Here is a 72,089-nt window from a genome sequence, read left to right on the forward strand (position 1 = left end):
ACGATTATGAGATTTAAAGTGTGTGTTAAGTTAAAAAGATGATTTTCGCAGCTTTAGGTGTTAGGTTAGGTTTTAGTTATAGTTCTAATCGAATCAGTTAGTGTTTAAATTGAGTTAATATCATTTTTATTAAATCCGACGGTTCGATGATTAATACAAGTTATTGGGTTGTTAAATGACGAAATAAATTACATAGTAATGTTTAGGAGTTGTGGAGACGTCGTTTGGGGTGATTAACGGATCAAAACGATGATTAAATGTGATTTTTAATTGTTGCCGGAACCGTTTCCGGTCGCCGGAGATGGCGCCGGAAATGCGTGATGAGGACGAAGGGACTGCTGCTGCATTTTTGTTATTATTATTTTTATTATTATTATTATTATTATTATTATTATTATTATTATTATTATTATTATATTATATAATATTTTAGATATGTTACATATTCAATCCCTAGACTTTCATTTTATATTTAAAACATAATAAAACTTTATTTACCATTTGAACCTTATAATTTTAGATATCATATAAATGTAATAAAATGTTTTGGATTATTTTTATAATATACCCGACTAGTTTGAGACTCGTTTAAATATTGACATTAAATATCGGAGACTCTTATTTGAACAAAAGACTAGTAATGAACGGATAATAACTTAAACAATCGGAAATGTTATATTTGTATTAAACAAATGACAATAATACGTTGAAGCCATAAACATGTCGATTTAACGAATGCAAGTGTATATATAAAAAAAACGACGAATGTCACATAAGATAAATGAAACGAAAAATTAATTAATATATTTATATGTATAATATATATGAACGAAAACCGAAAATTTAAAATGGGTCAGATGGGTTTGGAAAGTAACGAATGTTACACGAGGACTTGGGTAATTATGTGTCGACCCGTAATTACTTAGATCGTCGGATGGTCCACATAACACGTTCCGTTGTGTGGGCTACAAAACATTTGAAAAAACATGACTTTGGGAAAACAAATGTTTTAAGGAGTTTTAGAAAATCACCAATGTATAAGATATTTCAAAAGTTGAAGTGGATTTTAATAAAACAAAGAAATTTCTAAGACATCTTTTAACGTAAAAGTATAAGTCTTTAAATGTTGTAAATGAATAACTCAATAATAGTTGAGATTAATAAAATGGGTTGTGATGAATAAGATAGAAGTGGGCTTTTATAAACAATCTATTCACATAAAAGAAAATTATTCATAAGGTAAAATATGCAACCGGTAAGTAACTCAGATTTAAATAATCGAAGGCCATAAATGGACGTTAAAATTCATAATTGGAAAAAAAAAACAAAATAGATTAAGATAGAATAAGGGAAACAACAAAAGTTTTCAGAGTCCTTGGGTAGCTTAGTTGATTTGACTTGAAGTACCTTGAGGAGTTGCATTCACGAGAGCTTGAGCAGTAGATGTAGATTGACTAGGATTAGCTTTAATTGGTTGAACTTGCATAACATGGGCTTGAGTTGAGTATGCTTGGTATACTTGAGCTTGCGGGTGTGGAGTTTGATACAGTTGACCTTGATTGATGAGAGGAGCTTGAAGGACATGGGGTTGATGGGTTGGAACTTTGTGAGCATGGGTAAAGTAGTAGGGTGCAGGGATAACATGAGCTTGATGACCATGGATAAGTTAAGGGCACACATTACGGAGATGATTTGGCTCTCCACAATGGTAGCAAGCACAGTTATTAGGAACACTGGGTTGAGCATGTGGGGCGTCTTGTGCATTAGGCGGACATGGTAAGTGTTAGCAAGGTGGCCATAACGGTTGCATTGGGTGCATAGTCGGCAAGGGGATTGAGTAGGGTGATGATGGTTACACTTGCCACATAGAGGATGAAGTCCAGCGTAGGCTCTTTTGTTCGAGGAATTTTAGTTTTGGTTAGGAGTAGGTTGTTTATTGTGTTGGTTAACGACATAGTTTTGATGGTTGCTTTTACGCTTGTTGTGGTTGTTGTTGCGGTGATTGTTGTTGTTTGAAGCAGGTTTGGGTTCGGCTTTAGCTTCAGAGGATGAGTCGGTTTCGGTCTTGTCGGGAGTAGGTTTGGAATCCTTTCGGGACAAGTTTCCATCCCTGACATGACTGTCGGTGAGGGAAGCAGCTAGGTCCATAGCCTCACCGATGGTTAAAGGGTCATGACTCACCACATCATCATGGAAAATGTTTGGTAAACTAGGAATGTATTTTTGAATTCCGCGGTTCTCGGGGGTTACAAGTTGGGGACGATAAGGCTAAGTTCACGTAAATGGTTGGAGTTGGTGGAGTTATCCAAATCAGTTTTCTTGAGCACCCAAAACTCAGCTTCAAACCTTTGAAGTTCATATTCGGTGCAGAACTCTTTCTTCATTGTCTCTTTGAGATCCACCCAAGGCATGAATACAACCAACTCGACTTGAAAACTCTCGGTCCTCCATGTGATAGCTCGGTCCTCGAAAACTCTCGAGGCAAACTTACTCCGTTTGGCGTCAGATATTCACAGTGTATGAACACATTCTCCATCTTCTCGAACCATTGCAGCAGTTTGGTGGCATTTTCTTCACCATGAAATGAGGTAGGTTTGGTACTCAAAAAGTTACGAAAGTCATAATTGTTCGGTGCAGCCTAAGTAGCAGATCCATTAGATTTGAGGCTCTGGATTTGGGTTACGATCGTGGGCATAACAACAAAAAACTCTTTGGTGATTCTAGTAGCCAGGAGACAATAGTGAGAGCCAGATGAATGTTGGTGACGACGGTGGTTTCGTAGTGAATACGTTTTATAAGGAATAAATGTAAAAGATTGTGAGATAAGAGGTACATTACGTAAATACTTATGAGATTATGTAGTTAATAAGATTAACGCGTGATAATTGGATGAGGATATGAAGTCAGCTTAAAATTTGAAATTTATTTGATTAAATTTACTTAACAAACAACTAATGAAACAAATTTTGTGTGTTGGCATCTTATGAGCTTTCCATGGTAGTTTGAATGGCCCAATGGGCTAACGATAAAAACAACTGAGTTGGACGGCCCATGAGCGTTACATGGCATTTGAACCGTACCAACTTATTAACGAATTATCAATACAATAGAGTTGGAAGGCCCATGAGCATTACATGGCATTTTAATTGTACCAACTAAATAACAAACTAACGAGACAAAATAAGTAGTTGGAGCATCCCGTGAACCACCACGTATGATGAACTCCAACAAAAATAACATTCAAAACAAGTTGAGGAATGGATAGTAGGAGTGCCCATGGATGCCATGGAATTTTTCACCCAACTGCTCATTTAAAAATAATGTAACACAATAATCGGAAAACACAAATTTAGCCACGAACCACCGTGAATTCAGTTTAAAAAACAACCTAGGGTGTCGGTCGTATGACAGTTGTGTCCTGCTTTGGCCTATAAGATCAAGTACCATGGTCAGGTTATCCTCCAGGTAAGGAATAACGTATTACCTTGGGTTCTCGGAACCGGTTTGCCAAGGTCGGACTCACAGTTCTCTCTCCCTCTCCCAGTTACTACAGGACTAGTCACACAACCTAGCCTAGCCCTAAGGTGAAAGAGTAAAAACAATAATAGAGAATTGTTAAAGAATTTACCAAAAAGAAAAAGACAATATACTTGATTTAAATTAATTAAGAAAAGTTATCTTTGAAGTTGAGGCATAGCCTCGGAATTGTGTGTGTGTACATGACAATATAATAAACAATAATTAAATAATTGTATACGAAAGCTGTAAACAAATGATTTGAACACATAAGGCAATCAGATAAGGACGGATGGGGCTCCTAAGCATGTTACCAATGCACCACTAACAACCTATCTTAAACATTCGGCTCTGATACCAATCTGTCAAACCCAAACCAGAGGCGGAAATGCCGGGGTGTGAGCTAATTGCTCACAGCTCTCAAGGTACTATTATGCAATAATTAAAATGACAATATCTATTTATTTAATTTAATTATTCAAACAAACAAAGTACATCATTCATAAATAAAACAAAAAAGATAATAAATAGTTCAAATTAAATTGAGTATTAATAATCTCTTCTCTAGTATATCAAATCCTAAGTTCTTCAATAATTCTTGATAAATTAGTTCACACGATGACCTACATATGCGTATAATATACAAATTATTTTGTCAACACGAGATTTAATGAGTAAAACACCAGTTAATTGAAATGCAATATAATATTTTATAGAAAACACAAACTGTTCCTGTGAGATAACAATTAAGCCATAGCAAGTATACAATTCAAAAAAATAACAAAGAATGGCTAAACCGTTGCCATGCGAATCGGGCATTGGTTACCAAAAGTGAGTTCTCGGAAAAACCATTGTCATGCCATTGGAATCCGAATACTATGACAGTCGTATGATCATGCTAAAATATGTTGGACCTCTCCGATTGCGTTCAAATAAGAAAATAAGCATATAGAAAGTTAGGCATTAAACTGATATACACACAAGGATAATAGTTGTTAGTGTAGATACTAATGATAAGAAAATACTGTAATTACGCATATGTCCCCAAAAAGATATAAAAGTGGTAAAATAGGGGAGTGAAATACTCACCTTGTCAATAAGCGAGGGCACATAAATGCGATACGAATAATGATACAATAAACGTCACGCTCGTTGAGACGAATCAATGGAGGAATAACTGAGTATTGATAAACGGATAACATGGATTCAAGATATAAACGGTTAATTGAGATTTAAATTAATTTACTTAAAGTTTATTATTAATAAATATTACTTATAAATTAATATTGTATAAAATATAATTGTTTATAAAATACTTGTACTTATAACTATTAAAGTTGTAATATATAATATAAATATTTATATATATAAAATACATTTGTGAAGAAAAATACTTGACCAATAATTATTTTAACGTGTAAAAATAACACGTTGTATTAATTATGGATTTTCAGTAAAAATTATTAACATCTTTAATACTAAAAAAACCTTTAATAATTTTACTAAATATTTTATATACAAATATATATATATATATATATATATATAGGATTTGGTTCATTTCATAAGTGTTTTTAGATAGAGAAGTGCGAGAAATAAATCTAACCAATCAGATTTTTTTCTTTAATTTTATTGTTTATTTAATATTAAGGGTATAATAGTAAATGGAATATTTGTTTTATATATGGTAAAACCAAATTTTCAGGAAAAGTTATAAGTAATTGATTTTTAATTAACTTACTTTATCGTATATTTGCTACACAATTCATCTTTTCCATTTTTTTTGCTTTGGATCAAGAATTCGTTATATATAACTAATTCAAAAGATAGTGAAATATTTTTCTTCCGTATAGGTTTTAAAATTAACCAAATCAGCCATAACTTCAACTAATTCCCTAGCCTACACTATTCACTTTTCATTTGTAGTGTAGAAGTTAGTGTGTAATTTAGGAATGCTATTTTTCATAAAAACTGCTTAGTTAATATAATACAAAACCCATAAAATGAATTATATTGTACGATTGGGTACAATATACCCTCCTTCAAACTAATTACAAATCCATAAGTTACACCCAAAAACTTTCAACACCATAAATCAATTACATTACACCAAAAATTAAAAGTTTAAACTTTTCTGAATTCGACAAATAGGTCGTAAACACTCAACCAATTACTTTAGCATAAACAAAAATTATGGTTCAAAACATGTGAAAAAACCACCAAACAAGTAGGCCATATTATGGTTGTATCTTGATCAACCTAACATCCATTGTGCATCAAGAACCTCGGTAATATTGGACCTTTTTCGTGTTTATGTCTGACAACTGAATCTTGGCCGTGAACCTCCATGACAATGGATCTTTTTTGTGTTCTACCTACATATGGAAAAACATATGTTCTATATAAATAAAGAAAACATATTATTTAAAAACAAACAAATTACACGCAACAATCAGATTATATGTAAAGGTAATAGGCTTACAATTTTAGAAACTATGACCTTGCTTTCTAGGATATAACAATCCTCCACTTCCTTCCCATATTTTAACTGAATCTATGAAACATACACCTATTAAAAGTGGTTATACCACTCATTTTATGAGCTTAAACAAGCCAACACTTCAACATTTCAAATAAATTTCAACACTTTAATATTTCATATAAATTGCACCAATTACACTATGAACACACACAAGCTAACACATAAGACATCACAATATTTTATAATTGTCTATACAATTTTAATGTTGGACCTACACAGTCCAACATATCCGTGCACATGTGATGCTACCCCTACACATGAAAAGATAGCCCTACACAAAAGTCAACGCACTTTTTAATATCACATCCCGCTAAAATACAAATTCTTGCACATATATACAACACCTACACAGACCATAAAACTAAACAAACTAACCAACAGATCATCATAATACACATACACAACTAACAAATCCCTTACACATACAAAAATACCCCTACACATAACATTTTTTAATGTTGGACTACACAATCCAATATATATAACAATGCTATACTTATACATGCATACACCTACACAAAGGTCAAAAAACTTTTTAATATCACATCCACCAAAATACAAATTCCTACGCACATACATACGAAACCTACACAGACCATCATACTTAGCAAACTAATCAACATAATAAACAAACAAAACATCATAATATGCCTACATAACTAACATATCCTTACACATATTATATACTGCCTACACAATAGGCATAGATCTACACATATATTGACAAACAGAACATCATAATAAACCTGCATTGTATATTACTTGTAAAGTTGGCATACGCCTACACATATATACTACCTACGCAGTTGGCACACCCCTACACATATAGAAAAAAACATCATATTATGCATGCAGTGTATATTAAAACATAACATTATGATAACTATGTTCATAATAGGAAATATTGTACATTGCAGAATACTTCAACACGTCGTGCTTAACAATATAGTACCCAAAAATGTATAAATAAATACAAAGAATGTATTTTAGTAGCATATATTAAAAAGGCCTAACATTTGTATAAATAAATAAAAAGAAAAAAAATGCAGTTACATCTACAAATAAAAAAGCCATACCTAAACATGATAAACATCCGGTTAGATTACAAACATAAAAGATAGAAAATACGCCAAAAAATGAAGATACTTTCACAAGGTAAAAAAATATTGTGTAGTATAGGAAGTATTGAACAACTGAGAGCAAAATGTGCAAAGTAAGAAGTTATGCTAGGTGCAATGTAGGTATAACAAAATTATATCTATTAGTAAAATAAATTGTAATATGATAGGTTGTTGTATAAGATATAATTATATCCAGTATTAGTAGTAACTAGATAAACCCTGCCGCGCTGCGGCGGAACAACGAAACAAATTTGGTCGGTATCGTTTAAGTTCGTTACGGCATCAACACTAAATTAAAATCGATTACGCTGGTTTTGGTACCGGAAAAAAATGGTTACATATTTTCGTAAAAACATTAAATAAAACGAACACTTAAAACCGGGCGTTGTGTTGGGGAGTTGACTCCTTGATTGGTTTCAGCTATGTTGAGATTTAAATTCTAGCATAATTGGAAAAAAATACATGAATAAAATGTTTTCATACATTAAACAAATGCTTGCAAAATATAGAACATGTGCAACCAGATGGAAAATGCTTGCAAAAACATTATTTAGCAAATGGGGATAGAACCTGTGCAAGAAGATGGAAAGTGTTTAGTGAGTTGCATCAAAACCATCGAACCAACATTCCACAATTATTAATCTTTTGGAATTATTTTATTTAACCAATGAGTCTAGTCTAAAAAGCAATCTAAAAAGGCAAAATGTGGCACCGACATTTTGTTTTTAATCTTATGTATAATTTAACTCCTACTGATGCCAACACCATCAAGTATGTATCAAGATTATATCAATCACATACGTAATTGAATAGTCAACAATTGTGAATAACTACACAAGCTTATCAATAACAACATCCTTGTATAAACCTATAACCTGGCACCACACTAACAAATAAACATGAGCCACGCACCCTACACAAGATCCATTTTTTAAAGATGCACCAGCAACATAGAAATACTATCACACAAATTAAGCCCTAAATCAGAATCATGCACAGTTTGGTTCAATCACTGTAGCAAATAAAGAAAAACCCGAATTAACCGACACACCTTGATTTATTGTGTTTGATTCAGTCACTGTAGCAAAATAAAAAACCCAATTATACTTGAGAAGAACACAGGCACTATCGAAGACAAAACAATTGATTATGATACACTACCAAATAGAAACAATCTCGTTCAAGCCAGTGGTTGTGTGTATCAAATTCTTCTTCTAAGATAGAATTCGCTAGATGTATAGGAATGATGGAGAGCAATTTTGGGCGTAAAACTAGGGTTTCCAGAATATTAGTACGCTACCTTTTTCTTTTAATCTGCATATTTTAGACAATTTTGCCCTTTGTTATCATAAAATAGGAGATTAAAATATCTAAATAATTACGAAAATACCATGTGTATTTTTAACCATTGATGTGCGTAATCAAGGGCTGAGATCCACTTCTCGCATTTCTCACTGTAATATCACTTCTCGCATGAACCATCCCCTATATATATATATATATATATATAGTTTTATCCAAAATTCGGAAAGGCGACAAATTTATATGACGGTTTAACAAAATATAAATTAATTATTAATTTTTAAATGTGATTGAGTTGATTATATAAATAAATATAATACCTAAAAGAACCATTTCGAAAAATATAATGCAAAGCGGGCTAGGAGGGGTTCGAACCCGCGCTTCCCAGCCAAGCAGCACCTTAACCTCCACACACCAGCCAACTGGGCTGGTGTGTCTGATATTATAAATCAGATAATAAGTTAAAAACAAACATATTTAAAGACAATTAATACCAAGAACACTAATTAGATCAATCGGCCAAATCATTAGTTGATTGGCCGATTAACCTTGGGGCTATTGCAGAGTGCGTCAAGGCGATTTCAAACATATAATTAGTTACCTATAAAGATGGTTATACACGGGCTTTTTGAAGCTACCAAGTGCCGTCAAGAACAAGAACATGATCGCAGAACAGATGCAACGAAAATATAATTAACTAGATGGGTTGTGTTCGCGATGCTATAAGGGTGGTGAGGACGAGCTTAATTGCCATATATAAATCCCTAAGTGGTATATTAATAATTTGTTTAAGTTAATAAGTATCATATACTCTCCTGGTTTCTTAATTCGTTGTGTCGATAAGCTTGATTAGGCAAGTGTCTTACAAAGAACGATTCAATTTCTATGATTTGGACGGAGATTAAGCTTCAAGAAAGGAATTGGATACGAGTATGAACAAGGATACAGGTTTGGAATATGGGATTGGATATAATATAACCATATTTGCATTTAGGTCCTTATAGTTTAGAAATGGATACCTAAAGAGATTAAAGTATTGTTTGGGGTTGATAATGCACATAAATGAAAGATATTTAAATATATTAAATAAATATACTAAATAATTAATAATAAAATAGTAATAATGAATCAATAAACACAATATTTTATTGGAAAATTTCTTGAACATCGAAATGGGTTGGGTAATGGATAAAAATGACTATATTAAAAGTCCAAGTTGTTACAATACCCCGTTATCAAGCAATACACCAAGCTTCCTTTACTGTGAATGAGTATGCATGAGTCATCTGTTTGGTTTACTGACATTATATCCCCTGGGGTCCGTTTCTTATTGGTATTAAGACGAACGCAAAGGAGGAACAATGTTTGACTGACAACGTGTTTGATCAAGTCAGTAATGAGTTTGTACGAAGTACATCAGTGATCAAGTTTATTGACTTAGGGTATTCAGATTATGAATACTCTGATAATAAGCCGCATAAAGACTCACAGTGTCCAGAAACCTGTGGCATCTCATCAATACAGGATTTGAGGCCATAAGACGATACACCATTTAAGTGTTAACCATAAAGTAGATGCTTTTATTTTGAAATTTTTAATTTTGATGATCAAAGAGACATAAGGCTTGAGTATGACAGACAATTACTTTTTTGCCTTCATTAACAATATTTTTGGAAGAGACTAACATCTCTTTCAATATGGAAATTTTATGTTTATATCACATACTTTACCCTAATTGTTTGTTTAATACCTACCAATGCACCAATACAGTTAAGCGCACACTCTTTCAAGCCTATTATTATACTGAAAATTTCAGAATAAAATGACCAACGTACTCTCATATTCTCTTTTTTGCTTCAAAACTCATTTTTTGAGGGGCAAAATTGTGAATTTTTGAATTATTTGAATGCTTCTGGATTTTATCTACACAAACGAAAAGCAAAATATTTTTGTATATTTCCCTTTTTTGCCCCCAAAAACTAAATATTTAAGAAAAAATAAAACAAAAACTATACAAACAAAATAAAAATTGACAAACCCGATGTAACACCCGTAAATTCGTAGGATATGTAATCACTTGTAAGACCTCGACCATTACTGTCTATGTGTTTTGAAGGGTTACACGAGATTTTATCAGATATGATGGAATGTGACTTTAAATCAATGCATATGTTTTAATTGACTTGAGGGGCCCAGTTATAGTTACATGGAAGATTATTAGTGAAACTTTGGAAGCAAGGAGTCGATATGAGAACTAGAGGGACCAAAGTTAGAACTTTGTGAAGTAAACACCAAGAAAAAGAAACCCTAGATTATTCATTTTGTGAATGCTTGATGGCCAAGAAGGAGAGCATGAGAAAGATGATGCACGACAGAGGTGGTGTGAGTCAGTGATTTCATCAAGTTTTCGGTTTTAGTTGGTGGTATGGAGGATTGGGGATGCTTGGATGAGGAAGGGTTCGATCAAAACAAGATTCCGGCAAAAGAGGCTTGAAATCCGAAAACTGATAGCGTGACCGTCGATGGTTCAGGCGGCCTCAGGCAAAGTATATGGTTCATGGTGGTAGTTCTCGGCGACGCGGTCGCGTGGATATATTATTTGTTTGATTTCGAGTTCGTATGACCAAGTTATGAGCAAAACAAGAGAGGGTTCGCATTCCGGCTGACGGTACAGTTTTCCATCGGGCTGTTTGGTTTTCCAGAAATAGTGAAGGCGTTTTTCAGTGACAGAAATAGGCGCCGATGTTGGGGTTCAATGAGACGAACGCGTGGATATCTTATTTGCCTAAAACGGAGTTCGTTTGCTATGGTTTCAAGGTGCTCAACTGTTAACGATCAAAACCCGACGAACTGAAAGGCTGTTTCAGGTTCTGGAAGCTGTGCAGGCTGTGGCAGCAGGCGCTAGAAACTTTCAATGGTCTGGCATGTTGAGACGAGTTCGTGGATATGTGATTTGCTCAAATTGGAGGTCATTTGATGTGGTTTCGAGCTGTACGACTGTTAACATGCAAAACCGAACGTACTAGTGGGCTGTTTCAGGTCCTAGAGGCTGTGGGTTCTGTGGCAGCAGGTGATAGTAATTTCTTAAGGTCCGGCATGTTGAGTCGAGTTCGTGGATATGTGATTCGCTCAAATCGGAGTTCGTATGGTCAAGTTATGACAATTTTAATTTTCGTTCGCGTTGGTATTTTGGGATGCTGCGCGTATGGGTTCAGAACAAGTTATACTCGAAGGTTATTTATACGTGAGTGAACGTGTCGGTTGTGCAAATTTGGAAATCTTGGGAGGTTTAATCTAGGGATTTTGCTGCTATATAATTCTAAGGCCTTTGCTTGTGAGTGATCACCTAGCGGTTCCCAGCTCGTTGATTTTTTTGTGATCTGTATCAGGTGAGTTTCATGAGGCCCATTTTTAAATGTTTTACGGTTTGGGCTAGCATACACGCTTTATGAAGATTTTACCCTTTTGAACCCTTTGAATGATATTGCGTAGATTAGATTATATTTTCTATCTATGCTAGGAAATACATGATTTATATTTGATTTAATTGGATGTGTGTGTGTGTGTCCACCACGTTAATGTTTTGGTTAAGCAATGACCGGGTTGCATGGTCGTTTTAAAATTCTTTAATTTCCCTGTTGGGAGATAAGTTGGATGTGTCCCGGGATAGTTTGACTATCCTATGGGCGAAAGGATGTTTACAAATCCCCTAACAGTTTGTCTATCCTTGGGGTGGATGTTTACTCTTGTCCTTGACTTTGTGTTTTGGACTTGAGAGGATGTGAACCGTGTTACGTGCTTAACAGAGGAAAATTATCTATTTATTTATTTTTTATGGAAGTCGTATGTTATAAATCTTAGTCGGTCTTTAATAGATTTTTTATTTATAAATACATGAACTCACTCAACTCAAGCTGGACGTGCTCGAGGCTACCCGAAACTTTTGAAGGCATTTCTAGTTGAAGAATTATTACAAAAATAAAAATAGACGTTTTCCATTTATTGCAGGGACTTATTTGTTTGATTTAAGAATTTTATTTGGATGTTTTTCCCGGATTGCGACTTGCACTTGAAAACATTTCTACTGCATGTCACTCTGAACTTATTTTAATAAATTAAATTCATTTTGACATTTACATATGACTTTTATGGAAAGATTACCAACTGTAGGACTTCCGAGTTTCAGGGTCTTACAAGTTGGTATCAGAGCCATTGTTTGAGAGAATCGGGTGTTGTTTAATGCTTGGACTTGAACTGTGAATGACATGAAGACTAGAAATGCCTACTATGGGTAACCTGCACGCCAAGAGGTAACCATGATGTTTCAATATATGCGAGGATGTTTTTTTAATTTTATTACTTGATGTGCTTGATGGAATACTAATGCAGTCATAAACATGCTTTATATCTTAATGTGCTAGATAGAAAACTAATGTACTCCTAATCAAGAAGTGTTTAGAATGGATAAGTAAAGTAAACAACTAATAACACTTGATCAGTGTTATTAGCAGTTCCCTTACTTTCCATATTCTGAATGCGACTGGTGGTTGATTACATGAGGAATTTGTCTTCATAGGAGTAAGGTATGGCTATTTAGTGTTTAGGTAGAGGACATCATGCTAGAGGCCTTGGTGGTCATACACCACGGGTTAGAGTTCTTATGTATGACTCACAAGTGTTAAAGAATGGTGATTCATTTATAGGCGAGTCTATATTTGCGCAAGGCGTACCAGCTATACCCAGATTAGTTATACAGCCCAGTTTAATACTGAGATTATAATAATATTAAATTATTAATATTATTATAATATGGACTAAGTGATAGCAAGGGAAACGAACCCCGTGCTGATCTCGCACTGAGTGCCTACAAAACCGTGAGTTTCATGACCCCACTCTTTGAACTATTTTACGAACTTTTGGGGTGGAAAGCATGTTTATACACGATATTTATCTAAACACGGATCAGGATATAAAATATCTGAACATTTATATATGAAAAGTCCCTACAAACATAATGACTGACTACGTGCTGATGAAAGATGATTATTATCGTTGATTGATATATCGAGTTGAGATAATACGAATTGCAAGACATAATGAAATTACACGAGACAGCATGTTTATATAAACACGTTATGTAATGTTAAACATAACTAATTTGGGAGACAACGTGGTCTGTAATGGCCATGGGGATAACGTGGTCTGTGATGATTATGGGGTTGTTGTGGGCAGAAGGGGGGCCACAATAACAACAAACTAAAGTTGAGTATGGCCTATGAGCCAAGTTCTGCTGCAACTTATTAAACGAACTAACTTGATTATGACATGAATGTTAAGAAAATAATGTGATTATGCGTATTGTGGGTGGATGAGGAGCCACAGTATTTGGTAATACGTGATAAATACTATATGTGTATATGTGTCTATATACATGCTATGTGATTAGCCGTAGGAAATAATATGTGTAGAATATACTAATTATTTGCGTGTACACTATATAATGTTTGAGTTTACATGGAATCATTGTGGGTGGAAGGGGGACCACAGTGGTTGATGTTAACGCGGAACCGTTGTGGGCGGAAGGGGGGCCACAGTGGTTGAGTTTATGTGGAACCGTTGTGGGAGAAAGGGGGTCCACAGTGGTTGGTTAAACACAGAAATTGGAAACAGGTAGTACGAACAAACAATCACGATTTTACCGAAATTTCAAATTTATATTATAAACCTACATGTGTGCATATGCACACACAAGGATATGGCTGTACATATTAATACAACCGTAAATACATATTTTTACATACGCGCGTACATACAAACTATGACTGTATGGTCCGCAGAACTGAGTTCGTTAAAACTTATAAAACTCACCAACTATTCGTAGTTGACCTGTTTTAACATGCTTTTCAGGTAATCAGATATGAGAAGTAATTTCCTGTGCATCACGTGTCTGATTGGTGATTGATGTCGTGGGCATTTGAGTTAGAAGTAAAGTGATTGAAGAACAGGTTTAATTGTATCACCTAGTTTGTAAAAGATGTTAGAACGATGTAATATATTGTAAATTAGCTAGTAATGTTTCTTTATGAACAATGTATTTAATACCAGTTGTATCTGTTGCATTTCCGTTTTACGCTTCCGCAATTCGCTTAACGGGGTGTGACCGAAGTTGGTATCAGAGCCATTGCTTATAAAGAATTAGGTTATCCCATAGGATACCTATAATATAACCGTAGGCTCGATTATTACTGGGAAAGTTAATAATGAGTAACGATAGATACTGATGGATGCCGGGATGAACTCGAAGGGCAAGTGATTTATTATGGTCCGGAACGTAATAACAAACTTGCTTGTACGAGGGAATTCGGGGAGAAGTCGCGGAACATATTGATAGGTAAAAATGACAACATACGTGCATAAAGGTGATGTGAAGAATATAAGACATGTGCATACGTGCTTATCTGAGACGAGGTATAGGGATACGTGTACGTACGGTACTACGGATGACATTGAATCTTATCATAACCAATATTATATTCGGTTATAATCACTATTAATTCTTATTCCAATCAAAATTATATCTTACCAAAATTAATATTATATTTTATTGTAATTAATATTATATCTGTTCATAACAAATAAAATATTTTATTTCTGCCCTAATTAATAATATCTTTTGTACGGATCTAAACTATCGAAAAACATTATCTTCTGATTAGCAATTGCACCGAAAGATGTGAGTAGTTTTACAATTGATGAAGAACCGGCGTTGCCCGTGAGTGAGAATACAAGAATGCTTCAATAAGTTTAAACTAAATCTGGTGATGTGACGGAACCACAAAAGGGGCTTAATATATAAGGCCCGGGAACGAACCGTTGGAGGTGTGACTTACAGATAATAATTTCAAGAAGACATATATATATATATATATATATATATATATATATATATATATATATATATATATATATATATATATATAATACTCCACAGTTTGAATCCAATCCTATCTTATAAACCGGTTCTTTTGACATTAATCTAAACTATTTTCCGGTCATCCTTCCAATTCTGTTGTTCAGAAACAAACACCATCCCTAGGGGAAATACCCAGTGATGAGCCCGATTTATCAAATTATAAATATGATAATTACCAAAACTGAGTTTTCAATTATAATATGAGCAATCGTTACTACCAGTACATATAATGTACTAATAATATTTCAAAAAGAAATATTAATAATAGTAATTTCCTTTACGTATCACCAGTACAACTAACTCTGATGAACCTCCCTAACTAGCAAACTCTTCGAACCATCTATGAAAGACAACCTCCAACCTCTCCTATATTTTGCTATTCCAATTGTTTATTATAGGAGAGAAATCTCATGCTCACGAAATGATGACGTGCCCCGACTGGAATGGAACCTACTTACCTCCAACTAGTAAACTACTACTTTTATTAAGTCCGACATGCCTACGAAAACTGAATGACCTGGCGAAAGAATATATTTTACGATTATAGTTAACAAACATTCAGAAGTCAGGTGGAATGTACACGGGCATTCCCATTATAACGTACTGATTAAACTCGTAATGAGCAAATATCTACCTACAGGAGAGACCGAACAAAAACAGCTTCCCAATAATGGGATTGTATAGGAACAATTGTCGTATAAGTTGTGAACTATTTATAATTGTTATAACGCGTGCTTTGATAGATAAGGATAGTATGGTATTGTCGTGTATAGCTTCTGATACTCCATACAAGCATATGGTGGTGCGCTATGCTAATATGGAGGAAGATTTGGGCATTTTTAATACAAACATTGACCCCTATTGGGTTAAAATTTCTTGTCATGAGATGACAACTTTTAATATATAAGCAAACTTTGGCGTTTGCTAGGCTAATTTTACATACTATCCTTAGTATTCAGACTTGAGAACAAACCAGTGTGATATATACGTGTTAATTGAAATACCTGATTACTTGTTATTGTACTTCCTTTTGTGATCATTAGTGTATATGAATTTTGTTAATTGTTGGATAACTGGTTATTGTTATAGAATGGCCCCGAAGAAAGTAAACATGTTGTCTGAGGCAGATATAGCCGAGATGATCGCTCGACAACTACAAACAGTACTTCCGACAATAGCAGCACAATTCGCTACTGGTATCCATACAATTATGAATACAAATCAAGTGCCGAACGCTAACGCGGCCGTAAATACTAATCCCCCAACAAATACTAATACAACCACAAATGCTCCCCCGATAAATACTGATACTATCACAACTAATACTCCCCCGTTGAATACCAATATTACTTTCAATAATGATAATCTCCCACCGAACTTGAACAATAGTTGTAACAATCAAAATCCCCCGCAACACGGATATCAACTTAAAAACTTCATGCTATGTAAACCTATGGAATTTAGCGGTACTGAAGGACCAAATGGACTGGTAAAGTGGATCGAAAAGACTGAATCCATCATTAATATCACTAGCTGTCCACCATATTGTATTGTCAAATTTGCTACTTCTACATTTGTAGACCACACGCTAATGTGGTGGAATACTGTTGTGCAAATTCGAGGACAAGAGGCACCAATCGTATGTCTTGGACAGAACTTAAAAATTTTATGAAAAAAAACACTTTTGTCCGATAAACGAAATTCAGAAATTAGAGCAAGAACTTTGGAATCTTGAAATGAAGGGTGCAGATCACTTGGAGTATACCCATCGCTTTAACGAACTGGCTCGTCTAGTCCCATGGTTAGCTACTCCAGAATCTAAACGTACTGAACGCTACATTTGGGGTTTAGCCCCCGAAGTCAGGAGTTTGGTTAATTCAACTGGCCTTGTAACTTTCAAATACGCCGTGTTACAAGCTGGCATTGTAACTTCTGATTTGATTGGAAGTGGTGCGTTAAGAATGCCCGGGGAATCATCTGGTTCCAAACGAACCAATTATGGAGCTGGAATACAAGAAAGACAACAGATTAAATGTGCGCGCCTTGCAATACAAAATTACACTATGATCAGTTCTGATGTGAAGCAAGATAAGTATAACGGGCCTTTGCCTAGATGTGGAGAATGTGGTTATCATCATGTTGGTGAATGTCGGACCAATGTGTGTCACAAATGTGGGAAAGTGGGACACTATGCCCGAAATTGTAGAACCGTTATGAATACTATAAATCCACCAACCCAACTCCAGGACTCACAACTACCCCAACCGCAACCAACACGACAACAACCAGTCTACCAAAACCAAACCATAATAAACCGTAATGCCTGTTATGAGTGTGGTAGTGTGAAGCACATCAAAAAAGACTGCCCTAGATTGAACCCAATTGCGATGGGAAGACAAAGGCAAGGACCGACATCGACGTCTAACTCGACTAGGGTCAAGTATTGTGAATAAACCGGATAGAACAAATTTAGCAACAGGTAAGTTCCTAGTAATGCCTAATATACTTTAGTTTATTTATTACGGACACTGATAGACGTTTCGTCCTTACAAGTTATTACCTTGGAAAATATACCGTCTAGTAAAATAACAATTCTGTATACTATAGAAACCACCAAAAGTAAGACTATAAATACTAACCATATTACTCGAAAAACTACCCTCTTAACCTAAATAACTAGCTATTCCCTATCGATGCACTCCCGGTGGAAGTGAGGAGTCATTGTGTAATAGTCAGTATGGACTAGTTAATTGAGTTCAAATGAAGGTTATATATAGAAATAGAACTGCTATACTGCCTCTTCTAGATAAAGAAGTGATCCCGTACACGGAACAAAACCTAGTACCCCAATGATGAAACACGGATGAGGAAAACTATACTATCCGTAACTGAAACTTGAACTTTAAACTTTTATAGCCTTAATAACTGAGTGATGAACAAGGAAAAGTCAGGCCAGTTGTTTGGATAAACTGAGTACTAGTATAAAGATGCAAGCGAAATCTATGAAGGAATCATAGGCTCATGTGTTGTAAAGTGTGCCCTATTATAAGTTCTGGGGGAATACTAAAGATCCTCGGAGATGCTACAACAATTCGAGATACCCCATTGGAAGTGGGAAACAAACTAAAATAGAACCCTTAATATGTGTTCCTTAAACATCCCAAGAAAGCAATTCAAGCTAAATGATAGTTCCCTGACTAATCCACTCCAAATACCTTCTTCTGATTTGTAACAACTATCCAACTGAAAAACTCGCCTTAACAAAATCTTACTCTTGGTGAATTGTGTATGAAATTTTAGATTCTTAATTGGCCTAAGCACGGTCTATAATCCTCTATAAAACAATCAAATCAAATAAACTATTCAAACAATAGAGGAAAGTGAGACCAGTAATTTCAATCCTCGTACATTAACAGTCATCATAATATTATACAAGTGGTAATATACTATATTATACGAGCAAGAATGTAACTCGCCATCTTATTAAAATTGGAAAAAATTGGTGAGATCCAAAATACAAAATCCGATTCGATTTCGAGAATCATAAATAAAGATCGTAATATTAATAACAAACCGAAAGCCGCCTAAGGCTAACAAGAGGGCTATACTAAGAAATTCGAGAAGTTATCAAATTTTGAAAGTTGTTAGTTGAGTTGAGGAACGGTGAGTTGATTCTAAAATATATAGCATTGTACAAAATTGCCTTGAAAGTTAACCCCATAACGTATTAAACAAAATTATTTCACTCCCGATATTTCATATATCGAATCAAAACGAGTGCCTTACTGACATGGCAGAATTAGTATTATTTGAAAACTTTTATACAACTAAACTCTATAAAGAGACTCGTGAAAATTCTGAGCGGGGAAAATCAAACAGTTGCGACACAATAAAATCTCATTGAATAAAATTCAGTGAAATCCACAACAGGGAATCAAACGTGTTCGGAAACAGAAAAATGAATTCCGAAACAAATGATTATAAAATTTTCCCCAAAAAGAGCATATTTGGCATATTGAATTTCGAGGACGAAATTTCTTAACTGGGGGAGAATGTGACATTCGTGACAAAACGAGGTATATTATATTCATTATGTAACAAGTAAACGATAAATCGGTTAATTCGTAGTGCTTAAACGAGTAACCGACCGATACTAACTATGACCCGTATACATAATGAGGGGTCATATACGAGTTATATATATATTATAGAGGCTAACATATTGATATTTAGGCCCCAGTACATTTAAAACTCTTTAAACGAAAATGGTTTCGTTTATCGATACGCTATAAGCTTAAACGCAATCGTTAATATCAAAACGAGCATTGTAGCATCCGTGAAGCCGAAAAAGATTTATAAAACACTTATATGACATGTTCTAAGCAATCCGTGAAAATACTTTGGATTTTTACAACGAGTCAGTACGTTTTTCTTATTTTACAAAAAGAAGCTGAAAAACACTCGTTTTCGCGTTGGTTTTCGCACTCGAACTAGTTTTCTTGCGAAAAACCGAACCCGAACTAAATTTTGGATCGACTTATATGCGTGGCACGAAAAGCGAGGCACCATTTGGCCAAAAAGAGGCCCAATGGGCCCTTGTTAATTGCGGCCGCAAGAAGGGGGATGGACCCCCCTTTGTATAGCTTGTTAAATAAGCTAAGACATAAAAATATAAGTTATACCAAATACAACCTAGAAACCTCTCAGCTGTGTTCTTCAAGTTTCAGCCAAAGTTTTGAGGTAAACCATCTAATTTTCATTGATTTCATACTTAATTAACATAGTTTAAACATGAAAAATTAGTTCTTGATTAGTTTTAAACATGTTTAACCATACAAAAACCATAAAAATCAAGTAAAACCATGTTTTGATGTTAAAAATGTTTACAAACCAGGAAAATATACTTTTTTGGTCAAAAACGCGGATTAGAACATGAATACGACGTTTTTACGGTTTGAAAGTTCGGTTTGAACCCCAAACCGAAACCCTAAATATCAAGGCTGTCACATGGATGATTTATGCTTGGTTTGATGATATATGATATGTAGATACACTGAGTTTGAAACTCGAGACCCGGAGAGTCGTTTAAGCTAGCAAAACTCATCGAAAGCCGACAAGGTAAACCCGTAACACTCGTTTAAGGGCTGTTTAGTATTAGGTTGTGACGTGCTTTTTTTTAGCTTGTGAAAATTTTCAGGGAATTAGGGATCATATAAATGAGTCCCTGTTCAAATTTGGTAATATTTCAATAAACGGAGAATATTTGGTGAATTTATTTCCGTTTATGAGCGTTTGTTTGGGAAAAATAGCTAAACATATTGAAAAAATTATGAAATTTGGATTTGAAGATTAATATGTGATGTTAAGATCACTGGTAAAGTTTGGGGATCATTGGAAATGCCTAAGCATGGTTTGTGCAATTATGATTTAACCGAATTTTAACAGCCGAAAAACGCACAAAAAGGCATTTTGTCAAAAGAGTTAGGTTCTGGAGATTTTGCAGGGGCTATGTAATAACATTGATGCCATTTGTAAAAATTATCGGATTTTTCGGAGGTCGTATGATATAAACGGGACATTTATTACACAATTTTAACCTATTAAATGAATTTTTATAAATAAATAATTAATCATAAAATTTCTGAAAATATTTTAATAAAATTCTCCATGTTTTAATGTATTTTTCAAAAAATTACATAAATTATATATAAGTACATATTTAGTTATGATTAATCAAAGATTTAAATTATAATTGGTTTAACGAAACCGGCAGTTTTGTGTTTAACGGACTGACTGGTATGTCAAAATGTCAAAAGTGGTCAAATATCATATTTTTGATAAAACTGTATCAGGTGAGTTTCATGAGGCCCATTTTTAAATGTTTTACGGTTTGGGCTAGCATACATGCTTTATGAAGATTTTACCCTTTTGAACCCTTTGAATGATATTGCGTAGATTAGATTATATTTTCTATCTATGCTAGGAAATACATGATTTATATTTGATTTAATTGGATGTGTGTGTGTGTGTCCACCACGTTAATGTTTTTGTTAAGCAATGACCGGGTTGCATGGTTGTTTTAAAATTCCTTAATTTCCCTGTTGGGAGATAAGTTGGATGTGTCCTGGGATAGTTTGACTATCCTATGGGCGAAAGGATGTTTACAAATCCCCTAACAGTTTGTCTATCCTTGGGGTGGATGTTTACTCTGGTCCTTGACTTTGTGTTTTGGACTTGAGAGGATGTGAACCGTGTTACGTGCTTAACAGAGGAAAATTATCTATTTATTTATTTTTTATGGAAGTCGTATGTTATAAATCTTAGTCGGTCTTTAATAGATTTTTTATTTATAAAAACATGAACTCACTCAACTCAAGCTGGACGTGCTCGAGGCTACCCGAAACTTTTGAAGGCATTTCTAGTTGAAGAATTATTACAAAAATAAAAATAGACGTTTTCCATTTATTGCAGGGACTTATTTGTTTGGTTTAAGAATTTTATTTGGATGTTTTTCCCGGATTGCGACTTGCACTTGAAAACTTTTCAACTGCATGTCACTCTGAACTTATTTTAATAAATTAAATTCATTTTGACATTTACATATGACTTTAATGGAAAGATTACCAACTGTAGTACTTCCGAGTTTCGGGGTCTTACAAGTTGGTATCAGAGTCATTGTTCGAGAGATTCGGGTGTTGTTTAATGCTTGGACTTGAACTGTGAATGACATGAAGACTAGAAATGCCAACTATGGGTAACCTGCAGGCCAAGAGGTAACCATGATGTTTCAATATATGAGAGGATGTTTTTTTAATTTTATTACTTGATGTGCTTGATGGAATACTAATGCAGTCATAAACATGCTTTATATCTTAATGTGCTAGATAGAAAACTAATGTACTCCTAATCAAGAAGTGTTTAGAATGGATAAGTAAAGTAAACAACTAATAACACTTGATCAGTGTTATTAGCAGTTCCCTTACTTTCCATATTCTGAATGCGACTGGTGGTTGATTACATGAGGAATTTGTCTTCATAGGAGTAAGGTATGGCTATTTAGTGTTTAGGTAGAGGACATCATGCTAGAGGCCTTGGTGGTCATACACCACGGGTTAGATTTCTTATGTATGACTCACAAGTGTTAAAGAATGGTGATTCATTTATAGGCGAGTCTATGTTTGCGCAAGGCAATTGCGCATGAGATTTTTGAGTTATGATTAATCAAAGATTTAAATTATAATTGTTTTAACGAAACCGGCAGTTTTGTGTTTAACGGACTGACTGGTATGTCAAAATGTCAAAAGTGGTCAAACATCATATTTTTGAATGAAATTGATAAAAACGAACTTTTTACGAGAATTCCGGACAATCCGGATAGATTGTGCGCGTTTATTCTTAAATCAAACTGAATAAACGGAAACAGACCCGAGGCTAATCCGGTACCCCAGTATGTGATCCTTCTTTATAACTTAATCATTTTATTAACCAATACATTTACCTAATCTTATTTTCCCATAACTGTTTTATGAACGCGTAAACGAACAACTTGGCCCAGCTGGGAAAACGGGAATCTGAGCCAAGTTCAGTTTTAAGTATTAGACATTAAACAACATCACAACCTAAGTCTATTACCACTTTCTGGGCGTACCAGCTATACCCAGATTAAGTTATACAGCCCAGTTTAATACTGAGATTATAATAATATTAAAATATTAATATTATTATAATATGGACTATAGGGACTAAGTGATAGCAAGGGAAACGAACCCCGTGCTGATCTCGCACTGAGTGCCTACAAAACCGTGAGTTTCATGACCCCACTCTTTAAACTATTTTACGAACTTTTGGGGTGGAAAGCATGTTTATACACGTTATTTATCTAAACCCAGATCAGGATATAAAATATCTGAACATTTATATATGAAAAGTCCCTACAAACATAATGACTGACTACGTGCTGATGAAAGATGATTATTATCGTTGATTGATATATCGAGTGGAGATAATACGAATTGCAAAACATAATGAAATTACACGTGACAACATGTTTATTCAAACACGTTATGTAATGTTAAACATAACTAATTTGGGAGACAACGTGGTCTGTAATGGCCATGGGGATAACGTGGTCCGTGATCATTATGGGGCTATTGTGGGCAGAAGGGGGGCCACAATAGCAACAAACTAAAGTTGAGTATGGCCTATGAGCCAAGTTCTGCTGCAACTTATTAAAGGAACTAACTTGATTATGACATGAATGTTAAGAAAATAATGTTATTATGCGTATTGTGGGCGGATGGGGAGCCACAGTATTTGGTGATACGTGATAAATACTATATGTGTATATGTGTCTATATACATGCTATGTGATTAGCCGTAGGAAATAATATGTGTAGAATATACTAATTATTTGCGTGTACACTATATAATCTTTGAGTTTACATGGATTCATTGTGCGTGGAAGGGGGACCACAGTGGTTGATGTTAACGCGGAACCGTTGTGGGCGGAAGGGGGGCCACAGTGGTTGAGTTTATGTGGAACCGTTGTGGGAGAAAGGGGGTCCACAGTGGTTGGTTAAACACGGAAATTGGAAACAGGTAGTACGAACAAACAATCACGATTTTACCGAAATTTCGAATTTATATTATAAACCTACATGTGTGCATATGCACACACAAAGATATGGCTGTACATATTTATACAACCGTAAATACATATTTTTACATACGCGCGTACATACAAACTATGACTGTATGGTGCGCATAACTGATTTCGTTAAAACTTATGAAACTCACCAACTATTTGTAGTTGACCTGTTTTAACATGCTTTTCAGATAATCAGATATGAGAAGTAATTTCCTGTGCGTTACGTGTCTGATTGGTGATTGATGTCGTGGGCATTTGAGTTAGAAGTAAAGTGATTGAAGAACAAGTTTAATTGTATCACCTAGTTTGTAAAAGATGTTAGAACGATGTAATATATTGTAAATTAGTTAGTAATGTTTCTTTATGAACAATGTATTTAATACCAGTTGTATCTGTTGCATTTCCGTTTTACGCTTCCGCAATTCGCTTAACGGGGTGTGACAATAACTCATCCGAATCAACACCAATTTCAACAAACAACTCGTAATCACACCACGAACAAACCCTGACTAGTCCGAACAATCAATTCTCATCCAAACTCGTCCGAATTCACTCAAAACTAAACTCATAACACTCGGTTCCGTACATAAACAATCAAACTTCAATTCAACCAAATTACAACAATAAACAAATTAAACTTACACGAAGCTCATAAATCTGATTACGCTGATTTATGATCTGGATCAACTCAATTATCCATCTCACAATGATAATTGATCCAAAATTAATCAAAACAGTTATCATTCAATTCACCTCAATAATCAAAAATCTAGGCTCTAATACCACTTGAGAAACCTATTACAGACGAATCGATTTCAATTCATACTTTAAGGATCTAGTTCTATGATATATTGTCGGTGATTGAATACATTATGCGAAGTGTGTGTGTTGAGAGAGTAATTTGGCAGAGTAACGACACTTGATAAAATAATTCGCATTTCATTTAATACAAGCTATATATATTGAAGACGATACCCATTCGTTATACATTAAATAACGAATGGGATCCATTCGTCTTCATACCCTAACTTAACTTAATAGTATAGCGAATGACTCATTCGCTTTACCCGATTCGTTAAGCACACTTAACGAATGGTACATAATTATAACAGATAGTTCATATCAATTATCATTCAATTCACCTAAATAATTGAATGTCTAGGCTCTGATACCACTTGAGAAACCTATTACGGATGAATTGATTCCAATTAATACTATAAGGATCTAGTTCTATGATATATTGTAGGTGCGTAACATCCCGAAATTTCTGTAAATAATATTTAATATATTATTTACGTTGGAAGAATTAGTTGGATCTAGTAGAAAAATAATAATAATATAAAAATAAGGATAATAAGATGGTAGGATAATTACATGAAAATTAATTATGGACTAAAGATGAAGATGGGCCTAAGGTCCATGGACTTAAGGGGTATAAATACCCCTTAAACCCTAAATCATTTCCATCTCCATCATTTTACAGCTTAGCCTTCACCATAAAAAACACACACTTAAGTTAAAGACTCTCTAGTCTATTCTATTCAACAATCCAAGACCAACCGAAGGTAAGAAATCATTTATCTTAGCTGACACAACATTCTAGAACCCAACACCGCAGCCCCGTGATGCCGAATGAGCTGTTTGAATCTAGGTCTAGATTTATTCGGGTGTTTAACCAACCAAAAACAAGCTTATGGGCCACCTTAGCTCATAACTGGACACCCAGAAGCAACCTAAGTCATAAACGATCAAACTCCGGCCAACCATGGTGATTAACGGCGGCTAACGGCGCCGAAATCAAAGAAAGACCACAAAAACCCGAATAAAGGAGATGAACAGTACTTATTCGGGCGTATAAGTATATACGCTGAATAAGTCTGAGCAGCGCATAAGTATGCAAGCCGTATATGCGACATATGTATACATGTAACATATGTATGCACGTGTAAGTATTTTTGCAATGTGAAACTATGTATGCAGCGTGTAAGTATGTAACAACGTGTAAGTGTGTATGTAACACATATGTATATAATTATGCCATATATGTATATACACCATGTATGTATGTATGTATGTCGTATATGTGTATGTACCATATACGTATATGTAACTTGTATATATATGTATGTCGTATATGTATAACTTATGCGCTAGAAGGACATATGCTTTGGAACGACTTATACTGTGGAATATCTTATACATTGAAAACAACTTATACACCAGAGAGGACTTATACACTAGAACTGTTTCAAAATAAACGAAAGATAAGCTGCGTATATATAAGTAACGATAGATTTGAACTTATATGATGTATGAACTAAAGATAAGTAATTAAATAATAAGGAAAGGTAACGAGAAATGACTTAGAAATATAATATAATAAGAAATTGATAAGTGATGCTTGTTAATTGATACACAGTTAGCCGTGCACAACTCAAGAAGGGCATTACCGTAAACTCATAAAGGAATCGCTTGCTGGTGAGTTTATAGACCCCTTTCCTTGCTATGTATTGGGGCTGTGTGCATATTCAATGTGATTAGTTAATTCACTTACCTTATGTGGTAAGTGTATGCCATATATGATTTATGTGATAGTTATTGAAGTTATGAATGAATGTTTGTCGGTACGTGAAAAATCTTCGGATATTGCACGTATCACCAGGGAAGATGATCGTTAGAAGATGTGACTATTATAGATATGATGTATGCATGATATATGTATTTTATATTAAAGATTGAGAGTATGTATGAAAGTTTATATAAATAAATATAAAGAAAGTATGGTATGGTTGTATGGAAAGAAGGGAACCGAGCCCTATTAATAGTCGGGGAAGAAGGGAACCGAGGCCTAATAATACTCGAGGAAGAAAGGACCGGACCCTAATAATATGCGAGGAAGAATGGGAACCGGGCCCTAATAATGCTCTTTAAAACGTATAAGTATGTAAAGAAAGATTATTATAAAAGTTTGAAAGAAAGAAAGAATGAAATATAGAAAGAAGGTGTATACTTATGTATGTACAAAAGAAAGACAAACAGGTTAAGTAAGTAACATGTTCGAATATGTATAAGTAAGTATGTGTATGTATTGTTTATAGCCTGATTAACTAGAACTCACTCAGCGTAACTGACTTTTAGTATGCACGCAGGTAAATAGACTGAAGCAGCTGGCTTGAGGAGGACACGTGGCATAACTGACTTTTGTTACAATAAGCTATTTTATGTTATGTTTTAAATACAATATTTAAATGTTTTGTAATGAATGATTGAAGTTTTATTATTTCGAGAAAGTTTTAATTAACTCTGATATTTAGAACCGTGTTTATGAGTAAATCCAATGCCAATGTAGGGAACCAGTAATAGGGCCTTACAAGTTGGTATCAAAGCATAAGTTCGAGAGAATTAAGCATCCTACATGCTTAGACTCGAAAAGAGAATGGGACATAATAAGAAGATGGCAGTTCAAGAAAGCCATTTGTCACTCAAGCAAGCTAAGTAAAGGTAAAGTATATGATTAAATTCATGTATAATGTAAGAATGTGTAAGGAAGTTAGCTTAATTTCTAGTGATATGAATGTATGATTATATTGACTGTTTAATTACCTAACTGTTTAGAAGTAGAACCAGCACAAATAGACTCACAAGGGGAAGTGTATAGGACATGGAAAGTAGCGTGATCAACTAGCTACTGTTATTACCTGTTAGCCTTGCTATCCCTGTACTAAATAGTTTCTTGAGTGATGATGTTTGTGTTTCCTTATAGAATACGAATAGCTGGAGCGAGCAAGGTTGTTGGTCAAGGAGGTCATACGGGACGTTGTAGTAGGCCACGTATTACTCGGGAACCTTCGGTAAAACCAGTTACTAACACGAGGGAGGAAAGAAGTGCAACCGTGTGAGATTAGTGCAGTAATGAAGGGTATCAACTAGATCCTGCTGTTCATGCCGCCATTGCTCAAGCTGTAGTTGCTGCAATGAAAAATCTGCATCCTAGCAAGTTTGCTGAGAGCCGTGCCAGGACCGTTGAGAGGACCGGGGAGAATGGTAAGAATGGTGATGAGAGAGAAAGAAATGTGACTTGAGTAAGGTCAGGTCTGTGAAGAGAAGATAGACAGAAAATGGCTCGCTCCTTCTAAACAACCGGGTACTGTTTTGTGGAACCCTAAGGATAAGGAGCCGAGGGTGTGGGAGAAGAAGTTATGCAAAACGTGGGTTAAGATACATGGTGGTGATTGCAGATAGAGTAAGGGTACATGCGCTTGCTACAAGTGTGGAAAGATTCATAATGGAGAGTGCAAGCTTGGTTCGAATGCTTGCTACGAGTGTGGAAAAGTAGGGCATTATGCTAATGAACGCAATGCAAAGCTCGCATGCTACAAATGTGGTAAGACTGGCCATATGGCGAGAGAGTGCACTTATGGTGAAGCTGGGGAAGCGGGAGGAAAGATGTCGATCAGTCGAGGCCAAGGACTAGGGCCTACATGCTGACTCAGGAGCAGGCCAAACAAATCACTGATGTTGTGATAGGTACATTTCTAGTAAACGGTTTTCCGTTTATGTGTTATTTGATTCATGTGAAAATGGGAGTTTTGTAGCTACGACATTTAGTAAGTTAGCCAAAATGAAATATTTTCGTGAGCCTGAGACTTTTAAGGTACAAACCTCAAGTGAGACTTCGGTTAGGATAATGAGAATGGTTAGGGATTGTAAGATAGAGTTAGAGGGACGTGAGTTCCCTATTACCCTGTATGTTATGATCTTAAGAGGGTTTGATGTGATCTTGGGAATGGACTGGTTATCTGAGCTTGAAGCTAAGATAGTGTGCAAGAGTAGATTAATAAGGTTAAAATCCTTGGATGGTAGTATGTTGACAGTTTATGGTGATAAAGAAAGCTCAGGGATTAATGTCATCTCGATGATCAAATCTGAAGGATTGTTAAGGAGAGGGTGCGGTACCTACATGGCGTATGTTGTCATAGCTACGGCTGAGGCGAAAGAAATGAAAGATGTTCCTGTTGGGCGCGACTACCCAATAGTGTTCCCTGAGGATCTTCCGGGGTTAACGCCGCTACGAGAGTTAGAGTTTCAGATAGACTTAATATCAGGAGCACAACCTGTCGCGAAAGCACCAGACCGTCTGGCGCCGTCTGAGATGAACGTATTGATGTCCCAACTAAAGAACTCTTCGATAAAGGTTTTATTAGGCCGAGTGTTTCCTCGTGGGCACACCGAGTGTTTCCTCGTGGTGATTGTTCTCAAGAACAACAAGAAAAGATTGATAAAGAATTGGAAATGTCTCTAAAGAAATGATTGATGCTGAAGAAGATATTTCTACTGAGGATTCTCCAAAGAGTTTTGAATCAATTCCAAAAAAAATTTTTAAATCATTTTTACCACCTGATATATTTGAAAGTTTTGAAGGTTGGTTTAATGGCGATGAAGTGCCACATGGGAAGATAGATTTTGGAAGTGATGATAAGTTAGAGGAGGAAACTAGTGAGATTGACGCTGCTTAAAGAGTGAACAAAGTGAAAATTATGAGTTGACTAATCAAGAAAAAGTTCTGTTGAGGATGATGTTTCTATCCTTCAAGCTAACATGGCCGGTCATGTAAAATTTTCTCCTGATGAAATTCAACGCATTTGTAAGTCATATGAAGAAAAAGAATTTGTTATTAATTCCTTGATTACAGATTTTAATTTACTTAAAAGGGATTATGACAAGACGTTTCTTGATTTCAAACTGTGAAAGAGGCTTATGACAAACTTCAAAACTGTGAGAAAAATTTGTGGGGCAAAATTTTGCCAGAATAATAAACTATTACTATGCTCACTCACACTGTTAATGACAAGCAAATTGCCATTAATAAACACATGGATGAAAAGGTTGAATTAAAAAGAGAATTGGAATTAATTAAAATTGAAGTTGAACGTGTTGAAACAAAGATGACAAGTTATTCAGCTTCTAGATATGTTTTGGATCACATTATTCCAGAAGAGTGATGGACATAGTGATAGATATGTTTTGGATCACATTGTTCCGCCTCCTATCTAAATTCCTTATGTTCCAAAAGAACCCGAAGGATTCATCAAGGCGTTGAATGTGGTGACCGATTCACCACAACATGATATTATGAGTGATGAACATGGTGATAAAGAGAGGTGTAGACAAGAAAGTGGTTAAAAATATTTTTGAATTGGGTGTATCTTCAAAGACCAAGAAAAATGATAGTTTTTTATAGAAAGAAAGGGTCTGTTGGTCAGAACTGGGTGGCAAAGCATAAAACTACTAAACAAATTGTTAACTCATGTGATAAACAAGTTGTTAATTCAACTAATGAAGGTTCTGTGTTTATAAATGATCTAGTGGTTGAACAATCTGATGAGTCTTCAAATGTGGAAGTTAATCATCTTGAGGAACAAGTTGTTTTATCAAGTTCATGTTCGTCTGATATTGAATATGATGATTTTGAGGACGTTTTGAATGAAAAAATGAAACAACCCAAGATCAAGAAGGTTTGAGTTTCCTTGTTTCACTAACTACTTATTTCTGTAAGGGCTCTCAAGTTCTAATGATTCTCGTTGGATAATGGATAGTGGAGCCTCTCGCCACATGACTGGAACTCTTCATCTTTTAAAAAATGTCCAATCTATTCGTGGAGGGTATGTGGGATTTGTAGGAAATCAAGGTGGTCAAGTTGTTGGAGATGGGACATTATCAAATGGGAAAGTAATGTTTGAAAATGTCAACTACATCACTGAGTTAGAGAATAACCTACTGAGCATATCTCAAATCTGTGATAAAGGCTTTTCAACTCATTTCACAAATCAAGACTGTTTGATTCTTAAGCCATGGTTTCAAATTCCAGATGAGTGGATTTTAATAAAGGCACCAAGAGAAGGATCTTTATCTGTTGAACATGAATGTTGCTTCTTCAACACAAGGCATGTTCAGTGTTTCGTAACCAAAGCATCTGAACGGAATCTGTTCTATGGCATCGTCGCATGGGTCACATCAATATTCGGAAAATGAACTTTCTTGTTCATAATCAATTAGTTGAAGGAATGAATCTTAAAGGTTTTCATTTGAGTTCTGAATGTTTGAGTTGCAAGAAGGGTAAACAAAAGAAAAAGTCACACCAGACAAAATATGTGAATACAATTAACTTACCGTTTGAGAGGGTTCATGTGGACTTATTTGGGCCTGTGAATGTGAAAAGTATCACTAGAGAACTGTACTGATTGGTGGTGACTGATGATTATTCCCGTTTCTCATGGGTAATGTTTCTTGAGTAAAAGGATGAAACATTTGACAATTTGATTATCTTATTCAAAAAGCTTGAAATGTTATACAACTTGCCAATATGAAGAATTAGAAGCGACAATGGCTCCGAAATCTTAAATATTGTAATGACCGGGGTTTTCTTCATGAGTTTAGCACTCCGTATACACCACAACAAAATGGTGTTGCTGAACGAAAGAATTATACTCTGATTGAAATAGCTAGGGCAATGTTGGCGGATTCGAAGCTACCTATGAGTTTCTGGTCTGAAGCTGTTTCCTCTGCGTGTTAAACTCTTAACCGTGTCCTCACTATAAAAAAGTATGGCCAAACCTGTTTTGAGCTACTTAATAGATGTAAGCCTACATTGAAGTGGCTTGAGCCGTTTGCATCCCAGTGCACTATTCTGGATCCTAATGGTACATTTGGTTCAAAGTCTGTGGATGGTTTCTTCGTGGGTTATGCTAGTCCTTTAAGAAGAGTTTTTTTACCTAGCATCAACCGTATTGTGCAAGTACAACATGTGGATTGTTAAAGATTTGCAACTCCTATTCAAAGGAAAGGTAATTTCTGGATGTTTGATTATGATAGTTTGTGGAGCGGTTTCTCATTCCCAGAAGAAGAAATTTCTGATGAAATGGCCACACTGTTGTTTCAACAATATTCTGAAGAAGTGTATCAAGAAAATAGTGAACAAGAAGTTCCAATCTTTAATGAAGATCTGAATTTAGATAATGATTCTCATGTGGATGATACTCCGGCAATACCTTCTTTTGACGATGATGGTGAAGATCATATTGATGTGATTGAGTCATTGATTCAACCAACACCTGATCCTGTTATTTCTGATCATGTGGTTACCACTCATGTGCTTGTTGATGAGGTGATTACTGATGACACTGTCACGAATCTTCCGAATGATGTGATAGTTTCTGGTGTAGTTATGCCTTGAATTTTATCATATCATCTAGCAGACAACATCATTGGAGATCTGAACACCGGTGTTATTACTCGAAGACAACTGGATGAAGGTTTATGCTGTTATTACTCTCAAGTTGCCCCTCTTCAAAACTAGCTCTCATTTAAGTGTTTTTTTTTCACAAATCGAACCGAAAACATACAAGCAAGCATTACCTGAAGAGAGTTGGGTAAATGCAATGCAAGAGGAATTGCTACAATTTGAAAGGCTTGGAGTTTGGAAGCTTGTAGATTTACCTGAGGGTAAAAGGTGTATTAACACAAAGTGGGTGTTCAAATGCAAACGAGATGAAAATGGTATAATTTTCCGGAACAAGTCTCGATTAATGGTTTTAGGGTATAATCAAAGAGAAGGGATTGATTTTAGTGAGATCTACGCTCCCGTTGCTAGACTTGAAGCAATTAAAATTTTCTTAGCTTTTGCATCTTGGAAGTGATTCAAGGTTTACGAGTTGGATGTGAAGTCTGCCTTCCTGAATGGTAAACTGGGTGAAGAAGTCTTTGTTGGACAACCACTGGGTTTTGTCGATATTATTTTCAAAGACAAAGTGTACTTGCTAGATAAAGCTTTATACGGTCTTCATCAAGCCCTGAGAGATTGTTATGATACGTTGTCTCCACACTTGTTAGACAAAGGTTTTATTCGTGGCACCGTGGACTGTACACTCTTCACTAAGGAGGTGGATGGACATTTGCTGACAGTCCAGGTCTATATGAACGATATCATTTTTGGGTTAACGAATGATGCCCTGTGCAGATATTTTGAGGAGGTTATGAAATCAAAATTTGAAATAAGCGTTATGGGAGAATTGAAGTTTTTCTACGGTTTGCAAGTCGAACAAGAGTCTGAGGAAATCTTTATTCACCAGACAAAATATGTTAATGATATCCTTGAAAAGTTCAACATGGCTGACTCATCGACGAGTAGCACTCCTATTGCTGTGAATCATGGAATTCGTCCTGATCCCACTAGGGAAAAGGTCTATGAAACACTCTACCGTTCCATGATTGGTTCCCTCATGTATCTTACTGCATCTAGGCCAGTCATCATGTATCCAACCTGTATTTGGGCCCGATATCAATCCTGTCCAAGGGTCTCTCACCTAACGTTGGTGAAGAGGATACTTTGATATCTGAAGGGGAATTCTGGGGTCGGTCTTTGGTATCCTCGAGACGATGTATTTGAGCTAAGATCTTTTTCGGATTCGGATTATGGTAGTGGCAATCTGAATGCCAAATCTACCACCACCGGCCGTCAATTCTTTGGTAATAGGCTGGTGACATGGCAATGTAAGAAGCATATGACCGTGTCGCTATCCACCCGTGAAGTCGAATATGTAGATGCTTCTAGTTACTGTTCTCAGGTTTGGTGGATACAACAACAAATGCGCGACTACGGTTTGAATTTTCTTACTATTTCTATTTTTGTAGATAATACTGCTGCTATTTCTGTAACTAAGAACCCGCTAAGTCACTCGAAAACTAAACATATTGATATCCGTTATAACTTTATCCGTGACTGTTACGAGAAGAAGTTGATTACCATGGATAAAATTCACACCGATGAGCAAAAAACTGATCTTTTTGCTAAAGCTTTCGATAAAAACAGATTTTTGTATTAGTTGGGGATTAATGGTTTAAAGTCTATGGGCGGTGGGAAAGAGAGTGATACCGAGGTTATGGATTCCGACCTTTGAGTAATCATTCACCGAGTCACATTTTATTTGTAAATAGTTTTTTCTTTAAATGGTTTTTGATTTTACGGGGAGAAATAGGTTTGGGAAAAATTCCAAAAGATTGTGATTTCAGTTTGTATATATTAAAACCAAAAACATTCAAATATGACCTCTCTCTGAAAATTATGTCAATTTTTTATATTCAATTGACATATATTTGTATATGTTTTGTCCTGATATTTACTTGTATATATTCGGGAGAACCATTTACCTGAGAATGGAAAGTAACTGGGGCGTTTGGTAAAAATTTCAAAAACATTGAAAAATGTGAAAAATTCAAAAACAATAGATAATTTCTCCTCATAATGAGTTTTGAAGCATAGAAGGGAAATGATAGTACATTGATTGTCATGGTCCAAATCCGGTAAATTGAAGAATAAAAGTCTATTGCTTAATGTTCGGTGTATGGGTAGGCTTTTGAACAAACAAGTAAGGGAATAAGTGATATAAACATAAATTTCCATGTTGAAATATGGGTTAGTATTCTTGCAAAAGTCTGGGTAATGAAGGCGGAAATGTAATAACATGTCATACTCAAGCCTTATGTTTCAGTAGATCGCAAAAATAAATTGTTAATAAAGAGTTGTAAGCGTCTGGTACACACTCTACACTTCAACGATGTATGGTTTTATGGCCTTCAATCTTGTATTGATGTGATGCATTAGGTTTATGGAGCCATGAGATCTTTATGCGGTTTTCATATGGGTATTCGAAAGAATATTTCAAATCTTGCTCAAGCGAGCGAACCCTTGACAAGTCATTAAACTTGATCACTATGTACAAAAGTACAAAATTTCACTACTGACTTGATCAAAAATGTTAGCCATACATTTGTTCCTCCCTTGCGCGCGTCTTAATACCTTTAAGAAATGGACCCCAGGGGAATACGATGTATGTAAGCCGACATATGAAATCGTGCATACTCATCCTTGGAAAAGGAAGCTTGGTGTATTTCTTGATAACGGGGGTATGCCTTGTTGTGGAAAGCCACTGCTATTATTGCTAAAAGTTAAAATTGTTTTAAAAAGTTTTGATCTGCTTGTTCTAAGGTTTAAGTCAACTTGGGGTGACATGGGAAAAATCAAAATAACCCTGAATCAAGATTAGAAAGTGATTATGTTATGATATTATGTGCTTAATTGAACCATAATCATATCACTGATGTCTCTGAATCTTTTGTTACAAAAGTTTAAGTGGACAACAATATCCATAACCGACTTAACATCAGACATAATTAAACTGAAAACCGTGTGGAAGAACTGATTGATCAATATGATTCTTTGCTCAACTCCCAAAAATATGTGCTTCAATATTATTTGTCTTTTTGATTTATTTTGTTTTGATTACTTGCATTAAATTTTTTCTGGAATTTGTTTTTATTTTTTCTTTGAGTTATTTTTTGCCTTTGGTGAAAGGTAATTGGGGTCTGGATATCCAAGAATCAGAATTGAGAGTTTGTTTTCTAACAAAATTTATTAAAAAAATGTGATTTAAATGCTTTATACAGTTGATCTAGGTCATTAATTTGGACTCGGTTATTTTCTAATCAAAAATTTACAATTGGTTTCAAAGCTTAGGGCTCGTGTGTATTTCTGGATCAACCACATCAATTTTTTGTTAAAGATTATTCAAGGTCATTAATTTGGTCTTGATTTGAATAATGTGTGAAAATTTGGTTAAAATGTAAAAAGTCAAAATTGATAGACTTATACGGACGTATAAGTTAAGATTACAGGCGTATAAGTGGGGATATAAAAGGATGTTATCCGGGTTAGTCTCTTTATTCTTAAAGATCATAACTTTCTTTGAAACTTACATGGCCGATTCTTGTTAAAAATTTGGTCTGTGTAAATCTGTGTTTGGTGTGCTCATTGTATTTGCGGTTGATTCACACACTGCAGTTTTGAAAAATATGTGAAGGGTTTATCGCAATGAACAGTGACTGTTGAGATTTGGACTGAATTGAATCTAATCTTTTTTCTATTCATAGGGTGTTTTTTGGGATTGATTTACGATGTTATTTCGAACTTACTTGTCTATAATTAGTGGTCTGATTTTGTCGGAATTGATTAATTGTATTTTTTACGTAGGTTTATCTGATCGGCGTATAAGGTCAACAAACTTATCCGTTTGTATTCTTATCCGGTTGAAAGACATATACGGATGTTGCACCTTACATGTTGTTTAGGTTAGACCGAAGAACAAGACTTATATGGTGTAAAATCTTATATGTGTTTGTACCTTATTCGTTTGTGAATGTTATACACTGAATGGATTTATACATGAATAAAAACTTACTATGTTTAAATTTGTTTTTATAATTTGCTAACATCTTCATTGTTTGTTTGTATATGTGTAGATGGTGTGTTCTAAGGATTTTTATGCAAATCATAATATTTGTGCTTTCCTTGATGGTTCGGATGACAAAATGGAACCTTTTCGTGTTATTCTACCATTCTTTGAGAGATCAAGGATTCATAAAGAAATCACAGCAAATACAGTTATTATCAAGGAGCTGATTTCTGAATTCTGGAACAATGCCAAACTTTGAAGAGGAATGTATCAAGTCAGTAGTAAAGAAAAGGGAAGTTATCGTATCTGAACAAGTTATTCGAGATGTTCTGGAACTTGGAGATAATTCTTCTGATCCTACACGTCTAGATGAAAGATTGGTTAAAGGTTGCTTGTTGAGAATGGGATACCAAAATGAGTTGAACAAAGGATTCTTGAAGACTGGGCTTTCAAGACCATACAAGTTTTTAGTTCATGTGATTGTTCATTGCTTTGGGTACAAGAAAGGTGGATACGAGGAGATATTGGATTATCATATGTGTATGATGACTGCTCTAAGCTTGAATCTGAAGTATAACTTTTCAAAAGTTATCTTTGAGCATATGAAGCTGTATTTTAACAACAACAAATGGTTGATGTTCCAAGATTATTCAGCTGATTATTTGTCATCAATTTTCGGGTATTGAGAAGTCTGGTGAAGTGATGAAGATTGCACATATGTGAGTAAAATGGATGTGCTAAACTCAAGACTTATAGGAACAAAGATGAAGATCAAATTCCAAAATTCAGATATTTGTTTGGACATCTGTTAAACTCTGATTATGTTGCTATTTCGAATAATCAAGGGAGAAAGGATGATAGTGAATCTGATAGAGAAAATGAAAACATGAGAATGCAAGGGTTTGTTTCTTCAGGAGTAAAGTGGTTCGTTAAAGCTGAAGATGCTGATACTGCTGAAGGATTTCAAAAGAATAAGAAGATACGTAAGTGTGAAGTAAAAACTAAGGTTGTTACACCACCAGTTCAAGTTATTAAAGAACCAGTTCAAGATTTACAAGATTCTAATGTTGAACATTTTGAGGATGATTCTGAATCTGATCGGGAAATTCATAAGAATTTATTGTCTGACCCTCGTGGTTTACATGATTTTCTGAAAGAACGAAGGACAAAGAAAAATTCGGATGATAATGATGAGTCCTATATTCCAGAAGAAAGTCAAAATCAATTGAAGAAGAAAAGACGTGTAAAACTAATGGTCAAGAGGTCTGTGAATGATAATTGCTAGTTGATGAATCTGATGAGCAAGATAACCAAGGAGTGAACACTTATAAAACTCTTGAGGTAATTGAACTTTTAGAATTTGGAAAATTGTCTGAAAAAACACCGGCTGTTGAGGTGAACTTAGATGACACTATTGATCGTTTGTTGAAGACACCAAGGTTTACTCCAAATCCATGAAGATCTACACCAGAAAACACCTACAGATGATCGTAATGCTGCATATCCTAATATGTCACAAAAATATTTTTTCGATGTATTTCTACAAATAGATGTACTATCGAAAGAAGATGTTGAGACTCTGAAAGAGAAAGTTGCTAATCAAGAGGTGAAGATTGATAGTTTGATTGATGAAAATATTCGTCTTCGTGCTGATAATATTGAAATTAAGAAGAGATTGGACGAAAGCGAATGAAAGAGGAAACTATCCGATGATCTGCTCATGGGACACATTAAGTATTTTGTTATAATTGAACAGAAGTTGGGAATACGTTTAAATTTGGAAGTTGATCAAGCTGAAGCTGGTAATACAGTGGTGGAGAGAGTATATGGTGGTGATATAGGAGTAGCCGAGGCTTCGTTTCGTGTTGAGTATGATTTAGGTAAATCTACTTATAAAGGCAAGTCAAAAATTGAAAAGCCTATTATCGAAAAGGTGGTAGAAACTTATGTGCAAGCTGGTGAATCTAGTCATGTAGAGGTTCATATTGAACATCGGGTTACTACTGAAAATGATAATGTTGTTGAAGAAGAAGATGATAAAGAAGATAACGAGAAGATAGATTTCAGTGGTACGGATGATGATTTTGATGATTTGGATGACAATGATACACCACAAGGTGGTGCTAGTTTGGTTGCTGGAAAGTCAAATAAGAAATTTGAACCTGTAGGTGGTGATGTTCAAAATGATAATACTCCACAAGATTCCAAGTCTGATAAAGCACCAAATGACAAAACAGTGGAGGAATTAGAAGAGTTGGTTACTTCTAATGTTCTAGTTACAAGTATGGTTGATGAACTGGAAGAAAGGGAGATTTCAGTCGATAAGTCTGAATTAGAGAAGTTTTTGGATATTTCAGTGAACGATTTGATTTTTGACTTTGAGAAAGATATTTTAGAACCTGACATTGATGCTAATTTGTTAAATACTGATGTCGTGATTGCGGAACGACCTGAAGCAGTCAAGTATGTTGGCGATTAAGAAGAGTTTGATACATTTGATGAAGTATTTGATGAGGAAATTGAAGTGGAATCTAACCCGAAAAAGCAAGCCAAAAAGTTCAGTGAATATGAAATTAAAAGCTGGTTTCCTGATCGAGTTGATACTCCAAAACAAGAGTTCAAGAATCCTGTGAAATATTACAAGAAGACTGGAGTTGATACTGCAATAGGAAAGTGTTTGAGCATTTCTTATCTGAGCAAAATCAAGAAGATTAGAATTAGACGATTATTTTTAGTGCACTACTTTGATAATTTGATGGAATTGAAGAGTGTGCCATCGTTTGATGCATATGACATTTGCATGCATTATGATTTCTTAAACACACCAAAACATGGTCCAGTGGATATCGTCCGGAGGTTTATGGCTAATGAAGCAAAACGAGGTTTCCAGAAATTGACTCCTCAAAAGCCTAATGTGTTCAAATATAAAAATCATAAAAATCCTGAGGAGGTGTTGATCCGAACGTTGAAATATACAAGGCCTAATTCTTTTCAAATTATTCCGTTGTACCCAATGGAACACGATTTTCATTCTTACTTCCTGTGTTGGTATTATCTGGCATTGACTGGTGAAGCAAGTATATATTTGGATCGGGGAAATTCAAAGTATGCTGTGATAAGAGTGTACGATCCGATGTGGTTGATTAATTGCTCGTGGAAAGATATAGATATTTTGCATGTCAATGAAATTCAATGTAATGATGAAAGTGTGAAGACTCAAGCCAATCAGTTTCAGAAGGTTGTAGAATTCTGCAATGATAAGAAGATACATTCTGGTTGAGCTTGGGAGTCAAATTGGAGAGCGGTTAGTGATGAGCAGGAGAAGATTGAAGCTGAACGTGAAGCTTTGATTAAAGATCGAGTTACGGAGGCTTCTTGGAACAAATTTCAATATAAAGAACTGGGGGTGTGTCTGGGCCTACTTCTCAGAATAAGACTACAAAGCCATCATTCGAGGAAACTAGGAAGGAATATCGGAAGAGAGTTTTAGGGAGTGATTAAAAGACCTAGCAATATCCACGAGGGAGTTTGTTAGAGCATTTTTTGTCTAATGCTAGGTCTAGTGGACTTAATATGTCATTTTGTATTTTGTAAAGGGCTAAACTGTCATTAGGTGAAACTTTGTAAAGTGAACGTATAAGTAAGATGGCGATAAGCTTATACATCCGTATAAGCTTATACGGATCCTGATCTTATACGTTGTCACTAATCACACATATATAGGATTTCTCTTGTTAGATTAAAATCAGTTGGAAAAGTTGTAATTCAGTTTGTGCTTTCAAAGTTATATCAACATACTGAGTATTAAAAGTGTTTGTGTTGTTAATCGCTTTATGATATATTTCCGCTATATCATATCGTATAGTAAATATATTCTTTCGATCCCAATCATTACGATTATACGTACATGATGTTTTTCATGATCAGGATTGCATCTTTACAAAATTGCTTATGTGTTCAGTGCTAAGAGTGAAACTGAATCGCTATAGATAGATACAAGTATATTAATAAAGAATAAACACCCATGTGAACTGGTTATGTGTTTTTTGGCTAGTTTGTAAACTTAGTACCAACCAATATAATATGATGTAAATTAGTTGTAAATTTTCTTTATAAACAAGGTGGTTGATACTAGATGTGTCTGTTACATTTCTGTATTACGCTTCCGCAATTATCTAGACGGGGTGTGACAGAAGTTGGTATCAGAGCAATTGGTTATAAAGAATTAGGATGTCCCTTAGGATACCTAATAACCGCAGGCTCGATTTGTTATGGGACTATATAATATTTAATAATACATATTGTTGATTCTCGAGATGAACTTGAATGGACAAGTGGGTCATTATGGTCCGAAAAGTAATGACGGACTTGCTCGTACGAAGGAATTCGGGAAATTCGTTAAACATTCAAATAGGTAAAAACAACGACATATGTGTTTAAAATATAATATTATACATACATATATATATATGATATATATATATATATATATATATACTAGACGGGTGCCCGCACGATGCAGCGGGTGTTTGAACATAGACACTGTTAATCACATAACAAATATGAGTGTTTATGGTTCGGTTAAAACCTTGAAATTGTTTAAACCGGTCATTGGTTTGGCTTCTTTTCTCTATTTATTTTTTTATTTTCGGTTAGTTGGTCGGTTTCAAAATTTTTAAAACGTAGTGAACGATTAGTTCGGGTTTATACTGGAATTATGAAACCAGACCAGACTGTAAATATTGAATGCATTTTAATGTTTTTATATTAATTATTAGGTATGTTTTGTTATATATATTAGATATAGTTAAAATGTAATTGAACATAATCTTTTTAATACACATAACTTGGCTATTAGAACCTTAAATTATCCTAATTGCAGTATAATTCTTTTTGTAATTCTTGTTGTTATTATTTTGCGTCGTAGTTTTTCCATAATGTTTATCATTTATGTAGCTAAAACTATAATTCTTTATTAAGATCCCCTTAAATTTCATATTATGTTGGTGATTAGTTAAAATTGATGGTACTATTAAATTAATAATTATTTTAAACAAAATTTATTATTAAAGTTTTAAACTGTGAAACCAAACTGGAATCAGGCCGTTGGTAATGATACGGTTTTAACTTTCAATGGTTCATTTTGTTTTTGGACAACAAAAAATCGGTATTAACGATTGGTCCCACAAGCTTAACTTAAAAACCATCATAACCGACACTGAACAACCTTACCTGACATATTAATTTATTTAAATTGAAAAAAATTATAACAATGTCATATTCAAATTAAAGAGAATAAAATATCCGTTTTTATGGTATATTTTTTTATAAAAATATTAATGTATGAAAATGTTATAGTTGTTTAAAAATCATGGATGTGAAGTTAGTTACTTAGTTAAAAAGTTAAATTAAAAATATAATTTGGTTAAAAATAAAGGGCAAACTTGTAAGTTGAATGAATTGTGTTTAAAGGACAAGTTTACCCTTACTAATACATGTACATTATGCATTACATTTGTAAAACTCTTAAAATCAAGTGTTTTAATTTGCCCTTATTTGGAGTATTATATATATATATATATATATATATATATAAACGATTATTTGTGCTAATGTGTATGAATACATGTTTGTATTTTATTATGATTAATATTATTGAAAAATATTATTCTTATTACTAACCCTTGTGTAGAAATATGTCGAGAGATACAGATCGTCTATCTATTGTGTAACATCCCAAAATTTCTATAAATAATATTTAATATATTATTTAAACTGGAAGAATTAATCAGAGTCCTTTCCATCTCCATCATTTTACACCTTAGCCTCAACCATAGAAAACACACACTTAAGCCAAACACTCTCTGCTCTATTCTATTTGACAATCAAAGACCAACCGAATGTAAGAAATCGTTTATCTCAGCTAACAAAACATATTACAACCCGACACCGTAATCCCGTGATGCCGAATGAGCCGTTTGAATCAAGATCTAGCTTTATTCGGGTGTTTAGTCAACCAAAAACGAGCTTAAGGGCCACCTTAGCTCAGATCTGGACACCCCGAACCTCCGTAAGTCATAAACGATCAAACTCCGTCCAACCATGGTGGTTAACGGTGGCTGAAGGCATCGGAATCGAAGAAAAACCATAAAAATGGAAAAAAGGAAGTTGAACAGAACGTTCAGGCGTATAAGTATAAGAAGCGTATAAGTTTAAGCAGCGTATAAGTATATGTAATCTGTGTATGTATGTAGCGCATAAGTATAGGGCGTATATTTACAAGTAAGCCGTATAAGTATGCTTAGTCGTATATGTATGTATATAAACGTATATGTATGCATGTAACGTGTATTTGCGTATGTGCCGTATATGTATGTGCATGCCGTATATTTATATGTGTGACGTATATGTACGGATGTATATGTATGACTTGTACACTAAGGTGACTTACACAGGGAAGAACTTACATGTTATAAGGACTTATTCGCTGGAGCGACTTACACACCTAAAACTTATACGGACCAATGGGATTTTCCAAAAGAAACAAAAAATAAACATCGTATACGTACGCAAACGATAGATATAGACTTATAAAATATATGAGCTAAAGATAAGTAATTAATTGATAAGGAAAGGTAACGTTTAAAACGGGAAATGACCTAGAAATATGATATAATTGGGAGTAGTTAAGTGATGCTTGTGAACTGATACACAGTTAGCCGTGCACAGCTCAAGAAGAGCATTGCCGTAAACTCGGAAAGGAATCGCTTACTGGTGAGTTTCTAGCCCCTTTCCTTGTTATGCTTTCGGGGGTATGTGCATACTCGATGTGATTAGTTAATACACTTTCCTTAAGTGGTAAGTGTGTGCCTTATATGATTTATGTGATAGTGACTGAGGTTATGAATGAATGCTTGTCGGTACGTGAACGATCTTGCGATATTTCACTATCGCCAGGAAAGGTGATGAGTAGAAGATGGGATTGTAATATATTTGATGTATGAATGATATATGTGTCTATTATGAATGATTAAGAGTATGCATGAGATTTAATAAAAAAATAAATATCAAGAAATGTATGGTATGATTGTATGGAAAGAAGGGGCTGGACCGTAATAATATCTGAGGAAGAAGGGACCGAGCCCTAATAATACTCGAGAAAGAAGTGACTAGACCCTAATAATATCAGATTAAGAAAGGGAACCGGGCCCTAATAATACCCGTGAGAGTTGGGCGTAATGCTCTTTAAAACGCATAAGTATGTAAAGTAAGATTAAATATAAAAGTATGAAAGAATGAAAGAAAGAAAGATGGTATACACTTAAGTATGTACAAAAGAAAGACAAACAGGTTAAGTAAGTAATATGTATCTTTGGATATGTGTAAGTAAGTATGTGAATTTACTGTATGTTACTTGATTAACTAGCACTCACTCAGCGTAGCTAACTTTTAGTATGTACGTAAGTAAATATATTTAAGCAACTGGCTTGAGGGAGACACATGGCATGATCTGAAGAGGCTGGCATCTGATGAAAGATTTGTGATGATGTTTTGATATAATATTTTATGCTATGTTTTAAAGAGAATATTTGAATGTTTTTTAATGAATGGTTGACTTTTATTATTCCGCGAAAGTTTTTATTAACTCTGATATTTAGAAGTGTGTTTATGAGTAATCCAACGCCAATGTGGGGCACCGGGAACGGGGCCTTACATATTCAAGTACTAGTACTACTTGAGGAGGAAGAGGAAACCGAAGTGGAACCAGAGGAGTAAGCGAACGAGAGTTAAGGAATGTAGTCTCGCATGAGGTACCTACAGTCCAGCCTGATTTATCAGGCATTCGTTGTGACACCTATCCCCCTATGGAATACTCTAGGATTGAATTAGGAGTAGGAGCCACTAGTGCATACCATTCTCCAGGGAGATTCCCTACCCCTCCTGTACACCATACTTCACCATCCACTCTTACACACAGGATCCACCAGACCGCTCGCATTACTTTGCATCCACCTGAGCACACCCTATCCCCACCCCGATCTATTTTTCATAGAGGAGAGACTTCACGAGTACATGTCATTGAGATACCTGTCCATGCCTGGGGTGTACCACCCTAATCTAGGAACCACCTCCCATTCTGACACTGCTTGGTTAGGAGTGATAACCGACCAAGTATTAGACCACTCAACATCTACAAACGATCTTAATCAATTTATACAAGAAACTCGTGAAGATGTTTGGTTCATAGATTAAAGACCAACTGAATTTAAGAAATCTTTTATCTCAGCTAACAAAACATATTACAACCCGACACCGCAATCCCGTGATGCCGAATGAGCCGTTTGAATCAAGATCTAGCTTTAGTAGGGTGTTTTGTCAACCAAAAACGAGCTTAAGGGCCACCTTAGCTCAGATCTGGACACCCCGAAGCTACGTAAGTCATAAACGATCAAACTCCGTCCTACCATGGTGGTTAACGGTGGCTGAAGGCATCGGAATCGAAGAAAAACCTTAAAAACGGAAAAAAAGAAAGTTGAACAGAACGTTCAGGCGTATAAGTATAAGAAGCGTATAAGTTTAAGCAGCGTATAAGTATATGTAATCTGTGTATGTATGTAGCGCATAAGTATAGGGCGTATATATACAAGTAAGCCGTATAAGTATGCTAAGTCGTATATGTATGTGTATAAACGTATATGTATGCGTGTAACGTGTATTAGCGTATGTGCCGTATAAGTATGTGCATTCCGTATATTTATATGTGTGACGTATATGTACGGATGCATATGTATGACTTGTACACTAAGGTGAGTTACACAGGGAAGAACTTACATGTTATAAGGACTTATTCGCTGGAGTGACTTACACACCTAAAACTTATACGAACCAATGGGATTTTCCAAAAGAAACAAAAAATAAACAGCGTATACGTACGCAAACGATAGATATAGACTTATAAAATATATGAGCTAAAGATAAGTAATTAATTAATAAGGAAAGGTAACGTTTAAAACGGGAAATGGCCTAGTAATATGATATATTTGGGAGTAGTTAAGTGATGCTAGTGAATTGATACACAGTTAGCCGCGCACTGCTCAAGAAGACCATTGCCATAAACTCGGAAAGGAATCGCTTACTGGTGAGTTTCTAGCCCCTTTCCTTGTTATGCTTTCGGAGCTATATGCATACTCGATGTGATTAGTTAATACACTTACTTTAAGTGGTAAGTGTGTGCCTTATATGATTTATGTGATAGTGACTGAGGTTATGAAGGAATGCTTGTCTTTACGTGAACGATCTTGCGATATTTCACTATCGCTAGGAAAGGTGATGAGTAGAAGATGGGATTGTAATATATTTGATGTATGAATGATATATGTGTCTATTATGAATGATTAAGAGTATGCATGAAATTTCATAAAAAAAATAAATATCAAGAAATGTATGGTATGATTGTATGGAAAGAAGGGGCTGGACCGTAATAATATCTGAGGAAGAAGGGACCGAGCCCTAATAATACTCGAGAAAGAAGTGACTAGACCCTAATAATATCAGAGGAAGAAAGGGAACCGGGCCCTAATAATACCCGAGAGAGTTGGGCGTTATGCTCTTTAAAACGCATAAGTATGTAAAGTAAGATTAAATATAAAAGTATGAAAGAATGAAAGAAAGAAAGACGGTATATACTTAAGTATGTATAAAAGAAAGACAAACAGGTTAAGTAAGGTAATATGTATCTTTTGATATGTATAAGTAAGTATGTGAATTTACTGTATGTTACTTGATTAACTAGAACTCACTCAGCGTAGCTAACTTTTAGTATGCACGCAAGTAAATATATTTAAGCAACTGGCTTGAGGGAGACACATGGCATGATCTGAAGAGGCTGGCATCTGATGAAAGATTTGTGATGATGTTTTGATATAATATTTTATGCTATGTTTTAAAGAGAATATTTGAATGTTTTTAATGAATGGTTGACTTTTATTATTCCGCGAAAGTTTTTATTAACTCTGATATTTAGAAGTGTGTTTATGAGTAATCCAACGCCAATGTAGGGCACCGGGAACGGGGCCTTACATATTCAAGTACTAGTACTACTTGAGGAAGAAGATGAACCCGAAGTGGAACCAGAGGAGTAAGCGAACAAGAGTTTAGGAATGTAGTCTCGCATGAGGTACCTACAGACCAGCCTGATTTATCGGGCTATCGTTGTGACACCTATCCCCCTATGGAATACTCTAGGAATGAATTAGGAGCAGGAGCCACTAGTGCATACCATTCTCCAAGGAGATCCCCTACACCTCCTGTACACCATACTTCACCATCCACTCTTACACACAGGATCCACCAGAACGCTCGCATTACTTTGCATCCACCTGAGCACACCCTATCCCCACCTCGATCTATTTGTCATAGAGGAGAGACTTCACGTGTACATGTCATTGAGATACCTGTCCATGCCTGGGGTGTACCAGCCCTAATCTAGGAACCACCTCCCATGTCTGATACTGCTTGGTTAGGAGTGATAACCGACCAAGAATTAGACCACTCAACATCGATAAACGATCTTAATCAATTTATACAAGAAACTCGTGAAGATGTTTGGTTCATAGATTAGAGCATGAGGGATCTAAGGAGATCAAATGATTGTTACCGTTGGTTGGATAAGATGGCCTCTAAGTTGTGGTTTTGTATGTCGGTCATTGCAACCTTAGTGGCTTTTGTTATATGGTTATTATATCATAAATAGACACACATATGAGTAGTTAACACTATTGTACATAGTCTTTTGACATCCAATGCAACATTTTGTAGCAGCATGTTGGACCGACAAGGGAAATGTTTACGGTTTACTACTATTACATGCACTGCCCCTTATCGGGTTAAGTGTATATGTCACTCATTGACAAATTTTGATACGCATACACAAGCGCTGGCTTATACCAGGTTAAGCCTATGCGCTAATTTTGGGATGCATATGTACATTAATGATTATTGGTAATACAAATATGTTCTTTCGCATAGTTGTGTGTTTGTGATTTTGATTATTGTGATAATATGCTCATTATGGTGGAAACGGTATTAATTAAAATATATTTGATTATTGTTATAGAATGGCCTCGAAGAAAGCTAACCCTATATCTGAGGCGGAAGTGGCCTAAATGATTGCTCGCCAACTACAAGCAGTGATACCGACCATTGTAGCATAAGTAACTGATGGCATACGCGCCAATACTGTAAATCCTTGAGTGGATCTTTCAATATTATATCAACGATATCGTTGTTATTGCGGAATATAACACGGAATGATTAAATAAAAACTAATAAACACGTAAAGAACACAGACAAGATGCTTCAAAACACATGTATATTAACGTCAGGTGCTTAAGCACTTTCTTACACAAACACACGTTCACCAATGATTATGAACGGCCTACATAACCCTAGATATAATGTATCTATATATAGGGACTACAAACTAGCCCAATACAAGCCCAAAGCCCACGAGATCATAGAGATCTCTGTTTACATATTAATCCAATCATAATACAATACAAACTAAGACCAAAGTACAAACAAACTAATATAGACCCAACAATCTCCCCCTTGGTTTGTATCTTCGTCTTCAATCATGCTCGAGAATATTAGCGTCAGCTTCTCTATATCCTCTATACCACAATCCCGTTCTGATTATCGATGCCACCATCCTTGTATATTCTTTGGCAGCAGCCTCAAATAGTGGTTCAGCAACAATCTGAGAGTTACTCAAAGTCTTGATGTCTCGTTCATGAAACTTCAGCTAATCACATGGATCGATGAATCTAAACTGTCCCTTTCATATACGAATGACAAGTGTAGCAGTCCCACTGTCCTACGTCCAGAACTGCATCTCATCAAGTGATCCCTCTAGAATAGAAATGGATAGAGGAATGTGAGTTGCTTTTTGGTAGCGGGCCACATCACAATCACCATCGTTTTTCCAAATTTTGGATCACGAACTCCCTTAGCTTTCTTTAAAATTTATTCAGCTGTTGTCATGTTCGGGAATCCCTTATCGACTTGTCTACTTAAGAAGTTCTAGAAATTTGTAGCTTTCTTGTCATGTCTTGGATTGTTGAATGGAGCATTGATAAGATCGCTGAGATCTACTATTGTCCAGGATCCAAAATTCTTCATCTTCTTATAGTACTCAGTGGTCCCGGACTTTCGCTTTACCCACCACATGGATTTGTCAACATCAAACCCCCATGACATAACTCCAGACCTATCACCCTACTTGTCGGAGAACCCTTTCTTGAACTCAACGATAAACTTGTCTGGATGATCAGAATATTCAAAATTTTGATTCGTGTTCTTCTTGATCAGGATCTTCTTTTGAAGTCTGTATTGCTCAACGGTTCTCAGAGGTGCAGAGAGATAATGTTCTAGTGGATCATATGCGTCTATATTTGAAGTCGCGCGTCCACTAGAACTGCCACCTTGATCATCAACGGGGTTCTTTGAATCAATTTCTTCACTGCTTTTGAATTCATCTCCAAACTTTTGAACAAGTTTCTGTTGGAGGTCCAGGTACATAGCAGTAAGACCACCCATATTAGACTGGAGCTCTTTGATCTTTGAATCTCTATATGTGTTGCTGGCTTCAAGTTCTTGCATACGCACATCCTTTACAACTGAATCTTGTTCGAGTTCAAAGACTCGACGTTGTAAGGCTTGTACATCCACTAGTTTAGCATCAAGTGTAATTCCCTTTCCCTTATCCTTTATAATTTTTTCTTGCATAGCAAGGATGTGATCAATCTTTTCATCAGTTCTTGAGATATACTGATCAGTCGGGTTAGATGATCTCGATGGCTCGTCAATGAATGGAATATCAACTTCAAAATCGAATTCATGTGCTATATCATCAAAAATTTGCTCGTGTGTTTGAGGTTCAGTTGTAGGTGAGCTTGTATCAACTTGAGTCTCAGCAGTTTCCGACTCACGTTCTGGTGGTTGTCTTGTTTTTGTTGTAGTTTCAGTAACCAGCACGCCGGGCCATGGATCTTTCTTTCTTCGCTTTCGTGGAATAAGATCGGCGACTGGTTCTTCAAGTATTTCTTCATCTTGTGTCTCAGTGACTGATTGAGGAGGTTTCAATGCAGTAGACGTGAGCTGTTATTTGAATTTCTTAGACTCCTTTAATTGATCAGCAGTAGAAGCAGTTTCAGTTTCATGGTGTTCTATCTCCATGTGTTGTACCGAAGATCTGTCAGGTTCATCATCATCAGAAATGGTCTCAAATGAAGCAGTGAACCTCTGAGCAGGTGTCACATGCTCATCAGTAACTGAGGCACTGGCCGGAGCAGCCTCGGTCTCAGCAAACCTTCCAAACTTGACTAGTGGGCGAAGGCCTTCGTATACGACCTTTGATCCCTTCCTGGACTACTTCATCAACCTAAAGGTATTGGGCCCCATGGCTTTCAGATCGAGCGTTTCTAAAGACTTCACAAGATCGGGGTAGTGGGAGTCAAAGATCATCTGTAGAAACCTCGGATACATGAGAAACATCTTCTTCTTCTTCCCCTTCATCTTGCTCATCATCTCATCAAACACGAACTTAGAGTACTTATAGTTCCAGTCCATGATCAGAGCAACCACAGCCGACATCTGAATGTGACTAATCTCGTCTGATCCCCCTTTGCATCCTAACACACTCTTGAAAAGGGTGTGAATCAAGAACCTCCAGTATGGATGGAAAAGATTCTTTATAGCTGGAGGGTAGGATCCTTCGTAACCCATCTGGAATGCACCGTCAGTAACAACATCAGTTGAATATTCCATTGGGTAGTCTTGTTGATACACGAATAATTGAGCTTCACGTATAATGGCCTCTTAGATGATGACCAGATTCTTTTGAACCTTGGAGTCAATGGTAACGACTCCCCCGGCACCCCGTTTATTGATAGAGGCGTTGTTCCAGAACTTCGTTATCATCTTGTTGCATATAACAAGAGTTTCTCGTATAGAGTGAGAAATCCTGCATGTCTTGAGCGCCGCGATCCTAGATTTGATTTCATTATGCTCCATGGGAGGATCATACGAGCATCCAGCTATATTATGAGTGTCAACAAACTTTAAAGGTGCTTGATCGGCCATTACTGCAACAAACGATTCAAGTTAATAACACCATTCACTTAATTTAATCATAACTTAACATTATAAGGACACATATTAAATTTACAAAAAGTCAGGGACCAAAAATGATAAAATCATATGATATTGGTCATTAATGTAAATTAATATTATTTTAATATCAGATTTCGGTCCTGAGGAGAGTTCTCTGTCCACAAAAGGTGATTTCGGTCGAAGTTTTGGTTTTTTGTCCAGTGATTTCGGTCAAGTTTTGGTTCTCTATCAAGACCACCGAAAACAAAATTTCTCTGACAACAAGGGGAGTTCTCCATCACAAGTCAACTGAGAACCCTTTATTCGACCACACGTTTTCGGTCGAACTTTCTGAAAAACACTTTTGAGTTTCTCTTTGAAATCCAGGTCATCTTCTCCAGGATTGTAAAATCCTCCATGGAATGAAACCCTACAACTGCATACACCTATCAACCATCAAGCACGAAACTCACGACCGTTTAACAAGAACGACAATCAATCATCAGTTTCAACCATTCACCATTCACGATAGAACGAAAGTGGTACCTTTCTTATTCACTGACCTGTTAATGAGTTGAAATCACAAGATAACTTGAAATATAGGATATTATTTGTCTTGATTATCACCAAAGGTCAAGGGGTTTTTGGCAGGAGAGAGAATAAAGATAAAATGTTTTGTAATGAGAAACCAATAATGCACATAAAATTATTTTATATCTCAAAATTCTTAAGATGAGCCGAGAACCCTGATGGGCCGAGAATCAGATGATAATCAAGCCCAGTTAATTAAATCCAAGCCAATTATTTATGAATCACATGGGATGAAAACAGTTTTAAGCCCAACATTGACTTGACTATGGTTTTAAAACGATTTTTTATATCATCCGTTTCGACAAGAGTAATTAAAAGGTAAAAATGAAATAAAAATAAAATAAAGTAATCAAAAATAAATAAAACAAAATTTAATCACTCGGTCTTCTTATGATTTTGACAAAAGTTTGGGATCATATTTCAGTTTCGATAAAACTACAATCTTTAAGAAAGGATTCGAACATGGAATCACATTGTTTAAGGTGCTTTCACAAAGATTCATGTTCAGCGTTATTATAACATAAAGGGACAGACTGATAGCAGGTATAATAGACTTAGCTTGATTTTCATTGCATCAGTGATACGAGTTAGGTTCAATTTGGCATAAATCTTAGATGGACATCACTCATGGACCTGTGATGCCTCCTATCTCTTCTCAAAGCGTATTTGGCTTTCCCCAGATCACCCCAATTTGACTCCAACCCCCTAGTGCTTGATCAAAAATTTCTTTATACGAGCAAAAATTTAAGCTTTAAGGTTGGAAGTTGGACTTCCAAGCCTTCCGGACTTACATGCCTTTCATTCATGGTGTTCAAAACAGATTTGAATGCCCCACCCTTGTAATTCTAGTTTGACCCTTTAAGCTTCAAAAACATGAATTTTCAACGAAATATTATATATACTACTCACATTTTTTTCTACCTCAACAATAAAAGAACAAGGACATAATAGTTTTGGATATCAAGACACAAACGGGCTCGTGTATGAATCGGTAATAACTTTTCTGCCTATCATTCAGAGAGATGTATATGGAGACATGCACATTTCTTCAAAATGACCCTCCACAGTAAGTTTAGCATATTTAGTTTATGTCACATCAACTTTTACGCATCATGGGAAGCTACCATGCAAATCAATGACTGTTCTAGCGCCTTTTAAGCCTAGGAACTTCACCCCACAAAAAATCAATTTTCCTATTATTTTCTAAAGGTTGGATCAATTTTCATTTGAAAATATTTAAAGATTTTAACAAGCTTATAACTGAATAATCATATCACTTCCCGGAGAATTACAAAAGACAGTTTAAAACTCAGTCTCCCAGTCACTCTCAGTTTTCAGGTAAATTGCTATCCCATATATCCACAAGTGGATAACAGAACCAAACACATATATAAATACATGTTCCTCAAACTTAGAACAACCGACATAATTTTAAGCGATAAAATTAAAAACAAAAACACATCACAATCGCCCCAGATGCTTTCAGTCTTTAGGTGAATGGCAATCATGTATGCCTACAAGTAGATGACAGGACCAAACATATACAAGTATATGTCCTTCAAACATGAGCAATCGACAGAGTTTAAAGTGAAAGTGAAAAAATAATTAATAATTTTTTAAGTATTTTTTTTTAATTTCCTTAATAAAAACACGCAAACACTCTTTTTGATTTTTTTTTATTTTTCTCCCCCTAAATTTGTGTAAATTTAGTAAATGTATACAAATTTAACCTCAAAAAGACTCAATCATCGAAACGAAGCATTTTGGGAAACCCAACAAGCACATAAAATCTGGATGTTCTGACCGGTTTTGTAAATAAGTCAGCCACATGATTATCAGTGTGAACTTTCTCAAGATGAATCAATTTACTGTCATAACAGTCACGAATAAAATGAATTTTAATATCGATGTGCTTGATTTTTGAATGTTGAGCAGGATTTTTAACAATAGCAATAGAAGCATCATTATCACAAAATATTGGGGTGTCAAGAAATTCCAAACCGTAATCCAGCAATTTATGTTGCATCCAGATAACTTGTGAGCAGCAAGCTGACGCAGCAACATATTCAGCCTCGTCAGTGGATGTGGACACCGTTTGTTGTTTCTTGCACCGCCAGGAAATGAGTCGATCACCCAGAACTGACAACCAGAAGATGTGGATTTCCTGTCAATATCATCTCCACCATAATTCCTATCAACAAAAGCATATAAATAAAAATCTGATTTTTGGGGTACCAAAGACCTAGCTTCGGTAGCCCTTTTAGATATCTAAAAATTCGTTTAACAGCAAATAAATGAGAGAATTTAGGATTAGCCTGGAAGTGGGCGCATTGACAGACAAGAAACATGATGTTAGGTCGACTGGCAGTAAGATACATCAGAGATCCGATCATTGACCGATAATGAACTACGGGATTCCCTTCAGGATCAGACGACAGAAGAGGTCTTTCCACCATGGGAGTTGATGCGCTGTTGGAGTCTTGAAATTCGAACTTTGCTAACATGTCTTCAACATACTTTCCTTGATGCAGCAAAATTCCCGTTGAACTCTGACGAACCTGTAACCCAAAAACGTTGTCATCTCCCCAGTGAACTCATTTCAAATCTCTTCTTCATCAACTCTTCAAATTCAGAACACAAAGCAGAACATGTTGATCCGAAGATATCATCCACATGTCACTGAACCAGAATCAAATATTTCCCTACGATTTTAATGAATAGAGTCTCATCGATGGTCCTCTCTTGTAACTAGGCCCTAGAAGATCAGCCGTCAACGTTGCATACCATGCCCGAGGAGCATTATGAAGAACATACAGTGCTTTATCTGACCTATGGACGTGATTTGGATTATTTGAGTAAATAAACCCCGGTGGCTGATCCACATAAATCTCCTCCTTGACCTCTCCATACAGAAACGCTGTTTTGACATCCATCTGATACACTATGAATCCAATGTAGGAGGCATATGCCAGAAAAATCTGAATAGCCTTATGTCGAGCTATAGGAGCATACACTTCAGTGTAGTCTAATCCTTCAAACAAACGAAAGCCACGAATGATGATTCGCGCTTTATTTCAAACTATAACCCCTGTATCATCTTGCTTGTTGCGAAAAACCCATTTTGTATCTAACGCTTTCTTTCCAACTGGCAGCTCAACCAATCTCCAAACTTTGAGCTTATCAAACTGGTTTAATTCCTCATGCATAGCATCCAGCCAACTTGGTTCTTATAGTGCCATTTCTACTGAATTGGGCTCTATATGAGGAATGAAACAAGAAAATAGGCAATTGTTGATGTGACTGGTCTGGCTTCCGGTGGACAAACCTGATTCAAGAGGACCCATAACATTGTCAATTGGATGTACTCTTGAATTCTTGACATAATTAAATGCTCGGGTACAAAACTAGTGGAAAGTATATTTGATAGATCTTCAAAGATTTCAGTGAGAGGGCTCTTCCATCCAGATGTCGACGTACTGTGTGAGTACGATTTATTGACAATGTATTCATTAGGAATGACATTTGGAAATAAAGTGCTTCCGAAAATTTGACAAATCAGACTCTCCCCCTCAAATGATGAAGTGTTGACGGTAGGTGCTGGCGAACACAGAGTTTTGGTAACCTAATCTTGTTGACTGTCTGACACAGGTTTAGTGGTATCTAGTGACTATAAAAGTTCAATACCCAGCATAGAAGGCATGTGAGTGTCAGCAGGTACGTCTTCTTCCTCATCAACTGAATTTGAGACTTCGGCACCCGAAATATCTGTAACAACAACTGGAAATACGTTGAAAGGTCTAAACAACTCATTATAATCGAATAACCAGTCAGGGACGACACGAGCATTAGTCTCATTAACTTCCAGCCAATGCACATCATACGATTCCACTATCAGCTTATTTGATGTTTTGTACACTCTGTAATCTGTGCGACCAGCATATCCGACAAAGTAACAATCATCAGCTTTGGCCTTGAATTTTGGAGTCGATTCAAGATTCAGCAGAGTACATGGAAAATCAAACGCCCAAAAGTGTGCAACTATATGCTTGTGACCGCAGAAAATTTCACATGGAGTTTTTATTTGAGACTTGTTAATCAACACTTGATTTTGAACGTAACATGCCGTGTTAACAGCCTCGGCCCAGAAAAACAATGGAAGCTTTGAATCACACAACATTGTTCTTGCCGCCTCAATGAGAGTTTTGTTCCTTCGTTCAGCAACACCATTTTGTTGCGGTGTCCGAGCTCAACTGTACTGTTGAAGCACCCCCTTTTCGACACACAAACAGTTTAGTGAAGAATTCTTGAATTCCGTGCAATTGTCACATCGAATACCCTTTAGTTTTAAGTTGAGCTGATTCTCCATAAGCACCACAACTCATTTGATTAGTTCTGTAGTTTCACTCTTATTTGACAAGAAAACACCCAAGTGAAACGTGAGTAATCATCAATAATAACAAGACAATAAGAGTTGCGAGAAAGACTCAAAACATAAACGGGACTGAACAGATCCATATGTAGCAACTGAAAGACTAATGAAATGGAGTTAACCAGTTTTGGCTTATGATATTTACGGTTAAGTTTACCCAAAGCACAAGCCACACATGTTTGAATAGTAACCAAATCTTTGACCGTTAAACCACGCACCAAGTCGTTTTTAGCAAGACGATTTAGATTTTTAATAGTTGCATGACCAAGAACATGATTCCCAAGCATAGCGTTATGTTCTGACACTTTTTAAAACAAGCATGTTATTTCATCAGGAACCTTTTTGTTCATGCCAATCACCTAAGCATTATCTTTTCATTGTGGTCTCACAAGAACCCAATCTTCTGGTATGTTGATACCAGGTTTCCAAATCAAGCACTCTTTATCGGTATAATGGGTTGAAAAACCTTTATCACATATTTGAGACACACTCTGCAGACTGTGTTTCAACTCAGGAACAAAATTAACATTTTCAAACATTAGAACACCATTATTACAGTACCCTTGTGCGTAATCTCCCTGTCTCTTCTCCCGCAAAGGAAACAAACCCAGATTAATTATTTGAATATCATGTAGTTGGGAAATGTCTCCCGACATGTGCCTAGAACAGCCACTATCAACATACTAAGGTCTGATGATATTCCTCCATAGTTGTTCCTTCACAATGCGCGAGATCAGTTAGTTTTTGGTACCCAGTCCATAGTAACACTAGGTGAACCTGGTTAATCTAAAGTTGTCACGGGTTGCCATGACATGTCTTTCCGATCATCTAATATGGAATTTGATGACTTGATCACCGGAGATTTAGATAGCCATTCATATTTATTTTTAAAAGGTTTGTTGTTGTTTGTATGAATGGATGTCTTAGTCTCTGGTTTACGAGTGTGAGCCACATGTGATCTTTTCTTACTAAATCATTTCGATCCAGAAACGGAGTTGGTTCTTGCAACCAAAGTCGTTTCTATCCCTATTCGGAAACTTGTTCGGTTTGGTATAACGAGGACTAAACCTACCAACTTTGCTTCTCCTCTAGTCACCGTCAGAGGGATTTTCCATATAATACCCTGACTTCTTTGATAGGTATTTCTTGGTATATTCCTCTTATGGTATCCATAATATGGAACATATGGACGGTGTGGCAATTTCTAACAATATGACCAGGAGCACAATTAAAACATGTTTGACGTTTTATATGAAATTCATTGTGGTCAACTCGTTGCATGGACCTGTTGTGTGAGCTAGTTTGCTTTAGTTTGCATTTAGCACCTGACTCATTGTTAGGTTTATCACAACTTTGATCACTCGATGTTCCTTAACAAAATTAGATGATACATGTTTATGATGTTTCTTATTTTTATCAAATTTATTCAAAAACACATCACCAGATTTCAAAGTTTTAATTAATCAACCACACAATTGTCTTTGCTCTTAAAAACAGAGCCCCCACAAACATTCAAAGTCATAGAATTCAAAACAGGTAAATTCAAAGAAATTTGATAATCAAAGTCTTTATTATTCAAAACAGGCAAATCACCATCCTCATTAATCCAATCCTTGACAATTACTTCATTTACACGTGAAGTAAACACATTAGTATCATTCACCCTAGAGGTTGACTTAGTAGATTTTGCTGATTCAGGAGCATCATTGCCATTCTCAGTGTTCTTATCGTATTTCATAGTTTTTACCCTTTCTTCCTGCTCTTTGGGAAGAGGAAGACTTTTGTAATTCTCGTTGTATGGAGGGGGTACAGAACTGTATCTGATTCCCTCACAAGCATTTTCTTTCCACCATAATTGATTCTCAATCATGGAGTTAACAGCAGTACTGGAACCTTCTAATTTTTTAAAATCTAGTTCTGCTCTTTTAAATTTATCAGTTAAATTAATAACTTCTAATTTAGAGGCTTCCAGATCAGCAGTTAACTCAAAAATTTTTCTGTTTATCATCCAGATGAGGACAGTATTCGGTACTAAAATCTTAATGAAGTTTAGAAAAGTCCTTTTTATGTGCCTCAGTTTTATCTCTGAAAGCCTTTTCATTTTTCATAAGAGTAAAATTTTCAAATTTTATTACTACCATTTCTCTTAGCAAGTTAGTATTATGAGATTTGTAAAGATCTACTTTATTAATGCAAGCTTGAGACATAATTGAGAACTTACCTTGGATGGGTTCGAGGGAGTGAAGGCCATGAAAACAAATTGAAGCTCCTTAACTTGTTCCTCTGCGGCATTCTCTTCTTCAGCAATTTCAACATGAGCAAAATTTGCAATCTGATTATCCAAGCTGAGAGCTTCCATCTGATCATTCCTGGAGAATTGTTGAGCAACCATAACCCGTTCACCTTCAGCCGTACCTATCTCGTTTTCTCTCCTAGCATTTCCCACTGGAACCTGCGCCCTTTCTATGTTCCATTCCATTGCTGGGTTAGTGCATTCACGAGCAAAGTGACACGGCTGGTGTTGTAGCACCTTACAGTGTCCTAGTTAAATCCCACCTTCTGATTTTCTGGCATGTTCCAGTTGTTTGTACATGTTCTTTTAGTAAACTTCTTTACACGAAACACTGCCATGGCGATTTGCCAAGAGATATCCATTTCATCTACATCGTCAGGATGAATTTGATCAAGCTCAGCAGCTATTACTGGTTGAACTAGACCTCCAGCAAGAAAGGCATGGTAATAAATCATGAACCCATGAACCCCGCCATTAAGGCAATATTTTCCTGAGTTTCCTTTGAAATGGAGGGAATCTGACTAGAACCCTGACTAGAAGAAGCGGTAGATGTCTGAGGTTTAACAGTAGCAATAGATGGTTGAGCATATTTAAGAAAGAACATAGGATCTGGTTGTAGTGGAACTTGAGAGAATTGACCCTAAGTGGACTTAAACATGGAGAAATGGTTCTGAGGCTGATACTGCTGAGTATAATGTCCTTGAGACGCGTTGAACTTTGACAAGCTGTCTTGAGAATGAGTGCATTGTTGGGAGCAGCACTGTATCCAGCTGCATTGTACGAGTTTGCATGGTTTTTTGCACGCTGCTTGTCATCCATGTCACAAGCCTTGATGATTGCCATAACTTATGACAGAGTAAGCTTGTTGAGATATTTCGTCTTCTTAATCACCGCAACATTCATATCCCGGCTTTGAGGCAGGGAATTCACATGTTTGTTGTTTGTTTCAGCGGCTATCAGGTTGATATTTGCAGATCTCATCTCAGTCACAAGGGTTATTAACCTATGCAGCTGACTTTCCAACTATTCTCCCAGAACTTGGTTGAATATGTTGAACTTCTGTCGTAAGAGATCTTGATGACTTCTTCTCATGTCTTCATTACCTTCATATACTTCAATTAGGGTTTCCCATAATGCCTTTGCAGACTGTAGTTCTCTAAGGCAATCTCAGGTGAGAGTTCCTTGGTTAAAGTGGAAAGTGCCTTTTCATCCTCTTCAACCATTTCAAAATCAGTATCATCATACAACTCAATAGGTTTCACATCAACTTCCTCAGAGTTTTCACATTGTTATGTGATAACTTGAGGACCTCTAACAATACTTCTCTAAACCTTGGCATCTTTCATTTTAACGTATTTTTCATATCTAAACTTCCACTGGATAAATCCCTCATGAGACAACAGACGAGGTATACGAGTGGTAGTTCCCGTTATAGAGTACAACTATTGGTGTAGTTTAGCATTAGTTGACCCATTAGTAATTTGATCCATTTCAAGTAAAACGAAGACTGGTCCAGTAACAAAGTCCAAAGGATTTATTTACTAGACTAAGGCCCAAAACTGATAAGACCCAAGTATCTAGTCCAGCCGAGAACTAGGATGATCAGCGGAGAACACAGGTTGACCGAAAACCCAGGTTGACCGAGAACTAGGACAGAGAACAAAGGTTGACCGAAAACCCAGGTTGATCGAGAACTAGGACAGAGAACAAAGGTTGACCGAAAACGAGTGAAATCCACCGAAAACTAATAAATTGCACAGAGAACGCTTATTTTTAACTGCAATTGGCTGAAAACAATGATAGTTTCCCAGGAATTTAAAAATTCAGGCCGAAAACTCTTATAAGACCCCGAGAACAGTCAAAGCTTCCCGAGAATGTCGTTGATCAGTTAAACTTGGCAACCAACTAAATCCCTCAATCAGTGGGATTTGAATATTCACCAAATATAGCTCAATCATTCACCCTAATAACCTATTTCTTCTTTGACGAAAGGTTCACCGAAAAACAAAAGAAAACCAAAAACACCAAGATGATCAGTACACAACATGATTCCAGACAAACTAATAAACACGTGAAGAATAGTTCACTAGGCTCTGATACCAATTGTAAGTCCTTGAGTGGATCTTCAATATGATATCAACGATCTCATTGTTATTTCGGAATATAACATGAGATGATTCAAGACAAACTAATAAACACGTAAAGAACACACACAAGATGCTTCAAAACACACGTATATTAACGTTGGGTGCTTAATCACTTTCTTACACAAACACACGTTCACCAACGATTATGAACGGCCAACATAACCCTAGATATATTGTATCTATATATAGGGACTACAACCTAGCAAATACAAAACAAATGTACAAACCAACTAATACATACCCATAAAATACAGCTGTTAACCAACCCTCGAGCACCACTACAGCCACTGATAATATACCTCCGCCAGATACTAATGTAGCCCTAGGCGTAACTACCCCTTTGACTACTAATACTGTTATTAACAATACTAATACTCGCCCGACTGTTAATGTCGCTGGGAACCTGAACCCGTTTCGAACACCAATAATGTCACAAATACAACTCCCACACCGAATATCAACACAACTGCAAATGTTAACGCTCAACAAAATACCGATAACAATCGTATCAATCAATAAGCCCCGCGTCGGGAATAATCGTTTAAACAATTTACCTCGTGTAAACGACGGAGTTCAAAGGTACCGAGGGAACTAACGAATTGCTTAAATGGATTTAAAAGACCGAGTCCGTAATTAACATTAATGAATGTCAACCAGACCGTAGAGTCAAGTTCGCTACCTGTATGTTTGTTGATTACACTTTGATGTGGTGGACCACAATTTTTCAAATAAGGGGACAAATGGCTATAAACCTTATGTTATGGGCCGAACTTAAAACCCTTTTACCGGAGCATTTTTTCCCAAGAAGTGAAATCCAAATGTTAAAACAAGAATTATGGAACTTGGATACGAAAGGTGCTGACCAGGTAGGGTACACCAACCGTTTTAACGAACTGTCTCTCTTATCGAACGATATATTTGGGGATTAACCCCTGCTGTAAGGAGTATAGTAAACTCAGTAGCCCACCAAACCTTGGAAAGTGTTGTTTCCCAAGCCAGTGTAGTTACTTTTGATCTAATAAGGAATGGAATAATAAAGAAGCTAGGGGAATCATTAAGTTTAAAACGATCTTATGTGAATAGGATGCAAGGGAACCCTTAAAATAAACGACCCATCCGACAACCCGAAAAAATGCAATGGCCAGTTCCGACGTGAAACAAGAAACATATAAAGGGGCGTTGCCAAAATGTGGGAAATGTAATCTTCATCATGTGGGTGAATGTGAACATGTAATGTGTCACAAGTGTGGAAAGACTAGACAATATGCCCCTAATTTTAGAGACGCTACTAATAATGTAAACCGACCACAACAAGTAAACCAACCTCGTCGACCAAAACCGACCTGACCACAACACAACCAACAAACCCCACCCATAATGAACTTCCTTACTTGCTATGAGTGTGGTAGTACGGAACACTTTCGAAGATACTGCCCCAAGCCAAATCATGTTGCAATGAGAAGGAAAAACCAAGCACAAGCATCTACTTCCAACCCAGCTAGAGGACGTTCTTTCGTAATAGGATCTGGTGAAGCGCGACATGACCCAAATGTAGTGACATGTACATTCTTAGTTTCCGGTCAGTATGCTTCAGTTTTGTTTGATACGGGAACCGATAGGAGTTTTGTTTCTATTAACTTTTTACCCTTGAAAAAGTTAACTAATAGATCCGTATACTATACAGCTCGCTAACGCTAAGTCTATAAATGTTAACCAAATAATCCGAAATTGTTCCCTCAACCTAAACGATCAACCTTTCCTTATCGATTTACTGTGATAGTCGGTATGGACTGGCTATCTAAGTATAAGGCGGAAATCGTTTGAAGTACAAAACTATTAGAATTCCCCTATCAGACGATGAAGCGATCATTGTACAAGGAGAGAAATCTGGTAATGTATTGTCTCTCATATCCCAACTTTAAGGCACTGAAGTATTTGCGCCAAGGTTGTACGTTATACTTGGAAAGTGTAACAACTAAGGACCCTGATGAAAACCGTATAGAAGACATCCTAGTGGTATGATATTATTCAGATGTGTTTCCCAATGAGTTGCCTGGTTTACCAACGACCCGACAAGTAGAATTCCGTATTGACCTAATACCATGAGAAGCTCCCATTGCTAAGGCACCTTACCGACTCGCACCTTCTGAAATGCAAGAACTGTCCAATCAATTCTAAGAGTTACTAGATAGGAGCTTTATACGACCTATCTATTAACCATGGGGAGCACCGCTTTTGTTTGTGAAAAAAAAAGACGGAAGTTTTCGAATGTGTATTGATTACCGAAAAGTGAATAAAGTGACTATCAAGAACAAATACCCCTTACCTCGAATTGATGACTTGTTTGACCAAGTTCAGGGTGCGATGTATTTTTCTAAAATTGATCTTAGATCTGGTTATCATCAAGTAAGAATTTAGAAAGAATATATCCCAAAAGCAGTTTTCTGAACTTGGTACAGTCACTATGAAATTTTAGTTATGCCGTTTGGATTGACCAATGCACCTGCAGTATTTATGGATCTCATGAACCGAGTTTTCAAACCCTACATTGACAAATTCGTGATATAATTTATCAATGACATCTTGATATATTCGAAAAGTAAAGAGGAACAAGAGCAACATCTGCGGGTAATATTGGAATTATTGAGGTAGGAAAAGTTATACGCCAAGTTGTCCACATGTGAATTATGTTTACAATAAGTACAATTTTTAGGACACGTTATGAATCAACAAGGAATCCAAGTAGACCCCAGTAAAATTGAGCCAATTAAATAATTGGCAAGTATCTAAATCACCAAAAGAAATTCGCCAATTTTTGGGATTAGCCGGGTATTATCGACGATTTATTGAAACTTTTCAAGTATTGCCCAACCTTTAACCTTATTAACTCAGAAAGAACGAATGTATGACTGGGGAGAAGAACAAGAAATGGCCTTCCAAACGTTAAAACAAAATTTATGTGTAGATCCAATACTAAGTCTTCCATGTGGAACTTGTGACTTAGTAGTCTACTGTGACGGATCTTGAAAAGGTTTAGGATGCGTACTGATTCAACGAGAGAAAGTAATAGCATATGCCTCCCGACAGTTAAAGTACATGAGAAGAACTATACAACTCATGATATGGAACTGGGAGTAGTTATTTTTGCATTGAAAATCTGGAGACGCTACTTGTATGTTACCAAATGTACCATTAATACAGACCATAAAAGTCTACAACACATATTTGACCAAAAAGAGATGAACATGAGGCAACGAAGGTGAGTAGAACTTCTAAATGATCACGATTGTGAAATTAAATACCATCCTGGTAAAGCTAACATAGTAGCTGTTGCATGGACCCGAAGAGATAGAATTAAACCGCTAAGGGTACAGGCACTCGGAATGATTGTCCAAGGTAGTCTTATCGAACAATCTCATGTTGCCTAGAATGAAGCGTTAAAAGAAGATCAATTAGAAAAGAAGGATTGCACGGGAATGAAAAGAACTTTGAGAAGTAAATAGATAATATATACTATTTCAAAAACCGAGTATGGATCCCGACCCTTCACGATCTTCAAGAATTGATTCTTGATGAAGCGCACAAGTCAAAATATTCTATTCATCCAGGCACCGACGAGATGTATAAAGATGTTAAATAATTCTACTAGTGTCCAGGTATGAAGAAGGATATAGCCACGTATGTAAGTAAATGCGCGACTTGTGCTCGTGTTAAAGATGAATACCAAAAACCTTCGGGAATATTGCAACAACCCGAAATCCCACAGCGGAAATGGGAAAAACTTAACATGGACTTCGTAACCCATCTTCCGAAAACCTTCCGAGGACACAATGCAATTTGGGTAATTTTAGACCGATTAACCAAATCCGCAAACTTCATTCTGATTTGTAACAACTACACTACTAAAAAACTCGCCCAAAATTACATTGATGAAATCGTATCTAGACACGGTGTACCACTTTCAATTATTTCAGACCGAGACAGTCATTTTACTTCACATATTTGGCAAGCAGTATAAGAAGCTTTGGGAACCCGAATAAACCCTGAGTACCGCATAACACTCCCAAAAATATGGCCAATCCGAATAAACCATTCAAACCTTAGAAAATTTGCTTCGTGCTTGTGTACTAAATTTTAAAGGGAATTGGGATCAACACCTCCCACTCATTGAGTTCTTGTACAATAACAGTTACCACATTAGTATACAAGCAACACCATATGAAGCATTATAAGGGCGAAAATGTAGGTCGCCAGTTTGTTGGACAAAAGTGGGCGACACTCAAATTACAAGATCCGATTTGATTCAAGAAACATCTAATAAGATTCATAAGATTAAATGGAAACTGAAAGACACCCTTGATCGACAAAAGAGTTTGCTGATGTTCGTAGATAACCGCTATCTTTTGAAATAGCCGACAAGGTATTTCTTAAAGTGTCCCCATGGAAAGGTGTTATATGATTTGGAAAGACCGGTATGTTAGCCCCGAGATACATTGGATCTTTCTAGGTTATTGCTAAAATTCGTCCCATAGCTTACCGATTGAAATTTCCCTTAGAACTGAGCACTATTCACGTTGTGTTTCATGTGTCGAACTTGAAAAAGTGTCTTACTGATGAGACCGAGATTGTACCACTGGAAGATGTTCAGGTAAATGAAAAGCTAACTTTTTTAAAGGAACTGATTGAAATTGTGGATGGAAAAACCAAACAGTTACGACACAATAAAATCTCATTGGTTAAAGTTCGGTGGAACTCACAACGAGGACCCGAATTTACTTGGGAACGAAAGGACGAATTCCGAAATAAATACCCACACCTAATTCCTAAAAAGAAAACCGCTGGCACATCGAATTTAGGTGGCAAAATTTCTTACTGGAGGAGGGGTGGGGGAGAATGTGACATTCGTGACAAAACGAGGTACACCTTATTCACTATGTAGCGAGTAAACGATAAATCAGTTTATTTGTAGCGATTAAACGATTAACTGACCGATACTTTTTATGAGTCGTATATATACTGAGGGGTCATATATGAGTTATATATACATTATAGTGGCCAACCTGTTGATATTAAGACCGAAGTACATATAAAACCATTTAAGCGAAAAAGGTTTCGTTTAACTATACGCTATGAACTTAAACGCGATTGTTAATACCAAAACAAGCATTGCATCTTCAGTTAATCCGAAAAAAAAAATATGGAACACTTATAAAATATGTTTTAATCAATTCATGAAAATATTTTGGACTTTAACAATGATTCAGTATGTTTTTCTTATTTTACAAAAATTGGCTGAAAAACACTCGTTTTCGCACTGTTTGTCGCACCCGAATTATTTTCCTCATGAACAAATGAACCCGAACTAAACATGGAACCGAATTGAACTTCAGGCATGAAAAGCAAGGCAAGTGGGAAAAAAGAGAGGCCTAATGGGCCGGCCGCAATGTAAGGTGCCCCCCCACCTTGATATTTTAGCTTCCTAAGTCTTCTAAGACAAGCCAAACTTGATATTCTCCAAAGTTTCCTGCTTATCCAGAACAAGAACACACCAACCAACTCAAAAACATAAGGTAACTCATTGATTTTGATCAATTTAATTCAAGTTTTATACAAGTTTAATACATATAATTAGTCTTTGATTAGTAATAATCATGTTTAACCATTCAACACCTCTTAAAATGACCTAAAATCATGTTTTGATCTAAAACATGATTACAAACCAGAAACATTTGGATTTTTGACCAAAAACACGAATCAGAACGTTGATATAACGTTTTACGATTTAAAAGTTCAATTTGAAACCCTAAACGAAACCCTAAATAATAAGGCTTGATGATAGATGATTTATGCTTGGTTTTGTTGTAATTGATCTGTAATTACTTGTTATAGCTAACCAAGGACCCGAAAGCTTGAACTGAAAGCTTAACCGATCGAAAAAACCGACAAGGTATTACCGGTTTACTCGTTTGGGGGCTGTTTATTATTAGGTTGTAATGTGTTTGTTGTTAGCTTGTGAAACTTTGCAGGAACATTAGGGATTATATAAGTGAATCTCATTTCAAATTTGATATTTTTTGATAAACGGAGAATATTTGGCGAATTTATTTTCGTTTATATTTATAAAAAATAGTTAAACTTATTGACTTAGTACTGAGAAATGCTTTTGTAAGATCACATGTAAAATTTTGAATCATATGGAGATGTCAAAATTCAGTTTCTACATCTACATTTAATCGGGTTTTAACAGCCAAAAAATGCACTAATAGGTATTTTGGGCAAGCAATTATGTTTTGAAAAATTTAAAGGGGTTATGTTATGATAATGTGACCACTCAGAAAAATTATTGGATTTTTCAAAAATCGTTTGGTATAAAGGGGTTATTTATCGGTTAATTATAACGCATAAAATGAATTTTTATAAATAAATAGTTAAGTTTAAAAATTATAATAATATATTTATAAAATTCTACAGATTTTAATTTAATTTTACTAAAATTATAATAATTTATATATAATTATATAAATATTTATGATAATTTAAAGATTAAAATTATATATGTTTTGACAAAACCGACAGCATTATGTTTCACGAACTGACTGGTATGTCAAAACGTCAAAAGTGGTATAATATCATAGTTTTGAATGAATTTGATAAGAGTGAACTTTTTACGAGATTTACGGACAATTCGGGTGGATTGTACGCGTTGTGTATAATCAAACCCGTTTGAAAACGAAAACAAACCATGCGTCCAATCCAGATACCAAAACCTTAAATTTCAATTAAAAATCAAATAATTTTATCAAACAATATGTTTACTTAAGTTTGTGTGATCTTACCTATTTATGAAACGTGTAAACTACCAACTTAGCCAGGCATGGTAAACGGTGAAACTTTGCCAAGACTAGTTTAAACATTCCATAACATACAACGTCAAAATCTAAGACTACTGACATGTTCTAGGCGTAACAACCATACTCAGACTAGATATACAACCCGATTTAGTTTAATGGTTGTACTAGTGTTTACAGTACTATACCGATTATAGGATTAATGTGATAATCGAGGCATTATACATACTACACATGTAACTGATCGATACTACAATAAGGTAAGTTTCATGACCCCACTTTTTTAACTGTTTTACGAACTTTTGGGGTGGAAAGCATGTTTATGTTTACTTATTTACTTGGAAACGTTGTACGATGTGAATTATCTAAATGCTAACACTTGAAAGTCCCCCCAAACAAGTGATTTACTTCGAGCCCATGGAATGTGAATAGTATTATATGTTTAACAAACCCAATTGACAGGACCGGTGGGTATGCCGGAACATGTTTTACAATTGCACATGACCACACGAACCTTTTGTATCATGCTATGTGGTGTTAGACATAGTATCTTTAGGGCATGTGGCTGTTGAGGCCACAGGAAGACCCGTGGGAAGTGGAGACCACGTAGGATAACATGTCAAGGGTTCACTGTTGGCTTAGTATAATTACATGGTTTACATACATACATACATACATACATACATACATCCATACATCCAAACATACATACATAGATACTTACATACATACATACATACATACGAACATACATACGTACATACATACGTACATACATATATGCATACATACATACATACATACATACATACATACATACATACATACATACATACACACACACACACATACACACACACACACATACATACATACATACCTACCTACGTATATACATACATACATATACATACATACATACATACATTCATACATACATACATACAAACATACATACATACATACATTCCCATATTACGTTTCTGCAATTACCTAGTTGGGGTGTGGCACATTGAGCTTTAAATAGTATAAAACTATGTTTTTATCAAAAGATTTAGTAAAATAATCCGTTTTTTGCTCGTCGGTGTGAGTTTTATCTATGGTAATCAACTTCCTTTCATAGCAATCACGAGTGAAGTGATACCGCATTTCTATAAGTTTAGTTTTATAATGATTTACCGGGTTTTGAGTTATAGATATAGTTGCAGAATTATCTACAAAGATAGGAGTGGTCAGAAAATGCAAACTTTAATTGCACATCTGCAGTTGAATTCAAAGAACCTACGAATAGCATCTAGAGGCATCTATGTACTCAACTTCACAAATTGACAGAGAAACGGTTGTTTGCTTCTTACATTGCCACGTGATCAATCTACTATCGAAGAACTGGCTTTTAGCAGTTGTAGACTTTGCGTTCGGCTTACATCTTCCATAATCCGAATCTAAAAAATATCTCAGCATGAATTCATCATCTCTAGGATATCATAGACCGATTCCAGGATATCCTTTTAGATATCGAACTATCCTTTTTACGATCATTAGGTGCGAAACTTTGGAATTGGACTGATATCGGGCACATAAGCATGTAGGGTACATGATGTACGGTCTTGAAGCGGTTAAATACATGATAGAGCCAATCATGTAACGGTAAAGCGTTTTATCAAAATTTTCCCTGGTGTGATCAGGACCAATTCCATGATTCAATGGTAAAGGAGTGCTAATTGCCATTGAATTAGCCATGTTGAACTTCGCTTGGATGTCATTGACATACATCATCTTGTGAATAAAGATACCATCAGGACTTGAAGTCCTAGGACTTCATCTCCCCTAATGCACTAATCTCGAACTTCCATTACATTACATACTCAAACTCTTTGCACGGACCAACATTGGTTAACCCAAAAATGATATCATCCACGTATACTTGAACGATCAACAGATGCCCATCCAACTCCTTTGTAAACAGTGTATAATCGAGCTTTCCTCGAATAAAGCGATTATCCAACAGATGTTGTGATAATGTTTCATACCAAGATCTTGGGGCTTGATATAGACCGTATAATGCTTTATCGAGTAGGCATACCTTGTCTTTGTGGATCGGAATGACAAACCCTGGTGGTTGTCCCACATAGAATTCTTCACCAACTTTCCCGTTAACGAAAGCAACTTAACATATAATTGATAAACTTGGAAACATTTCCATGAAGCAAAAGCTAAGAAAATTTGGATCGCTTCGAGTCTTGCCATGGGAGAATATACTTCATTATAATCAATTTCCTTTCGTTGATTGAAATCGAGAACAACTAACCAAGCCTTACTCCTCACAATCACCCCATTTTAATCATACTTGCATTTTATTACCCACTTCGTATTGATAAATTTCTTGTCTCTGGGAAAATCAACAAGCTTCCACAAACCTAATCTTTCAAATTGTCGTAACTCCTCTTGCATAGCATTAACCCATCTCTCTTTGGTTAACGCTTCCTTATATGTCGCCGGTTCTATTTGAGAAAGAAAATTTTTAATGAAAACCGGTTTTGTAATGGATATACTTTCGTGTAGAAACACCAAAGGCTTTGATCGAGTTGACTTCTTGTTCGAACCACGTGTTTTAATATCTAACGCCATTTTCTTCGGGATGGTATGACACGGTACAAGGAATACATTAATCGATACAATAACATTTTGTTGCATATTTGTGACATTCTCTTCACCATTCTCTTTACTTGAACTTGTAGTAGACGATTGAACCAAAAATTCGATCACATCATCATGTGCTTCTTCATCATCATCAAAGAAGGTGTAGAAACAGAAATTTCTTCAGAAACCGATTCTTCATGATGAGATTCAAGATTGGATAACGAGACTTCAGGTGATGTAGATTCATCAAAACAACTATCAAAATAAGTGTTGTTGAATCAATAACGAAGCAGCTTCATCTGATTAATATTCTTCAGGAATATTGAAGCATTTCCACAAGTGTCGTAATCAAACATCCATGCATCACCTAGTTTTTGAGTCGGAATGTTATATCTTTGACAATCAACGTGTTATTTTGCATGATTTGGTTTATGATAGAAATAAATGCACATCTCTAAGGACTAACATATCCTACGAAGAATCCCTCGAATGATTTTGCACCGAAATTGCCATTAGGATCTAGATTTGGTTTTCTTCGTTTCAAGATTTCAGAATAGGTTTTCCTGTATTTCTTGATGGTAAGAACACGATTTAAAGTATACATGCAGAGGCCACAACTTCAGTCGAAAAACTAAACCGGTAGCTTTGAGTCGGCTAACATGGCTCGTGCAGTCTCAGATAGAGTTCTATTCTTTCATTCAGCGACCCCATTTTGTTGTGGAGTGTAGGATGCACTAAACTCATGAAGAATACAATGTTCATTGCAATATTCAAACATCCTGTTGTTCTTGAACTCGGTTCCATTATCCCTTAGAATTCTTCTGATCGGCAGATTATACAACTATTCTAACTTTTAAAAAACAATCATTAAACAATCAATTCTTGAAAACAAACATCTCGTCTTTTGATTCCAAAAACATTTCCCACGAGAACCTTGAATAGTCATCAGTAACCACTAGCCAATAGAGTTCGCCAGTGATACTTTTGACATTAACAGGTCCAAACAAATCCATGTGGACTCTCTTGATAGAATTGATTGCTTTTGTTTGGTGAGACTTCCTATTTTTCTAATTAAACGGTCTTCGCTCAGATGAAAAGCATTGACATTAACCCCATTAACTAATTAAGTGTGAACCAAATATCTCATCTTCCTCACTGGAATGTGTCCATTCTCCGATGCCACATAATTGACTCCTTCTCTGACTATTTGGACACAAAACATTGAACGGTGCGATTAGAAGTAGTAGCAATACTCATGTTGAGAACATACAAGTCATTCTACCAAGGTGCACACATCAATATCCATTCATCCGGTATTTTGAATCTAGGTTTCAAGATCATGCACTCCTTGTTTGTGAAGTGAGTAGAGAATCCATGGTCATAGATTTAAGAAGTACTGAACAAATTATTCTCCAACTCGGTGATGTAGTTGACCTTGTCAAACATTACCTTGTCATTTGATAATATGCCCTCTCCAACAATCTGACCTCCTTGATTACCCGCAAACCCGACATAATCTGCTCATAATGATTTGACATATTTTAGAAAATGAGGAGTACCAGTCATGTGTCTAGAAGCTCCATGATCCATTATCCAATGTGAATCATTGGATCTAAGAAGCCCCTGGTTTGACATGAAAGAATGTTGATTAGTCAATTTGGCTTCATCTAGTTTCCCATCTTTTGGTATTTTACATCTTGAGCATTAATCTTTACCACCTCCTCTTCCACATCATCCTCTCCAAAATCAATCTTGCCAAGTGGCATTTACTCGCCATTGAACCAACCTGCAAAACTTTCAATAATATCAGGCGGAAACATAGTTTGAAAGAAATCAGAAGGGATACGATGAGTCCAATCATATGTTAGTGGTTCTGATTCCTCATATTCTTCAGCAATTTCATTAGTAATGTCTTCAATAATGACAACATCTTCTCTGATCTCCACAACCTTCATTTCTTCTATCACCACAGCATCAGCAACTACCTTTTCAACTTCTTCAGAAATAGCCTCAACAATCTTTTCCTTGCTAGCTTCTTCCTTAATCAGCTCAGCCACATTTGCTTGTTGAACATAGTTTTTCCAGTTGAACCCTTCGTCTAGTTGAGCAACATGATAAGTTTTAGAATTTGATGCTTTAGAAAGGTTTCTCCTAGGATTTGAAGATTCAACATGGTTTGGATAACTTTTGTGATAGATTGCATGCATGTCTGTTGTAGTGTCTTCTAAACGGATTAGCAATGTTGTCACCTACCTCTATGTTGGTACATTCCCTCTTGAAGGGCCATTTTTCCTTGCATCGAATACACCTCACCTTGGATCAATCAAAACCCATTTTTGAAGAAGTACCATCCAAACAATTATAATCGGTGATTTCCTGAATATTTGATCACTCCGAATAACACTTGCCATATAGCATCTTATATCTAACATTTCCATTTCTTCAAGGTCAATTTTATCATAGTCTTCCTTGGATATGTTGAAGTTCCCGATTCTCTCAACTACCAAACACTCATATGAATTTAGGATGGATACCAGAAATCCCATATGTTCTTTAACATTTTCAGCTGTCAGATCTTATTATTATTGATATTTACAGCAAT

The sequence above is a fragment of the Bidens hawaiensis genome, unplaced genomic scaffold (assembly GCF_021521415.1).
Source record: "Bidens hawaiensis isolate Kalapana, Puna unplaced genomic scaffold, B.hawaiensis_p1.1 tig00027128_1, whole genome shotgun sequence".
NCBI lineage: Eukaryota > Viridiplantae > Streptophyta > Magnoliopsida > Asterales > Asteraceae > Bidens > Bidens hawaiensis.